Source organism: Pelodiscus sinensis, chromosome 2 (assembly GCF_049634645.1).
Source record: "Pelodiscus sinensis isolate JC-2024 chromosome 2, ASM4963464v1, whole genome shotgun sequence".
NCBI classification, from domain to species: Eukaryota; Metazoa; Chordata; order Testudines; family Trionychidae; genus Pelodiscus; species Pelodiscus sinensis.
This window is the reverse complement of record NC_134712.1, coordinates 63,071,857-63,128,407: the sequence shown is the minus strand read 5'-3', so window position 1 is coordinate 63,128,407 and position 56,551 is coordinate 63,071,857. Positions and strand designations below refer to the sequence as shown.

Below are 56,551 nucleotides of genomic sequence, written 5' to 3'. Positions count from 1 at the left end.
ACCCTGGCAGTTAGGAACTTTTTCCTAATGTCCAACCTAAATCTCCCTTGCTGCAGTTTAAGACCATTGCTTCTTGTTCTATCCTCAGAGGCCTAGATGAAGAAGTTTTCTCCCTCCTCCTCATGACACCCTTTTAGATACCTGAAAACAGCTATCATGTCTCCCCTTAGTCTTCCCTTTTCTAAACTAAACAAACCCAGTTCTTTCAGCCTTCCTTCATAGGTCATGTTCTCTAGACCTTTAATCATTCTTGTTGCTCTTCTCTGGACCCTCTCCAATTTCTCCACATCTTTTTTGAAATGCGGTGCCCAGAACTGGACACAATACTCCAACTGAGGCCTAACCGGTGCAGAGCAGAGCGGAAGAATGACTTCTCATGTCTTGCTCACAACACACCTGTTAATGCATCCCAGAATCATGTTTGCTTTTTTTGCAACAGCATCACACTGCTGATTCATATTCAACTTGTGGTCCACTATAACCCCTAGATCTCTTTCTGCTGTACTCCTTCCTAGACATTTGCTTCCCAGTCTGTATGTGTGAAACTGATTGTTCCTTCCTAAGTGGAGCACTTTGCATTTGTCCTTATTAAACTTCATCCTGTTTACCTCAGACCATTTCTCCAATTTGTCCAGATCATTTTGAATGATGACCCTATCCTCCAAAGCAGTTGCAACCCCTCCTAGCTTGGTATGATCTGCAAATTTAATAAGCATACTTTCTATGCCAATATCTAAATCGTTGATGAAGATATTGAACAGAACCGGTCCCAAAACAGACCTCTGCGGAATCCCACTTGTTATGCCTTTCCAGCAGGATTGTGAACCATTAATAACTACTCTCTGAGTATGGTTATCCAGCCAGTTATGCACCCACCTTATAGTAGCCCCATCTAAGTTGTATTTGCCTCATTTATTGATAAGAATATCATGCGAGATGTATCAAAGGCCTTACTAAAGTCTAGGTATACCACTTCCACCGCTTCTCCCTTATCTACAAGACTCGTTATCCTATCAAAGAAACTATCAGATTGGTTTGACATGATTTATTCTTTACAAATCCATGCTGGCTGTTCCCTATCACCTTGCCACCTTCCAAGTGTTTACAGATGATTTCCTTAATTACTTGCTTCATGGAAACTTTGATAGCCATGAGGAGTGTATGAAGCCACTCTTAGAGTAGTATCTTTCTCCATAGGTGAACCCTTCAATTCCCTACTGCTTTTGCATGCCTGGCCTAGGAAAAACAGTGCCTGAGCTTAGCAATGCAAAGTTAGCATCTCATAATGAAGGGACTCAGCAGAAAATAAAAAGCAATACTTAGTACTCTATGGCTACGTCTACACTGCAAGGTTTTTGCATAAAAACTCTTGCGCAAAAGGCTTCTTCCGCAAAAACCCTACAGTGTAGATGAAGCATATGAGTGGATGGAGAACAGATCCTATTATACAGAATTTTCATGTAGATTCAAAACAGTTCAGAGACAGTGAGAAGTAAGCAGCTGTAAAACTGCCAGAAGACACACACAGCAATCAGCACCTTTTTTTTCTGAAATCAGACTAAGCAAGGATGGCTATGTAAGTTATATGGGGCTACTTAGCCACACAAACATGAAACTGGGAGTGCACACACATCTTGACTCTTTCACTAATCCTAACTGATAGTCTACATTCTGTTAATACCATTTATCTGTACCGTAGCATCAGTAACTCTTCACTGGTGTAATGACGTATGACTGATCAAATGGATTTACAGACTAATTTAAGAGTGGGATGAACACATATCTCTGTCATAGTCCTTTCTTAGAAAGTGAATATTGAGTTCCCGCACTAGCTAGATTACAAGAGGTTAACCTTTGGCTTATCTGACAAGAATATTCATTTCATATCAGACAGTCTGAAATTCAGTTCCACGAAAATGAGAGGTGGACATACATAACTAGGAAGGTAGTTGAATTTGAAATATGTCAAAACCTTTCCTCAGAACAGCAGTAATTTACATGGATCTCAACTTCGTAGGTGTCAATGTGAAATCTTAAAGAAGTTATTAATAACACCATTTCAGTGCAATGAGAGAGAAATAAGGGTCACAGCTACACTGCATTTTTTGCTCTGCTAAGGCCCCGGTTTCTCTCTGTGCCAAACAATAGAGATTCGCCAAAAAAATTTGCTTGATGACCATTTCTTCATGGGTGTTTTTCTGTGGGTTTTTTTTTTCTTTTAAATTTCTGATATGCTGCACCATAACGGTTTGTGCCAATCACATTGCTGGTAACAGGTTGTAACAAGTTACACATGTTACTTGACCCCTCTGGGTATGTCTACACTGCATTCCTCCTTTGAGAGAGGAATGCAAATACAGCTGAGCGAAATTGCAAATGAAGCACGGATTTGAATTTCCCATGCTTCATTTACATAATCGCATCCGGGCGCTTTTTCAACATACCCTATTTTGAAAGAAAAAAGGCAGTCTAGACGGGGTTATTTTGAAAAAAAAACCCTTCTTTTGAAATAACCCTTACTTCTTGGTTTAAATATACTTAGGATTCCTTTTATTTGCCTTTTGGGTTGTTGGTTGTATTTGTATTATTTATTGATTGATTGGGGGCCCATGTTTTGAAACATTTCTCCACCACTATAAGTTCTAGAAACTTACTTTTCGAAAAACCTGAGATCAGAGATTTTCAGGTATTTGCATGACTCTAAAAACTGGAGGTTTAAGAAAACAGCCAACTATTGCTTGATAAAGTCATAAAACTTAACAACATTATGAAACTAAAGCATTCTGGGACATGCAATAATGGCTACCTAAAAACAACAGAAATTGATCTCAAAAGAGATGAACTGTTGAACTCAATATGATGACTACTAGCAAATCAAGGAAGAAATATGTTTTAGCTGCCCAGTGGTGTACTGTCAATATTTCAACAAAGAGTTGATCCCAAATTATTCTCTCTTTATCTGTGATAAACTCCTTGGTTTGATAGATATGGGAGCAAGATGGGAGAATGTGCTCACTTTTTTCCCAGTTAAATAAAAATGCTTTCCATAACCAGGGAAGGAGGTGAGATGCTTATGTTGAGAGCACTTTGCTGAAAATATACTTTTCCTTGAAAAAAAATGTAAGGGATTACATAAAAAACATAGCACACCATTCAGCTCTGAATTTGAAGTGTAGAGTGAGATTCCTTGAGGGGAAATATCTCCCCAGGAATTATTTTATAAAGTGTCTGCCAATTGATGCAACTGGCAGTCCTAGGGATGATGAGGTCTTTCTGCATGTGATATCACTATCCATACAGAGTCAGCTACATGAGAGGCAGACAAATCATCTCAACGTGTCCTTTAGTTTATTGGTGGAATTTTAACAAGACTCATGGGAATTCCCAAGAGTCCTGTGTAACATGTAACCTTGAACTGTCCTGTAACTTTGAACCAGTGAGGAACAACAAATCTCTCTTTTTGTTGTGTTTGTACAGCACCTAGTACAAAGGTGTCTGGGTTGCTGGCTGGAATTTCTAGGCGCTGACAGTATTGCAAACAAGAAATTATGATAATATTAAATAGTGGCATAGAACAGGTAACAGTTATTTGCTAATATATGAGCACCACCTAGTGGTACGTCACATCTCTTAATTTTTTTCTTAGGGACGTTTCCTTTGCAATTTATTTGCTTTATGAGAAACATTTAATGTGAGACAAAACAATGACTTTTGTTTCCTTAATTCTGAGCACATAAAACAAATAATGTTCGGCACAAATTACTGTGTGAAGTTTAGAAGAAATGACTAGGCCAAATCCAGAAGTACTCACTCAGGCAAGTCTCACATTGAACTATGGGAACAAAGCTTGACTTTTTTTTTCATAGGTAAAAAAATATATACTTATGAAAAAATGTAGGTAAAATTTGGTAAATAGGTTCCAAGGCAAGAAGGAACCACAACGAGTATTTAGTCTGACCTCCTGAATAACAGGCTATAGAAATTTATCAAAATAATTCTTAGAGAAGAGCTTTGAGAAAAATTACCAATCTTGATTTTAAAAAATTGTCAGTAATGGAGAATCCACTATGATCCTTGGTAAATTGTTCCAATAGATATTACTCTCATTGTTGAAATATATGTCTAAATTTGTCTATCTTCGACTTTCAGTCATTGGATCTTGGTATACTTTTCTCTCCTAGACTGAAGAGTAAATAATCAAATATTTGTTCCTCATGTTGATACAGATAGACTGTAACCAAGTATGGGGTGTAGGGTCTAGGAGGGAGTAGGGGTGCAGGAGTGAATTTTCACCAGGGGGAGGGGTGAAGCAGGGGGTGCTTCTTGCGGAAAATAGTATGCTGCTCCTGTTCGGGCAAAAGTCCTTTTGCGCAAAGCTTTTGCGCAAAAGGGCCAGTGTAGACAGCTCAGATTTGTTTTGCGCAAAAAAGCCCCAATCGCGAAAATGGCGATCGGGGCATTTTTGCAGAAAAGCGCGTCTAGATTGGCACGGACGCTTTTCCGTAAAAAGTGCTTTTGCGGAAAAGCATCCGTGCCAATCTAGACGCTCTGTTCCGCAAATGCTTTTAACAGAAAACTTTTCCGTTATAAGCATTTCCGGAAAATCATGCCAATCTAGACGCAGCCACTATGTTATTTCAGAATAATGTCAGTTATTTCAAAATAACTCTGCTGTGTAGATGTACCCCAACTGATTTTTCTCTGGGTCAGTAGCTTCAACCTTTAAAAGGTTCCCTACTCCTGTCATAAATAAAGAAAACATTGAAACCTTTTGTGTTGGACATAAATTAATATTTTAATTTATTTAAAATGAAGTTTGATAAACTAACATGAGAAAGTTAGAACGCTTAATGGCTGCGTCTAGATTGGCATGATTTTCCGGAAATGCTTTTAACGGAAAAGTTTTCCGTTAAAAGCATTTGCGGAACAGAGCGTCTAGATTGGCACGGACGCTTTTCCGCAAAAGCACTTTTTGCGGAAAAGCATCCGTGCCAATCTAGACGCGCTTTTCCGCAAAAAAGCCCCGATCGCCATTTTCGTGATCAGGGCTTTTTTGCGGAAAACAAATCTGAGCTGTCTCCACTGGCCCTTTTGCACAAAAGCTTTGCGCAAAAGGGACTTTTGCCCGAATGGGAGCAGAATAGTATTTCCGCAAGAAGCACTGATTTCTTACAGTAGGAAGTCAGTGCTTTTGCGGAAATTCAAGTGGCCAGTGTAGACAGCTGGCAAGTTTTTCTGGAAAAGCGGCTGATTTTCCGGGAAAAACTGGCCAGTCTAGACACAGCCGATCTGTTTAACAATTTAAATGAAACCATTCTCCCTAGCTGCAGCACTAGCAAAATGTCTCGGGCATAATTATGTAATTAACGGTGAGTTTCCATTAGCAACTGGTGGTCCATGGAAAGAGCTAGGAGTTGCATTGAGCCAGGTGGGCCATGGGCCAAAAAGTTTGAGAACCATTAGCATAGTCTAGTTAAGATTGTGGCTACACTAGCCTTTTGTCAAACGTTTCCAGCATTGCAGCTCCGTTGATATCAGGAGCAGGAGTGCTATTTTAAATAGACTACCAGCATATTAAATGTGCCCTTTTTGATCCTCTAAGAGCCTGCTGCTTCCTTCCAGCAGCTTACTCTTCAAACCTCTTCTGTAGCCTATGGAGTCTAGTTCCCCCTCCAACACTCATCCCACTTCTCTGGATCTTTCCTTAAATCCTTCTCCATGCCGAGCCAAGTTTCTCTCCACTGGTAGCTGTCCTGAGGAAGAGAGGAAGCTAATAGCAGAGCAGGGAAAAAAGGAATGGCTCAATGAAGATTGAATTTATGACCCATGTAAGAATGTAATTGTTAAAAATACCTTTACAATATTTATCAAAAGGAAACATTTTCATTGCTTCTTTTGCAATTGTCTATGGGATGATTCATCTGTTCTCTTTTGGGTATTCTTGAACTCTTGCAAAGCTTCTACTCAGTCCCATAGATGAGGGAGAGTGGAGATCAAATAGGCTATGCCTTCATTTCAAAAGTACTTAAATTTTCTTCTTGACCCCATCCATTGCTGCTACCACTAGTTCAGCTCTGTGAATGTTAGCAACATTGACAGCTCTAGAGTTTGTTTGTTTTCATTTTCTCTCTTTTCCTTCATTTTGTTCTGCTTTTTTTAAAATTTCATGTTAGAAAACTTTTCAGACTTGTCAAATAAAGGTCAACTATATTTCACTTATATATTCCACAGCTGAACTTATACTATTACATGTATTTTCAAATAACATGGTAAATATGACCAGCACAAAAACTGTTCAGTAATTGAACAATCACAGAAAACCAAAGAAGAATGAGAAAATAACAGCCATCAGGACATCATCATGGTGCAATTAGCTAAAAATAAAATCAGTAGCAAAATATTATGCAAACTGTAATGTGAATGCAGAGAAAGTCTAGACTAAAGTGACAATGAACAAGGATGGAAATCGATCTGTTTGGAAAACGTTTGTTTAATAGTTTAACTGGCTTTGTACCATGTGAAGCTTCAAACATTATTAGTATATGTTGAGCCTCTCTAGTTCGGCATTCTCTTGTCTGGCAACATCCATGGTCTGGCATGATTTTAGTTTGCCAGATGTCCACTTACAATGGGTGTGGCCAAGTTTCCCATGGTCTCATAAAGTTTGTTTACAGCCACCGGTCCTGGCTCTCAGTGTTCTGTGCTGTTATTTAGCTCTACTTTACCCCTAAATGTCTTCTAAGAGCCAGTAAGCAGTGGACATGTTGGTAATGCTGCTAGACAATATTGACCTTCCATGGTCCGGCAAATTCTCTGGTTTGGCACTAGTCAGATCCTGAGGGTGCCAGACCAGAGAGCTTCAACCTATATAAATAGTTTTTTCAAAAATTAACTGTTCACCCTTTTCTGTTTTCTTCTCGCTATCGTTGGAAATATATGTTTCTGGCAATAAAAAATATAAATCTCTCATGGATCAGCTTTTCCTTGTGCTTGGTCCTGCATCTAAGTCAATTGTTAGACAGTTCTGTGTGGTTATCACATAATTTTTCTAGAAGTAAGAAGTTAATTTATGTTTACCCTATGATAAATTAGCTTGTGTTTACCCCCATTTCTTTTTTCTATCCACCTGTTATTATTTAATGTGTGTGCTATTGTAGTGCTTGTGTCCCAGCCATGGACACAAAACAAAAAGACAGTCCCTGCCCCAAAGAGTTTCCAGTTCAAGTCTTGATATAAACAAAGCAGAACAAAGCTAGGGCCCCTAGGATCTACCACAGTATAAGTAATAATAATAAATCAAAGTTCTGTGTTTATGACATCAGTCTTTTTGTCATGGACAAAAGACAAGAATGTCAGTGCAAACTCTAATGAAAACACAAATGGCTTTGTGACTGACAAAAGACTATGTCCCTGATGCTGAATTTGTGCATGAAAGCAGAACCCTGCCCTGCTCCCACATGAAGTCCCTCTGAAGTCAATGATTATGTTTACAATGCAATGTAAATCCATGCTTGAATTTCGGGATCAAACTTAACCCACCTTGCATTAATATAACAACTATGCTAACACAAGGCTCAGATTTCAGGGCTGAAAAGTCTCAGCTTGAGTTAAGACAGCGTCAAAGGTCCAAGCCCTTATTACCTTGCATTGTACACCCAGCTTCGCTATCCCAGAATTGCATGGGACAACTTCTTTAGTCTTGTTACCCCAACCATCTGCAGTCCATTCTATTGAAAACAGAAGGCACCCTCCTTTACAAACAGCAACAGCACAGGTCAACATTAACCCATTCTCTTCTGATCACCAATCTACATTAACAGTCAAAGACTCTCAATGGAGAGCAAACAAAACAAGCTTCTTCCTAATAACATCCAGAGCAAGCAGTAAAGTTTTCCCACAGAGCACCATAGTTCTAGGGCTCTGCAGTTGCATTTCAGGTAGATTGAAGGGCTGATGCAGGAATTCTGGGATATGATACAGGTTGGACCTCCTTAGTCCGGCACCCTCAGGACCTGAATGGCCCCAAAGGAGGGAGTTTGCTGGACCAGGAGATCAGGCTTGGTGCTCTCCCAGGGCTCCCCTCCTGGCCACCACCTGACCAGAGTGCTACCCCTGGTTGCTGGTGGGACTCCACTCCTTCCTGCTGCCCCACGTTGGCCAGTGAGGCTCCCATCCCCCCACCATCAGTGGCTTTGCGCCTCCTGCCACAGGGGCTTCCCTGCCCACAGCCTGCAGAGGCTCCATGTCCCTAGCTGCAGGGGCTTCCTTGCCCACAGCTGGAAGAGGCACCACATCCCTGGCCACAGGGGCTTCCTTGCCCCTGACTGGCAGAGGCTCCATGTCCCCAGACACTGGTGGCTCTGTACTCTTAGCCATGGGGGCTCTCTGCCCCCAGCCGATGGTGGTCCCTTCCCCCAGCCAGCAGTGGCTCCATGTCCCCAGCCACCGGTGGCGCCGCATCCCCAGCTGGTGAAGCTCTGCTCTTAGTTGACAAAGCTCCCCACCGAGCCCTTCTCCAGCTCTAGGCCACTGGAAGGACTCCCTGCCCCTAAGCCACAGATCCTCCAGGCTGGCTGAGCTCCCAGCCACTGACAACCTATGTGGCGGGGGCTCTCTGGTCCGGCTATATCCGTGGTCCTGCTGGATCACAGAAGTTCCTGGACCAGAGAGTCTAGGACCAAAATAACTGATGTTATACAAATTCTATACAAAATATGTCATGTAAGGTGCAATGGAAAAGTTATGATTTATTAAATACGATTATTGTGCTTATATGTGTATCATCTTTCTGTTTAAATTTATGAATATTGGCCATGGACTCGTATCTTATAGATGTGTTGTGATCCTGGGACACAACCATAAAACAATATTTATGTCAATGCTAGACAGCTATGTACTGATAGCCCATTCAGGACATTTCACCCTAACAATGGGCCATAGACAGTCTCACTGATGGGGAAGTAGGGAGAAAGGGGGCAGTTGCCCCAGGACCCAGTGATTCAAAAGGGTCTGGGGTGCCCAACTGTTGCCACTGTTACCGCTGCAGCAGTGGTAGCTGGAGTGCTGGGCCCTTTAAATCACCACTGGAATGTTGTACAGTGCACTCTGGGGAGTGCTAGGAGCTGGGGGGAATGCACTACGCTCCAGGCAATGCTGAAAGCTGGCATGGTGCACACTGGGCTGGCATGGTGCACACTGGGCTGGCTGCCCCAGCCCTTCCATTCAAGGCCCCGCCCATTCTGGAAGTGGAAGCTGCCTCCCCACCCACAATCATGCCCAGGGGCCTGTGGAGGCTGTATTTTATTAATCTTTTAATGCCTTATGGCACAAATTTCAGTTGGGATTTTGAAAATAAAGAGTGATATTTTCCCTTACATGTATCATTCCCACATAAAAATCTAGAAATGGTATATATTTCCAATTGCCAAATTCCCACATCAGTTTTCCTCTGTGGGCTTGAGAGAATAGGTTTTTTTCCCTGCCCTCCTGTGTGCTTTTTTAATTCCCTCTGTCTTCCCTTCCGCCTGATGTTCATCCAACTATGCTGTGCTAATGAGTTTCACTAAGCAGGATGAAAAGCAATACAAGTTAATGCTGACCTAATCATTGTTCATTTGTGGCTGGATGTCCTAAGGGATTGGTGTGGGATGATGCCATAGAAAGCAGCCATCCTTTGCTTTTCCTAAATGTGTGTCTATGCTATAGAAATAAATTATAATATAATTAATTATAAAGTAATTATAATTACATTACAGGACAATCATTCCTAAACCAGATCTGCAGATGAGATTGTATGTTGTAGTATACACTTGTGTAGAAGTATCATGTGAAGTGGATTGATTTTAATTGTCTTTGAATGTATGTATTTTCCCTCCCTAATATATCTTATTTTACTTTTTTTGTAGGGAGTGGTGGACAAAGAGGGGAAATAGCTGGGATAATAGAAAAAAGCATGTTAGAAATCAAGAAAAACACAAGATTACTTTTAATTAAGGAAAGATAGTTGAAAGATAGTAATTATTTTAAATTTTTAACTATGCAGAAAAGCCTTGGGGGTACATCTACACTGCACAGCTATTTCGGGATACCAGAGGTATCCCGAAATAGCTACCCCACATTTACACAAGCCACCTCTTATTTTAAAATATTTTTCGAAATAACGGACATGCTATTTCGCCATCCCAGTAAACCTTGTTGCACGAGGGATAAGGAATGGCTTGAAATAGCGCGTTTTTTTCAAAATTTGGTGCTGTGTAGACATGCCAAATTTCAAAATAGCCTATTTTGAAATAGATTTGAAATACGAGTTTTGGGCACTGTGTAGATGCACCCTTGGTCTCAGGAATAATATTGTGGAAATTAAAATGCCATCTTAATCACATTTACATTGCAGATGTTTGTGTCTATATACATTCTCAATGAAAAAAATGTTTATCTGTATTAAGGTGATCTCTTTTCGGCAGTCTTTATCCTAGGGCAGACAACCAAGAGTGGCAAGTAGTAATAACACCTGCGTTTGGGGGAAGACAAGCCCTTCAAAATATGGGACAACTTACTGCAGTAAGATTTGGATTTTAGAACAATTACAATTTGATTGCCCTTTCCTAATTCAGACTACGTTATTCCAGGAAGATGGTATTTTCTTTTAGGCAACTACATTTCACTAATCAGCCCAATGAAGGGTAAACGAAGTAAGTGAATACATTTCACCGTTAGCAAACTCAAATAAGAGGCTTCAACTATGTGGCCAATTAGTGTTGATTTCTATTTCTTTCTAATTTATTTGAGAAGTTTTGCTACCAACGATGATATTTTACAGTGGATGTGCAGCCCATGAATGAACAGGAATGAATCCATGAATTCATGAACCCATGAATGAGTAGGAATGATAAAATTAGATTAATAAACTAATTGAATCATTGATGGGATTTCCATCGACTATTCAATTAGTTGATAAGGGTGCTTCCGCTTTGAAATGTAGCTCATTGCTGCTACATTTCAAAGGTGGAAGTGCTGGGCTGTGTTCCACCTTTGAAATGTATGAGAGCCCCAGCAGGAGTGCCTGTGCATTTCAAAGATTGAAACTCCAGTGGCTTCTTTGTGCCTGACTTTGTGTAACCACCTGCCACTGTCATAGCTGTGTCCATGTACATGCATGTGCCCACCTGCCCTGTGTGTTTGCTTGTCTGTCCCTGTGATTATCTGCTATTACCTGCCCTGCGTGAGTGTGAGCCTGCAGGTGTGCTCCTGCGTCATGGGGGAAAGACTGAGTGGGGTGGGGCCACAAGTCAGGGCAGGTGCACGCACAAAGGCAGACGCCCACACAGGCGATGGGGCAGGCAGGAGTGGGCAGATTCAGACATGGGACAGGTAAGCCTGTGCATGCGCATGACTCCAAAGGGCAAGAGGACGATCACAGGCAGGGCGTGCACACACATGGAGAAGGCAGCAGGCCAGGCGACCAAATGCGCAGGCGCACACGTAGTCCTTAGCGCCGGACGCTGGAGCACAGTTTGGAGTCGGCGCGCGCAGCGCGAGCACACAAGGTTCGGGAGCGCGCGCGCACACAGCGAGACAGAGACAGACAGTCACTGGGGCGTGGCGAGTGAAGGGGGCGCGGCTAAGGATCAGCGGCGCAGTGGTCCTCTCCCGCTGCTCCTCCCGTTGCCATGGTATCCCGGCGACGGAAGTGCTCCGCGGCGCTTCCCCCTAGCTGCAGGTCGGCCGCGCGCGGCTCACAGTGGGGTCGCGAGGAGCGGCTCCCGGCCTGCTGCTGAAGATGGCGGACGGCGGGGCGGCCGCAGGCCAGCGGGAAGAGGCAGAGGCGGCTGGCGGGCCGCGGCGGGACAAAGGGCCCCGGGCGAATGCCCGGCCACCCACGGCCCGCGACTTACAGGTGAGCCCAGGGCGGGGCGATGCTGGGGAATGGTGAACAGGAGCCCGCAGGCGCCTCCCCCGGCTGATGCCGGCTCGTCCTGCCCCGCCGGGCTGCGGGGCTCTGCGCTGCTGGACTAGGAGGCCGCCGGCGGGCGGAGCAGGGTCCGGGAAGCTGAACGCTGGCTGGATCAGGGTCGCTGCCTGCCCTTTCTGTGCATACACTTGGCCCCCTGCCCCGGGTATCCGCCGCCGGGCTCCTCCCTGAGCTCTGCACTGGGCCCTATCGTGCCACAGGGTGTGGAGCGGAGGCAGGTGACTAGCTTCGTGTCATAGGCTGCCCTTCTTTTACCGAGCCTGCATTTGCTCCGGACTTACTCGCCAGGCTTGAGGAGGCTGCCGCCTCTTGCAAGGCCCTGAATAAAGCTGCTTAATGCAAGAATCCCCTTGTACTGCTGAGCCAGGTTTTCAGATATTAGAGCAAGGGGGAGGTGACTGCACAGAGTTGGCTCTCACTGCTAGCTTCCTGCAAAGAAACAATATCAAATCTTCTCAGCTGTAACCATTTCTTTATCTGCACTCATTTCCCCCGCCAACTTTAAAACTGAAATAAGTCCAACTAAAATTCTTTAAACTATATTTGAACTTGCCCACGCTTGTGGTAGCACATAGGGTATGCGTAGCCATGGGTCTGGGAACTAAGGGTGCATCTACACAGCAGGACTTAACTCGAAATAAGCTATGCAAATTGAGCTACAACAATTGCATAGCATATTTTTAAATTGGAAGCATCTACACAGTACTTGTTTCGAAATAGAGCACCCTTCCTTTGACTTCCTTTACTCCTCCTATAATGAGGGTTACAGGAGTCAGAAGTCCTCCAGCTTGACAGTATTTTGACATTATTTAGAAATAATTGCCTGCTGTGCAGATGCAAACTAAGTTATTTTGAAGTAATGTAGTTATTTTGAAATAGGGTACATCTACACAGCAACATTAAGAGTCCAGAAGGTGCACGGCACCTCCTGGGCTTGAAGCAGTTTTTGTCATATACAGGGTTTGCAGGTTTGTTTGAAGGCTTTTTAGCACCCCCACTGTAAATAGTTTTCCAATTCCTGAATGCTTCAGTGAAAGATAGGTTGTGTCCCCACTCTGTCCTGTGTAGCTGTGTGTGGCAGTGAAAGTCTCCAGCAGCAGAGAGGCAGAGGGACACCACATTAAGAAAAGTAGCAATGTAGACATGAGTGTCATGGCTTGGACATGTAAATAGGTGCCTATGGTATATACTCTACGATTCAGGCATGTAGGGCCTTCAACTCTACTCAACCATGTCTCGTTGTCTACATTGCTGTTCATACCCATGCTAACTGGGCATGCTATATCGATCTGCTCTACACAAGACCATAAGTGTAGACCTACTCTTACCCTTAGCTATTAAGTAGAAGGAAGGAGAAATTGTAGGCAGTATTAATGTTCCTTTTTGTTTAAATTACACATAACAGTACACTACTGACCAGTCCTGGCTATTTTTTCCTTTCTATTTACTAATATTGGATGTGCACATTAATTATTGTTAATAAAGTCTATGAATCTGTTGAGACTAACATTTTAGTATACAGTAGTTACAATTACCGTGAGGTTCCCAAACTTTTGAAAATTTGACTTGTAGTTAAGCAGGTTTTTTGAGTAGATCATCTTTAATGGTGTTAAATTTATCTGAAGGTAGTCTGTAGCATGTCTATTAAGCTTGAGACTCTAGATGTCTTTAAAAACTTCTGTTGCAGTCTCACTAGTCTGTACAATTTTCTTAACAGCCAAGAATTCTTCAACTAGCTTACTTTCCTGGATTGAGAGTGTCTCACTGCAATACTTATTACAGTATTAATTACTGTGATTCTAAAGCAGTTTGTCTAACAAAGGACAGATGGTTATTTCTATTTGAATGTTTGTTTTGTAAGCCAAACCATAGTTGCATCACATCCTTGCAGCACCACATGGTAAAATCTTAATGCCACTCACGTATCCAGAGAAAAGCAGAATCAAATTTCAGAACTCTGGTTTTGAGACAAAAATCCTAATATTTACAAAAACTAAGTACAGCATCGTTAAAAATAACAGAAATAAGGCTACTAAAAATGTCATATTTAGTATTGCTCCACATGTTTTTTAAAGCTGAATCTTCCACAGAAATGGCAGAATATCTAGGGCCATCTTTAGGGGAAAACTTTTTTAATACAAGTAACTGTTCTTGGATGTAAGCATTTAAGCACTTTCTGAATTAAGTGTTAAATATATGCTAATGTGCTTTACTAAATTGGGATTTTAATAGTGATGTACAACCTGTTATGGGTATAAACATGTTACATAGGAACTTAAAAAAATAAATTACAAATAAGCCTGTAAATTGATCTGCATTAAAGCGTGCATTAAAAAAAATTAAAACATTAATCACAGGCATTAATGCTGTGCTGCCCCATTGAAACACCACTGTGGCGTTTCAAAGGGGAGCTGTATGCGATTAACTGCGATGAATCGCGATTACATTTTTTAATCGTGAATAAAATTTTTAATCGCTTGACAGCCCTAACTACAGGCTGATACTGTTGTGTCCTCTAACAGTCTTCTTGAAAGTAGTGTGGCATGTTGTTTCACATGAACACAGATTATCTTTATCTTAACCTTTTTTCAAATACCTGTGATGTGAGTGCTTTCTGTGTATTCTGGACATATGTTTTGTATAAAAAGTATTTCCATTCTGTGCTAATTGTAGCCTTTATATATAGTTAATGAGGTAATTCAGACTCCTGTTTATTTTAATTCTAGCAGATTTATGCAGAGTTGCCCAGGTCCTTCAGGCTAGTGGGTTGGCAGTGTGGAGGATACAGGAGTCAGGACAGGGCCTTGGGGATTGGGAGAGAGAGGGTCAGTACAGAAGGATGGAGAATGCAAGAGTGAGAGTTGGGGGGCTAAGGAGGCGCTTTGGGTGGGGGGCTCTCATCCAGTATGAACCTTTTCTTTCCTCTACCCTGCTGCCAGGGGCCTTTTCTTCTTCTCCCCTGCTCCAGCACTACAGCCAAGGGCCAGGAGGGGGGAAAGAGCGTGGGGCAGGAGGGCTACTTACCTAGTGTGCTGGCAGGCAAGGTGGCGGAGCCCCAGCTGTACTGGCCACTCCCTTGATGGTACAGCTGCCCCCAGTGACCACTCTCATATTGCATCCATCCAAACAGCAGGCTCTCTCCTTTGTATTATGGACAACAGTCCTTTCCTGGCACAACCACACCCTGACCTTGCTTTAAGGTAGGAGAAGAGGAAGCTGCATACCAAATTTGGTGGCCTTAGTTCTTTTAGGAGGAGTTGTTGAACAAATGGACTTGCATGCAGACTCACTAACATATATAGAGGGGGATGTAAATAAATACAAGCATGTTTATTACAGAGTAGAAGTATCCAAACAAATTTTATGAAAGTATCTAAATATTATCAGTCATATTCCTAAATCAATAAGGAACCCAAGCTTCTAAAACAATGTATACAAGATGTATTCTCTTGTTCTTTGAATAGTTTATATCTCTAATCTTATAAGCTTTCTAAAAAGTTTGGTGTTTAATGTAGTTGGCCTTGGCTGGGTTATACGAAGATGAAGTTAAAAGCAAGTTATCCCATTCAGACAGATCACCAGCTACACTGGTCAGTAACTCAAGAGTACCTGTTCAAAGGTAAGAAGTGTTTTGTACATTAGGATTATTAACTTATTTGACATCTGTAATATCTATTTCAGTTCACTAACTCTGCTTTTTTGTGTGTGCAACATTCAGAAGTCTGATTTCAAAGAGAGATTATATTTCAATGTGTGTTTAAAAAGCTATAGCAATACAGAAGAGTAAGGTGGGGGGTCCTCATAATACTAGGACCAGTCCGCTTCCTTCATAAGCATCTGTAGCATATAAATATTTATTGAGTAGTTTTCATTCTGCAAGTGCTTCCAACCACTTAATGATTCTGTTAGCTCCTGGGAAGGACTCAATATTAAATGCAGAAGTAGTTATGCCTTCACACAGATTTGGGCATATTACCTGCTTTTTGTTGGGGAAACAGCCATTAGGAGCAGGCACAAAAGTCACATGGAGGGCTATACATGGGTGCATCTTCTGGGTCAGGAAGCCACATTGCTCACATCAACATGAAACACTAAGCTCTATCCAAAAATATTTTTCCACAGCTGCTATCATAAGAGCCAGATAATCGCATTTTAACATCATTAGTGTGTGTACAGTATCAATTACAATGAGGTCCTGGTCCGTGACTGGGTTCCTAGCGCTCTGTTATTTATTTGTATTACCAACTCTGGTACATCCTGTTTCAGGTTCAAATACAACAAAACTAGTTTTGAAATATAGTTGAAGGTTAAAGGCTAGATTCTGCAGCACTTAGTCACACTGAATGTTACCTGTTGATGTCATTGGTGCCACTTCCTATTTTGCATGTATAATGATATTACTGTGTGTGCTTAATTGAGCTGCCATCCACTCTTCCCTTGCTAGAAGGTGACTATTTGGAACTATTTACTGTGTCCATGAGAACATATGCCATTACAGTTTTTCAACAATTTAGAATTAATTCATCAAATATTTATACAGTGAATCTGAATGGCTGTTATAGCCCATTATGTCAGAACTTTTGAAAGACCGTATTTTCATTTTTATTTTAAGTGTAGAAAAACCCTCTAATCACATTACATAGGGCAGTCATAAAGTCCAATGTACTTGTTACTATGGCTACATTATGCAGTATATGTATATGTATGCATAAAATCAGTAATATTTTAATCAAATTAATTTTTTAAAAATATTTGCAGTCTAAAAATTGACTCCTTCAGAAGCTTAAGAAAACCAGAAAGAAGCATGAGTGATGACAAAGAAAACCAAAGGTATTGTAAAACAAAAGCTTATTTATTTATAACAATTGTGAATAAGGTACTAATTTACATTTTTTTCCCATTCATATACTTTTTTCTGTCTTCTTTCTTTCTTAATGGCATCGATCTTAATCTTTCTTGTAAGTGGGAACATAAAGTTTGTTCTGTGACTCAGTAGAAGGAAATGACACTTGGTATGGAGAATAGCCTTTTTTACTTAGAATAAAATGCTTCATCCCCCTTTCATCAACCTATAATCTGAATCTTTGTGAACCATAGACTTTCATTCTTAAAGTCAGTTTTACATGTACTATTTATTTTAAAAAACCCTGTACAATATTGCACTTGATAATCCATCACGCACATGCCAACTTCAGGAAAATTTTATTTTAGAATTAAATCAAATGTATAGGTTACGTGTTTTGATAAATAATAACATGTCTCTTAGATTTTGTATCTGAAACTGAAATGAATATTATGTAGATGTATTAAAAAGTGCTAGTAGCTCTTCCAAATATGCTTATTTTCTACCTCGGCATTACTGTCCATTATGTTTAGTAAGCAACTCTTAATAGCTTTCTTTAACTAGCTTGGGGTTTGGTTCTTAGATTTAAACAGGTGTATAATGAGTAATTTTTCTATACAAGACTCTAACTCTCACCATTATTCCAAAATCGTCCCTAATGAATTGTTTCCTTCCAACTCTTCTCTGTTTGGGTATGTCTACACTAGCCCCCTAGTTTGAACTAGGGAGGCTAATGTAGGCATTCGAAGTTGCAAATCAAGCCCAGGATTTAAATATCCCGTGCTTGATTTGCATCTTCCCGGCCGGTCACCAGTTTTTAAAATTTACAAATCCGGACTAACTGCCCACGTCTACACGCGGCAGGGACCCAGTAGTTCGAAATAAAGCCCTAGTTCGCACTACCAGTTGTTCCTCCTGGAATGAGTTTTAACTGGTAGTTCGATTTAGGGCTTTTTTTCAAACTACCGGGTCCCTGCCATGTGTAGACACGGGCAGTTAATCCGGACTTGTAAATTTCAAAAACTGGCGACCGGCCGGGAAGATGCTAATCAAGTGCGGGATATTTAAATCCTGGGCTTGATTTGCAACTTCGAATGCCTACATTAGCCTCCCTAGTTCGAACTAGGGGGCTAGTGTAGACATACCCTTTGTGTTCTTGTTTCACTCTTTATCTTTGTGGTCCTTTTTTACCTTTTAATTATGTGAATCTTTTATTTAATATTAAAATAGAATACTTAAACTGATAGCAATAAATTATTAACTTGTTAGATCTATCTCCTCTGCTTTATTACATCACCCTTAGTTTACAGACATCATGGTGAGAGAGCAGAATCTCACAAAACTAAGTGATTGGGCAACAAAATGGCAAATGAATTTTATTGTTGATAAATGCAAAGTAATGCATATTGGAAAAAAATAATCTCAACTATACATTAAAAATGATGGGGACTAATTTAGCTATAACCACTCGAGAGAGATCTTGGAATCGTTGTGGATAGTTCTCTGAAAGCATCCACTCAATGTGCAGCAGCAGTCAAAAAAGCAAACCAGTGTTTGGAATCATTTAAATAAGGATAAAAAATAAGACAGAGAATATTTTATTGCCTCTATATAAATCCTTGGTATGCCCATATCTTGAATACTGCATACAGATATGGTTGCCTCATCTCCAAAAAAATGTAAAAGGTTCAGAAAAGGGCAACAGAAATTATTAAGGGTTTGAAACAGGTGCCATATGAAGAGAGATTTAAATCTGATACTTTTCAGCTTAGAAAAGTGGAGACTAAGGGGGGGATATGATAGAGGTCTATAAAATCATGACCGGTATGGAGAAAGGGAATAAGGAAAAGTTATTTACTTATTCCCATAACATAAGAACTAGGGGTCACCAAATTAAATTAATAGGTAGCAGGTTTAAAACAAACAAAAGGAAGTTGTTCTTCACACAGCGCACAGTCAACCTATGTAGTTCCGTGCCAGAAGATGTGGTGAAGACCAGGACTTTAACAGGGTTAAAAAAAGAACTAAATAAATTAATGGAGGTTAGGTCCATCAGTGGCTATTAGCCAGGATGGGTAGGGATTGGTGTCCCTAGCCCAGGGGTTGGCAAACAATGGCTCCTGAGCCAAATATGGCTCTCTTGCAGCTCAAGCTCAACCCTCCCTCTTGCTCCTCCTGCAGCAGGGAGCTTATGCTGGCGATCTCGCCTTGTGGCCCCCCGCAAGATTGGAATGCCAGTACCGGCTTCCTGCAGGGGAGTAGGAGGGGAGTGGAAGCCCCAAGCCTCCCCGACAGATTCGGCTTGCAGGAAAGAAGCAGAGCTAGAAGTGTCTCTGTGCTGCCACTTTCCTTTCCCCTCCCCGGGCTATGGGACAGCAGCGCATGGATGTGCTTCCAGGAGGCTTTTCCCACTATTCCTATTGGCTGGAATGTGCACAATGGGAGCAGCGGGAGGCAGTGCCTGCGACCCTGACTCCTGCACCTCCATGTCCACAAACTGCACCCCCAGCAGCAGCAGAAGTCCCATTAAAACAAGTCTATGAGTACAGTGTTTCATTTATGCTCTTATTAAATCATCATGTCATTTATCAATAATATTAATTTGTATATTTTCAGTCATGCAAATGGCCATTTTTATACTGGTTCTTTGTTGACCACTTGTTCTGAATGTTGATGTACTTTGGCTCATTAGTTCGAAAAGCTTGTCGGCATTATCCTCTATCAGAAGCTAGGAATGGGTGACAGGAGAGGGATCACTTGATGATTACCTGTTCTGTTCACTCTCTCTGGGGCATATGGCATTGGCCACTGTCAGAATACAGGATATTGGGCTAGATGAACCTTTGATCTGACCCAGTATGGCCATTCTTATGTTCTAGTTTTAATCTTGTAAATGGTATCCGACTGAATTGTTTTGTCCTGAATCAACTCACTTTGTCTGCTATACTTAAAGGCTACGTCTACACTGGCACCCTTTTCCGGAAATGCTTAAAACGGAACAGTTTTCCGTTATAAGTATTTCCGGAAAAAGCACGTCTATATTGGCAGGATGTTTTTCCGGAAAAGCACTTTTTCCGGAAAAGCATCCGTGGCCAATGTAGACGCGCTTTTCCGGAAAAAAGCCCTGATCATCATTTTCGCGTTCGGGGCTTTTTTGCGGAAAAGACTACTGTGCTGTCTACACTGGCCCTTTTCCGGAACAGTTTTTCCGGAAAAGGACTTTTGCCTGAACGGGAGCAGCATAGTTTTTCCGGAAAAACACTGACAATTTTACAGTAGATCATCATTGCTTTTCCGGAAAAGCAAGCGGCCAGTGTAGACAGCTCACAGCTTATTCTGGAAAAGCGGCTGCTTTTCCGGAATAAGTGGCCCAGTGTAGACACAGTCAAATAGTATACCCAAGGAGAATAGGAAGCATTCAGCATTTTATTAAATATTTCGAATCAGATGAGTTAGAACTGAAATCAAATATGCTACTGCTTGGCAGTATGTTGTATTTACCTAAAGATTTTGCATAGCTGTGTCTAAGCACAAATTAACCCATAGCACTTCTAGTCTCTTACTCTTACTATTGAACATGTACATAAATTCTGACCTTAGATAATCAAACTACTAAATAATGCACTCTATGAAATGGATCTCATTCAATGGCTAGAAATTAATCTATTTTGGAAAAAAACTTAGATGTTCACTATTGTTTGTTTTATCCAATGGCTTTCTTTGAAGTTACTGCAGACTCTAAAGAGCCTCAGAATATAAACTAATGCTGTTCATCCTGTATTTCGATCAGACCAGCCATATGTCATGCACAAAATCTCACAGTGGAGATTATTCTTTCGAGTAAATGGCAGAAATCCGCACAAGATAAAGCATGTAAAGCCACAGCTATAGCGGTACTGTGTTAGCTACAACTTACGATTATGGTTCCTATCTTTTAGGGAAATCCCAAAGTTTATCTTTGTAGAGCCACTAATGTAACGATACTTTGAGCCGTGCTTCTTTGTGTATTGGGAAAGCCAGAACTGAATGGAATGTTTCTGTGATCAGTTTGTTTACTGAGCTTTTTTAAATTGAAAAATGGGTGTCCATACAGTACGTTAATCATGAATAATGTTCATGATTGTCACTCATGAACATTATTGTTTAAAGATTTTACTCAGGTGACTCAGAATATAGTGGACTACAGATTGTTGGGCCTTCTAATAATAAAAATCCCAGTAAAATTGTTGATGAACTTTTCAAAGAGGCGAAAGAACATGGTGCAGTTCCATTGGATGAAGCCGCAAGAGCCTCAGGTGATTTTAGTAAAGCTAAAGTAAGTACAAAAAAGATAGTTTCTTAAAAACTAAATGAATTATAATTACTTTTGTCTGAATGACTTATTGCCTCATGAATTATATTACTAATGTTTGAAAACGTTCAATATTTCATAGTACATGAACTGCTTAGCATGATTATAATTTCTAACTACCTAATATCCTAATTAGAAGGCATATCAGTTAGAACATTTTGTGTTTGTGTTAACCAAAAAACAGGCTTGTTGACATTTTAATTTATATGCTTGCACCTCATTAAATATCCCTGTAAATTGTTTCACGTATCTATTCAGGCTGTTAATTTTTTTAATTAACTTTCTTTTTAAATATTTTATCAGTCATTTTCAGGTGGTGGGTACAGATTGGGTGATGCATCACTGAAGCGCTCCGAATATATATATGGAGAAAATCAGAATGGACAAGATGTAAGTAAAATGTTGAACAGCAGGAAATAGTGCTACACATCTTGAACCCTGGTTAGTAATGTTTTGAAGCCCAAATTCTTAAGATGTTTTTATATAACAATAGTTTTGTTCATAATGAATAGCTACAGAGCCATGTAAAGTACATTTTAAGAATAATTTCTTAAAGCTAAAGCGTCTACATGGACAAAACGCATAGATTATGAAGGTAGAAGAAAGAGATGTTTGTAAGAGAAGTTGACTGACTGGGTGCAATGTTGTGAAAAAGTGTTGTATTTATGTGGGTGCTCCAAAACTCTAATCTGAGTTGCAAAATGCTCCTTTGGAATTAAAAAGCTTAATTTTGTGAGGAGGTGCATGCCATATTTTAAGGTTCCATAGGCATTATTTGTGTTGATTTAGCCCTATTAAGCACTTCACAACAATTCATAACTTGTAATATTGTATGTTGTCTTTATTCCCTGTGAACTAGAAAATGATTGTCCTTAACAATAAGCTACTGGAGTACTCACTAGCTAGATAAGATCCTTCTAAAGTTGATATTGGGTAGAAAGAAAATAAATATTTTATTACTAATTTTAAATCCAATTTAGGATGAAGATCAAACAGCCAGAATGGCTTTACTTTATACAAATTATTTATAAAAGTGGCATAATAGTGTAGTTGTTATTTCTGTCAGCTTATCGTTAGAAAGATATGTCCTTTTCCTGTCAGACTTGCATATTATTTGCACAGTGAGAGTCAAACATCACCAATAAAAAAATATTCTGACATCCAAATTGGGCCCTAAGCTACACTCGTGAAAGTGCTGGATTCAGTATGACAAACTGAGTAGAACAGAAGAGCTGTTTCCTGATTTTTTTGCCATTATCTTCAGCAGACTTGGATATGTGTGACTTAATAAACAACTTTGCTGATGCACAAGATGGAAAAAAACAACAGTGACTGAATCTTAGTCAGCAGTGCTAACAGGGGTAAAGAATAGTAAAACATTTACTTTTGCCCTCAAAGAGAGCAGACATGACTCTGAATATACAGAGAATAGAGCTGTGAAGTAAAATGATGCCATTTTTAGATGATCACTTTTCAGAGTAAAACTACACTTTAAAAAACCTGTAAAACTAAATTAACATTAAAGCATCTTTCTCTGGTGCCCTTCAGGGTCATCTCCACTTTGTCCTCTGTGCTCACATGATTTCAGTTATCTGCCAATTATTTTACAAATCTAATTCTTTGCTGCTAATCTTCATCGCTCTACACCTCTTAAGACATTCACATAAGTATATAAAAACTGTTTTGCCATCTCAAACTCATTCCCTCTGACCCAGAACTTTTCTCCTAATCTTTCTTCATTTTCTTCTCTAACGCCATTGTTAACTCCTCTGCTTTCCCATATTTGCAACCTGGGTTTTATCTTTGGGTACGTCTATCTTTGGCTTTTCTGTGATACCGCCATTAAATAATTTTTTTCGAGTAAGAGTGCATGCTCTTTCACCATCCCTGTAAACCTCATTCTATGAGGCATAAGGGATGTGTTGAAAGAGCACTTTTTTCTGAAATTTGGTGCCGTGTAGACGCACCAGATTTTGGAAAAGCTTCTTTCGAAAGTAAATTAAAAAAATACGCAATTTGAAGTACACAAATTGCGTATCTTTTTCTGATTTAACACTGCAGTCTAGACATAGCCTTTGATATCTCATGTTCTTTCCCCACCTTAACTAGTGTTCTGTCACTTCTTCCTTTAAGGACTTCCTACATAGAAACTTGGGGTGTTTCTAGATTACATGCCTCCGTCGACGGAGGCATGTAGATTAGCCAGATCGGCAGAGGGAAATGAAGCCGCGATTAAAATAATCGCGGCTTCATTTAAATTTAAATGGCTGCCCCGCTCTGCCGATCAGCTGTTTGTCGGCAGATCGGGGCAGTCTGGACGCGACGCGCCGACAAAGAAGCCTTTCTTGATCGGCACAGGTATGCCTCGTGAAACCAGGTTTACCTGTGCCGATCAAGAAAGGCTTCTTTGTCGGCGCATCGCGTCCAGACTGCCCCGATCTGCCGACAAACAGCTGATCGGCAGAGCGGGGCAGCCATTTAAATTTAAATGAAGCCGCGATTATTTTAATCGCGGCTTCATTTCCCTCTGCCGATCTGGCTAATCTACATGCCTCCGTCGACGGAGGCATGTAGTCTAGACGTACCCTTAGTGTGCAACAAACCAGTATGTGAATTAACAGTGCATTACTTGCTGCACACGAAGTCCACATGTGGATCCTGCTATGACATACTAACAGTTCTGTAGTGTGCTTTGACATACTGTTGTTTGAAATTTGGTTGTATGAAACAGCAGTAAATCAAAGCACATTACAGAATTTTCGGTGTACCGTAGAAGGATCCTCATAACCTGCTACTGTGTGGAGGCTAATGCACTATTCACACCCTGGATTTCTTCACACCAAGGATGTATCTAGACTACATGGCTCCATTCTCTGGCCATTACAAATACAGTCTTTTCCTGCTTATTTCCATCAAAGCATTCTTCTGCAAAGAACATTTTCCTATCTTGTTCCTTTGACCATGTAACCTTTCTCTTGTATTCCTTCACTGGCTCCCTTCTTCGCTATTGTAACAAAAATAAGGTGCTTGTCTGCACTTTCAAGGCCTTCTATGACTGTCCACCATGCAACCTGTCATTTCTCATTTAGTATTGAAAGGTTCAATCCTACCTCTGTAAGCCTATGATGCTAGCCTCTATCACCCACTTGTTCAATATGCAGACAAGTATATCAGGGTATGTCTACACTACCCCCCGAGTTTGAACTAGGGGGGTAATGTAGTCATCCGGAGTAGCAAATGAAGCCCGGGATTTGAATTTCCTGGGCTTCATTTGCATGAAGCCGGCCGGCGCCATTTTTAAATGCCGGCTAGTACGAACCCCGTGCTAGCGGGCTAGCTAGTTCGGATTAGGTTCGAACTAGCCGGCATTTAAAAATGGTGCCGGCCGGCTTCATGCAAATGAAGCCCGGGAAATTCAAATCCCGGGCTTCATTTGCAACTCCGGATGACTACATTACCCCCCTAGTTCGAACTAGGGGGGTAATGTAGACATACCCTCAGTGCTTTCTTTCATGCTGTCCATTGTGCCTTGGATAATCTCCCTGTAAGCAGCCACAAAACAACCACATTAACTTGTTTCAAATCCCTGTTAAAAATTCTTCTTTGCCCTGAGGCCTAGTGAAAAATTAACAATGATTAGGCTGCTGGATGAGCTGAGATGACAGCCTATCATACTGACCAGTATGTCTCATTGTCTCATTATGCTCCCTAGTCAGCCTGTCTGTATCCATCTATTGTCTCTTATCTTATAGACTTTAAGGTCTAGAGGGCCAGCAGGGTCTGTATTTTTCTTCTGTGTTTGTACAGTGGCTATCACAGTCAGGTCAATGATTTGGAGCTCCTAGGTGTTATGATAAAAATAACAATGATAAAGCTAGTTATGGGAATTAGTAACTGTAACTTTTGCTTTATTCCACAAGCAGTTAGAATACTAGTAGTAATTTGCAAGTTTACAGGGGCAAGGTCATTTTTAAACAAAGAGTATTAACTCTTTTGAAAGCAGTTGCATCACCTGTTAAGCCTAATACATGATAGTTGGCATGTTCTTTCTGTGTACCTTGTATCTTATCTATTAGCTATGTCACTGATAAAAGTCAAGGCTTATTGTGAAGTTCAAGGGTGCCAATCTGTCTGAGGTCTCAGTACCACTGAGTTTGTAATTTCAACTGTAGCAATAGTGCCAATGTTAGTAAAAGTCAAAATCACTTTTCTAAGGAATCTAAAAATGGCAGTTCAAAGTCTATGTACAAAAATAAACACAATTTTTTCTTTTGCCTTCTGTTTTATGTTTCAGTGTTTTGCTACAAAATATGTTTGTTTTAAATTTGGTATTCTAATATATGACAATATGTGTACACAGAAAAATCAGATAATTACTTAGGAATTGTTTCATTTGTTTTTTTTATTATACTGTCTTTGCTCAATAGGTTCAAATTTTGCTTAAACTGTGGAGTAATGGTTTCAGTTTAGATGATGGAGAGTTGAGATCTTACACAGACCCAACAAATGCTCAGTTTCTTGAGTCTGTTAAAAGAGGGTAAGTTTTATAATGATGGTTATTTTGCTGACTTTCTCATAACAATCAGTTGGAAAGAAGGGAAATAGTAATAAAACTATGATGAATATTAAAAAGAATGCATCTCTTCCACAGTATTACACAGTTGAGTACTGAAACGTTACATAATCATTCTATCAGAAACAAGGTTAAGCTGTTTGTTACTTCAGAGATACAGGCCTCTTTGCAATAGAAGAAAAAGCACTTATGCCTCCTGAAATTTTGTAACGATTGATGTGCACTTTTTAAATTTCCTTCTATCCTAAAAACCCGTTTTTGTGATGCAGGGAAGAACCACAATATGGGACTATTCCATAGACTGTCTATTTAACCTCTGAGCCCTAGATGTTGGCAAGCAATATGTGTGTGTGTGTGTGTGTGTGTGTGTGTGTGTGTGTGTGTGTGTGTGCGCACACACACGCATGCACATGCCCTCTGCCACAAGAGGGGGCCTAAACACATTGCCACTCTGTGTGCAGGTCATTTCTGAGTGCTCAACCAGAAATAATCTACATAGAGAATGAGAAGTCCTGTGGCACCTTATAGACTAACAGATTTATTGGAGCATAAGCTTTTGTGGGCAAAGACCCACTTCATCAGATTCTACCCTTCTGCTACATAGAAAGTGTTCTTTTATTTCCTTCTTGGCAGAATACAGGTGAAAGGTTTGTTTTTTGGAGTCAAAAGAAAATATTTGAAGTTTAATTACTAAAAATTATGTTATGGTAGTTAAAACACTGCTTAAATCAAATTGTACATTAGTTCAGTCTCTTAGGGCTTGTGTATAGAGCACCAGCAAAGCATGCCAGAGGGTATGATATGTAAAGTGCTCTAAAGGTGCTTCATTCACATAGGGCTGTGTTATTGAGAACTAATTATCTTTTAGACTGCCCCAGCAGAATCTGCATGGGACAGTTAGACGGCAGCATGCTAGAGCACTTTACCCATCACCTAGACTGTGATTTGTAATCAAACACTAAAATTGGGGCTCCACCTTGCCTGTGTCACACATGACATCATACTTCAATATGATGGCCACCTCCAGCAGTAGGCTAAGAATTGCCAACTATGATTCAAAATATTTCACAGCTTATTCACTGCTACAACTGCTTTCTTCTTTTTGAATATTCATATTATCCTGGACTGAGTAAAAGCAGTATGATTATTCCTTAACATGAATAATGTTTTCATACCTGCGAAGTATCCACTGTGTATGTGAAGAACCATTTTTCTTCCCTCAGGGCAGTCTTAGCAGAAATATTTTGATAACACTTTACCTTCTATACTGTTAACATATGGTTTTAAAAGATGGATGCATTTTTTTGGTGTGTGTGTGGGGGGGGGGTCTATAAAATAAATACATTATGTTGAAGATTTGCAAAGGACTTTGGGTACATCTACACTGTAGAGCTATTTTGTGATACTGGAAGTATCCTGAAATAGCTGTTCCGCGTCTATTGAAGCAGCCCGTTATTTCTAAATAGATTTTGAAATAGAAGGCAGGTTATCCTGATGTCCACGAAGGTTAAGGGGTGTTTTGGAATAGCGAGTTATTTCAAAATTTGGCGCTATGTAGACAGTGCCAAATTACAAAATAAGTTATTTCAAGCTAAAGGTGCTGTATAAATGCACCCTTTGTGATCCTTTGAATTGAATGGTGCTATGCAAAAGTAAAGTACAATATTATTAAAAATTACTCAACACACTTTTTTGTTTATTTAGGGTTACAAGTTCTATTGTGATGAGTATTGAAACATGACAAAAGTTATAAAATTAAATAAATTTTGAACATTTGAAATTACTCCAGGGACTGCCAAGTCCAATTTCTGAAACCATATATAATGAGAGGTATAATGAATATATGCATATATGATAGAATCCCTCTTCTCTTCATCCCTCTACATATTGGCTGTTGTCTGAGATTGTAAGCTCTTCAGGGTAGAGGTTGTATCTTTGTGCCAAGTTCTGTACAAATACATACAATGGGATAGCATTAGTAATTGAAGGCCCTGGATACTACTGATATGTAATAATCAAATAATAATCAGTTGATTATTTCTCAAAGCCATTTGAGGCTCGGGGATGGGGCAGTCCTGGACAGAACAAGGTGCCCCCCTGCTAGCCCCATTCACCTGCCTGGTGAGTCTGTCTTTGCTTTTCATAAAACCATATAGAAAAAATCCATTCCAGCCACATCCCATTTTCCTGGAACAATGTCATTTACTTGGCTTTAAGTTATGATAACAAAAGCTGTATACAGGCAGTCCCCGGGTTATGTACAAGATAGGGACTGTAGGTTTGTTCTTAAGTTGAATTTGTACTTAAGTCGGAACTGGCATCCAGACTCAGCTGCTGCTGAAACTGACCAGCGGCTGACTACAGGAAGCCTGAGGCAGAGTTTCTCTGCCCCGGGCTTCCTGGAATCAGCCACTGATCAGTTTCAATAGCAGCTGAATCTGGACGCCTGGGACAGAACAGCTGGGGCGCTGCCGGGTAGGTCCGCGCAGCGCCGCACCTCGGCACTGCGGGGACCAACCCAGCAGCACCCCAGCTGCTCTACCCCAGGTGTCCCCAAGTCAGCTGCTGCTGAAACTGATCAGCGGCTGATTCCAGGAAGCCCGGGGCAGAGCAAACTGACCAGCAGCGGCTGAATCAGGACGCCTGGGGCAGAGCAGCTGGGGTGCTGCTGGGTTGGTCCAGTAGCGCCAAGGAGCGGCGCTGTGGGACCAACCGACAGTGCCCCAGCTGTTCTACCACAGGCATCCGCGAGAAAAGCCTGGTCTGGAGGGGGGGGGGGGGCGCGCAGCTAGTGCACCTCTTCCCCCCCCCCCCCCCCCCCCCAGCAGACCAGGGAGACACGGGTGGCGGGACCGAGATGCGCTGCGGTCCTGCCGCCCGGGTCCTCCGCGGGTTTGCTCGCGTCTCCCTGGTCCCTGCTCCGCGTCTCTCTGGTCCCGCCGCCCGCGTCCTCCGGGGCGAGAAAAGCCCCGTTCGTAAGTACGGATCCGACTTAAGTCGGATCTGCGTAACCCGGGGACTGCCTGTACTGAATTTGGTGGACCTAGATCTTAAAGTTTAGGCGGAGTTCTTGAACAGACACACAGACAGTCTTTCTCAAATATGCAGTAAATTGTTTAGATTTTTGTAGGGTCCATACTGCAATATTTTAGTGTATTGTAATTGAGAATTTCTACTGGGTACTTTAAGGAGACAGCTAAAATGGTTTGTTTTTTGTGTTTAAGAGAGATTCCTTTGGAACTTCAACGACTGGTGCATGGTGGCCAAGTTAACTTGGATATGGAAGACCACCAAGAACAGGAATATGTAAAGCCTAGATTGAAATTCAAAGCTTTCAGTGGAGAAGGGCAAAAACTTGGAAGGTAAAAATAAATTTAAATAAATTCATGTTCTCTTTTTTTAATTGTCAATGACGCACATGATAGAAGAGTAGTGTTCAGGATGGCTGTGAAAGGCACATTTTATTCTTGTAATGTTTTCTATGATGCTGTTCAAATAGTCCTTTTAGATGCTGATTTAGTTGAGTTACCGAGATTTCTGGAGATGTTTATCTAGTGCACTTTCCACTTACAGCATTTAATAGAAGAAGTGTTCACTGATCAGTCTTGGTCAGAGAATGTAGAGAATAAAAACAAGCACTTTGTTCATCCAAAATATCACAAGTCAAATATGTTAAGTTAGAAGATCCCAGAATTAAGGTTGCCTGTTCCATCTAATTCTATTCCAATGTATGCATCCCTTCTTTTACGTTATTCAAGGCTGCAGAGTAGACTTTTGTAGTCCAGTTCAAAATCTGAAGCTGACACATCCATCTGAATTTTTAAAAATTACCATGGAAATGAAAGAGTTTAAGGAGGGAGGAGGGCTGTCAGCAAGGCCATAGGACTGTGTGGTTTCTGCCTTCCTCACAAGGATGGGAGTGCTCTTTTCTGCATTGTTAGGTTTTGCCTCTTCCTTCTCTAGCTCTGTCACTAGTGTGAACACTATTTGTAATCTTATTATTTCCTTGGGGCTCTCAGCTTGGCAGCTCACCTCAGACTTGACATGATCGTGCCCAAAGTGGTAACACCTCTTCATTCAAATTTGGCTTGGCTGCCTTACTGTCATTTTGTGGGCCCTCTCAAACTTCCTATTTCCTCCCTCCCCAGGAAATTGCATAATTACATGATTGTATACTTTTTTTATATATATAAATTAGTCAAATTTAGGAGATTTTTCCGTGAGAACAGCAGAACCTGCACCCTTGAAACCAGGGTGATACGCTTGCCGAATTTCAAGTCCCTGCTCCAAAGCATGGAGTTGCCTGTTATAAGAATTTGTTTTAACATTGGCAAAGCCACATATTTTACCCTGGACTTTATTCTCATGGTTGTGACTCAACCACTTTTGCTAAAATTTTACAAAAGCTTCATCCTGAAGTGGACACCCAGCACGGAACATTGTAGCCTGAATGCTTACCATTTGGAAAAGTTATAAGCAACTAAAACCAGGATCTTAAAATGGATAGGGTGACTATATTTCCCAAAAAGAAAATATGGCACTGCATGGGATTCGCCTGAGCCCTGCTACCCGGGGCTGGGACTAAAGCCTGAGTCCCACTGACAACCCAGGGTTCACAGCCAAAGTGTCTCTTCCCCCTCTCCCCAGGGGACTTGCCTGAGTTTTTCTTCCCTGGTGTAGGTCTGACAGCCCTAGCCAGGGCTCAAGCCTGAGCCTGACAGCCCAGCATTGACATTGGGAGCCTTCCACTTCCTCTTTCCCCTCCTCATATGTGGGACTTGGCCAAGCTTCCTGTCAAGGCTGTTCCCCACTCTGGCACAATGAATGCAGAAGTTGGAGGCCCTACAGTATGCTAACATCTTTGTGGCTGATATAGAACACCGTTTCCTCACATCCTGCCCCCTTTTACTCCTCCTCTACTTATGCTACATCAATGACTTCTTTATGATCTGAACCCATGGCCAAGAAACACTGGATGAATTCCACAGAGACTTTAACAACCTACACCCCACCATCAGTCTCAGCCTGGACCATTCTACATGAGAGATCCATTTCCTGGATATCACAGTACAGATCACCAATAGTAAATTTGGATATCGCAGTACAGATCACCAATAATAAATTAGGGTATGTCTACACTACAGCACTAATTCGAACTAACTTATTTCGAATTAGTTAATTCGAACTAAGCTAATTCAAATTAGTGCATCTAGACCTAAAAACTAGTTGGAATTAGCATTTTGCTAATTCGAACTAGCATGTCTACATTGAGTGGACCCTGAACCGAGGTTAAGGATGGCCGGAAACAGTGCCGGCAGGGCATCAGATTAGGACTTAGAGCGTGGAGCTGCTATCTCAGGCTAGCCGAGAGGTGTGCTTAAAGGGACCAAACCCCCACCCTGGACAGACAGTTCTCAGGGGTTCCCTGTTCGCTTGTCTAACTCAATGAGGAACAGCAAAGCAGTCCTGGGTTGGAATGCCCTGAATGCCCACACTCAGCACATCATAGCACTTGGCCATCAGCCTGGCTGCACTTACCGCAGGCTGCCATCGGGGGGGCGGTCAATTGGGGGGCTGCAGGAGAGCTTCCACCCTGAGGAGCCCGCAGAGCCACCCCAGTCCTCCCCATTGGGGGCTCGTACCCCATTCCTCCCTCACCTCCTTCCACTTACCCCTTCCTAGCCCCCCTTCCTGATGTACAAAATAAAGGACACGTGTATGTTCAAAAATAGAAACGCTCTTTATTGAACAAAACTCAGGGAGTCTGGGAAAAGGAGGTGGGAGAGGGTGAGAGTGGGGAGGAGGAAACCTGGGAGGAGGGAGTTGGAAGGGGGAAGCCAGGGGAAGGAAGAGGAGGGGAAGTATCAAACTATGGTACGCCATGTCTTCAGTACTGTGTACAGATGTGATCTCCTCACCCCAGAAAAGATATTTTGGCCTTGGAAAAGGTTCAGAAAAGGGCAACTAAAATGATCAGGGGTTTGGAACAGGGGTTTAGAAAAGAGGAGACTGAGGGGGGATATGATAGAGGTCTATAAAAGCGTGAGTGGTGTGGAGAGGGTGCATAAAGAAAAGTTCTTCATTAGTTCCCATAATAGAAGGACTAGAGGACACCAAATGAAATTAATGGGTAGCAGGCTTCAAACTAATAACAGAAAGTTCTTCTTCACAAAGCAAATAGTCAACCTGTGGAACTCCTTGACGCAGGAGGCTGTGAAGGCTAGAACTAGAACAGAGTTCAAAAAGAAGTTAGATAAAGTCATGGAGGTTGGGTCCATGGAGTGCTATTAGCCAGGGGGTAGGAATGGTGTCCCTGGCCTCTGTTTGTGGAAGGATGGAGATGGATGGCATGAGACAAATGGCTTGGTCATTGTCTTTGGTCCATCCCCTCCAGGATACCTAGTATTGGCCGCTGTCGGCAGACAGGCTACTGGGCTAGATGGACCTTTTGTCTGACCCAGTATGGCCATTCTTATGTTTTTATGTTCTAAGCTCCAGGCTCAGGGTCTCACTGGACCACCTTGATTTTCATGCAAATCTGCTCCTGCGTGGCCTGGCTGTCAGCTATCCTGCCCTAGACGGCCGCATTCCTGTGCCTAGTGCGGAGGTCGTGGATGTTGGAGGCTTCCCCCCAAACCTCGATGAGGTCCACAATGTCTGCACTAGACCAGGCGGGCGCCCGCCTCTTGCGGCCCCAGGCAGGCTCCTGGGAGCCGCCAGCCTGATCCCGGGAAGAGGCAGAGGGCTGGGTGGCAGTGGGTGGCTGGCTCGTGTCGTGCCAGTTGCAGGGTCTGCTGGCTGGGTGCTGGCAGGCTTGCACCTGGCACGGGCACCGTAGCCAGACTGTGCCCCTTTAAGGGCTCCGGGGCCGGGAGGGGGGCAGACAAGTTGCCCTGGTGGTGCCCAGAGTGGCCACCAGGGCAAGCTGGGGAGGGCTAGCCTCCCACTAGTTTGAATTAAATGGCTACACAGCCCTTAATTTGAACTACTTAATTCGAACTAGGCGTTAGTCCTCGTAGAATGAGGTTTACCTAGTTCGAATTAAGCGCTCCGCTAGTTGGAATTAAGTTCGAACTAGCGGTTTGCCTGTGTAGTATTACCAAAAATGTTCATCTGTATGACTGTATTAACCTTCCCTTTTATAGTGGTGATATGCATGAAATAAGTCCTGTATATAAAAAATAACATACAAGAAAGCTTGTGTATGGATAAAATGCTCTTGTGTAACTAAAGTACATGTATATAAAATCTTATCCATATATTAATGCAGACAATTTTGATATTTTTCAGTATTCCTGCCAGTTAGTATACAGTGCATGATGCTGGTTTCAAATAGAAAAGAAAGATTTAATACCTGCATTTCAATCCTTTTAGCCTTACACCTGAAATTGTCAGTACGCCTTCTTCCCCAGAAGAAGAGGAGAAATCCATTCTTAATGCCACTATTCTGATTGATGACTCCATTGCAACAACTAAAATTCAGATTAGATTAGCAGATGGAAGCCGTTTGATACAAAGATTCAATCAAACACACAGGTAAACTAATGTCATAGAGGTACAACAACTAACCGTGTTTCTTTCAGTAACATTTTATATCTAGTAGATAGAAAAGGAACTAAAGTAGCAGCTGGCATATAAAAAGGACAGAATGACTTTACTAATTATGAATGTTTGCAATAGAGCAATACTAGAGGTAGAATAACACTTCTGGGGGTAATCCAATTCACTCATTAGGAACTGCTAAATTCATATAACTTTCATCATCCAAGATCATGCTGGCTTTGTTTGGCTGGCTGATGTGTGCTATTCTGCACTTACTTACCCATTCTAAGGGCGTATTTGTGCAGAGTTTGGCAGAGTTATACTGTTGTCACACTTTCTGCTCATGTGCGTAAGAGCTGTGATGGCAGAGGGTAGACAGTTCAGGCTGGGATACAGTCAGCAGAAGGATTTTTTTTAAAACGTGAATAGTACAACCTCTCTTTTTTTCCCCCCTAATTGGTTAAGAGCAAGGCAGCTGAGGCTCAGTCCAGTTAAAATAATGGTGTTGCTGCTAGGCTGGAAGTAAAGCTTTCTTGGAAATAGATTTCCTGTCCCATTACAATTTTTGTAATGTCAAAAATACTCACATTCTGTATAGGCACAAAAACAATCTTTTGAGGTAGTTGCAAAGAGCCAAAGAAAAATAAATCCCATAATAGTCAATGTAGGGTGCAAAGGACACTCACCTGGGATGTGGAAGACCATGTTCAGTTCCCTGATCTGAATCGAGGAGAACCAGACTCGTAGTTGGATCTCCCGCATGCAGCTGAGTGCTCTAACAACTGAGTGTCCTGCTTGTCTAGAAACTGTCAGCAAAAGTACTTTGGATGACACCATAACTTCGGATGACACCGAGTCTACTCAACACGCGGTCCATGGGCTGCATGCAGCCTGTGGTGCCTTGAGCTGCTTCCTGGGCTCATTGCTGGGGCTCCAGCAGCAGAGCCAAGCACTGAGCCGTGCAGCTTTGAACCAGGCTGTGCGCGCAGGAGCTGCCAGCCAGCTGGGTGGGGAGGGAAGGTGGAGACAGCAAGAGGCGGCGGCAGAGCACGCCTGCCGCATCTGCCACAGCAGCAGCACCTCCCCACAAGCAGAGCCATGTCTGCGCGTGTGTGGGAACTGCCAGCCAACAAGGAGGTGGGGAGTGGCAAAAGGTGGCGGCAAAGCACATCTGCTGCATCTGCCACAGTGGCAGCGCCTCCCCGAGCCAGGTCACATCGGCATGTGCAGGAGCTGCTGGGGGCAGCAAGAGGCGCGTGGCAAGGCAGTGGCAGAGCTGGGCAGCAAGACAGCGATGCAGTGGCGGAGCCAGGCAGTGAGACTAGAGTGAGAGAGGTCTGGGTGGGGGCTTGGGTAGTAATCAATATACAGGCAGTCCCCGGGTTATGTACAAGATAGGGACTGTAGGTTTGTTCTTAAGTTGAATCTGTATGTAAGTCGGAACTGGCGTCCAGATTCAGCCGCTGCTGAAACTGATCAGTTTCAACAGCGGCTGAATCTGGATGCCAGTTCTGACTTACATACACATTCAACTTAAGAACCCCAGGCATCCCCAAGTCAGCTGCTGCTGAAACTGATCAGCGGCTGATTCCAGGAAGCCCGGGGCAGGGGCTTCCTGTAGTCAGCCACTGGTCAGTTTCAGCAGCGGCTGACTTGGGGACGCCTGGGGCAGAGCAGCTGGGGTGCTGCTGGGTTGGTCCAGTAGTGCCGCCGCTCCTCGGCGCTACTGGACCAACCCAGCAGCACCCAAGCTGCTCTGTCCCAGGCATCCTGATTTAGCCGCTGCTGAAACTGACGAGCAGTGGCTGAATCAGGACGCCTTGGGCAGAGCAGCCGGGGTTCTGCCGGGTTGGTCCAGTAGCAGCCAGAGCGGCGCTACGGGACCAACCAGCAGCACCCCAGCTGCTGTACCACAGGCGTCCGGAGCAAAGCCACAGAGCACGGGGGCAGCGGGACAGCCCAGACGCGCCGTGGCTGTCCTGCTGCCCTCGGGCTCCTTGGCTTTGCTCTGCTTTGCTCCCCGTCTCCCTGGTCTGCAGACCAGGAGGACGGGGAGCAAAGCCGCGGAACATGCAGGCAGCGGACAGCCCAGATGCATCTGGGCTGTCCGCTGCCAGCGTGTTCCACCGCTTTGCTCCCCGTCCCCCTGGTCTGCAGACCAGGGAGACGGGGAGCAAAGCAGAGCAAAGCCAAGGAGCACACGGGCAGCGGACAGCCCAGACGTGTCTGGGCTGTCCACTGCCCGCGTGCTCCGCCGCTTTGCTTCCTCTCCCTGGTCTGCTGGAGACCAGGGAGACAGGTCCCGTTCGTAACTGCGGATCCGACGTAAGTTGGATCCGCGTAACTTGGGGACTGCCTGTACAGCCTGTCCCTGAGTTACAAATGGTCGAGTTACGACTGTTCGCATTTATGACCAAAGCTCCCATGGAGCAGTCTTAAAGGCCGTCCCCGAGTTACGAACATGACCCACGCTTACGAACAGCGCAGTCGCTATGTAACTCAGTGAGGCCCGAGTTACGAACAAATTGAGTTATGGCCAAGTATTTGGTCCATAACTCATTCGTAACTCAGGGAGAGGCTGTAATGGTCTTCCGTTGATATGTGTTTTAGTAGTTAAATTGCTGAATTGTCATTGCTCATTAAAAGTGCTGTCATATGGGTGAAAATCAGGTAAATATTGCATTTTAGTAATATCAGCAGAACTGACTTAAATGGGGCCTGCGTGTTGTGTATCTTGCATCAATCTTTGTATTCATGCCTGTCAGTATCAAAGAAGCTATTTGCATATATTTGCAACCGCGCTTAAGTTGCGGCCCTTGGCCTGTTCTGTGGGTATGATTGTGGCCCCCAGGGCTTCCAAAGTTGAGTAGCCCTGTCCTAAGCAGTGTCAACATAAAAAATGAGTAATCATCTTTAAACCAGCCAAAATGCAAAGTATATAGGACTGGAGAACAAAATTAATGTTGCAAAATTCTCCCAGAAGAAAAATAACATACTTGTGCAGCCTTTGGAGATTTAGTGTAATAAGTCCTCTTCAACCAACAATTAAGAAAGCACACTGCAGTATTCAGGGCTTAGTTACACCACAGGACTTTTGGGGCGGCGAGGGATATGTCTGTTTCTCTCAGAAATTCCATCCTAAGCCCAGAAAACCTTTCCTGACAAGAGTTTTGTTGAAACTAGTGTGTTCTCACAAAAAGTTTTAGTAAGTCAGCATTTTGTGACAAACCACTGCATTGAATGTTCCTGACCAAAATTTAAAATGTGTGATCATCATGCCATTTTTCCCCATTATTGAGGGAGTTTCCCCACTTTCAAAGGAGTTTTGCCTTCCAGAAGTAGAAGGAGGATTCTGGACCCCAACCTGCCCCTGGAATCTCATGTATTAATAGCCATGAGCACTTGTTTCCATATATTTTGTTAGGCAAAAATGTCCCTTTCTCTTATAGCTGTCATAATTATCCAAGCACTAATGATGTCAATATAGAGCACCCTTCACTGGCCAATGTGTGGCAGATGATCTGTGAGAAATTACAACTACTGCAAAATGTTGCTGTGTGCTGCTTAGTTGTTGGTTGAAGAGGACTTATTACACTAACTCTCCAAAGATTGCACAAGATAATTATTTTTTGCAACAGTAATTTTGTTCTCCAGCCCCACTTGCATTGTGGCTGGCGGACAAATGACTACTATTCTATGTGCTGACACTGCTTATGATGTCATCGGAAGTACTTTTGCTGACAGTTCTTAGACTGTGGATGGTAGGTAAGGTATTCAATGGAAGACTTTTTGGATTTGGAACATATTCCTGCCCTCGATAAGCATTTTTCTGTCAGAACCAGAATCTGCTGACTTTTCAGGGTGCAGAAAGGCTGTGGACCTGAGTGGGGTCATGGCTCACTCAGGCCTACCATAATCAGAGACTGTGTGAATGTCAAGTTTACATGAATTTATTAAAGGTGTTTATTTTGGAACTATGCACCAGGGCAGTGGGAGTTCTGGTCCTGGACATTGTGATTTAGGGACCATCATAATTTCAGTGCCTAGCTACACAACAGAGGTGCTATTGTATTGGTTTTCTTTTCTTTTGGACTTGTGGAGTTGGGACAGTATTGATCACTGGGAATTGAAGCTGATTAAGGAACTGGCAATAATTTGGTTTGGCTTTGTCGTGTTGTGTATTTGATTTTATGCATGTACTCAAACTGCTGAATGAGTAAATTACATTGAAAAATAAAAGGTGTTTATCCAGTGAACTTCTGTGCCACAGCCTCGATCCTCCATGATGTGCCCCTGTGGGTGCTCTGCATCAAGTTCTCATGTGCCTTTGGAGCCCTTTATTGCAGTTTTTCAGCTAGCAGTGACTTTGTCTCTCACATACACCCTATGCCGCCTCATGCCAAACACCGTGGTTATACAGGGGTATGCAGGCAAACTGCCCTTTGCTTCTTAATCACTTTGGCCTGAGATGGTGCCTTAGTTTATCTGCCTTTGCCTCAGCCATTCTGTTTTTCCTTAGTGTACAGGTGCTTAGTCTAGTAGTTGATAATATAATTAGGATAATATAATTAGAGAAAAAATAACTAGCACTGAGGAAATTATATTGAGAGCACTACGTAGGTGGACTGTGGACATGTCATCAGACTGGAAGACCACTGCCTCCCAAACAGACCTTGTATGGGGAGTAGAGGTAGGGCAAAAGAAAGAAGGTTCATCGGTATGAGCATTTCAAATCTAATTTAAAATACAGTCTGTGTGAGCTGGGATTAATCTCAAAGAACTCAAACAGTTCAGAACTGGACTCACAGGAGGTGTCCGACAAGATTAGCATGCCATGATTTCAGTGAGATTGACAGAATTGTTTCCAGGCTACATGTGAAATGCATCATAGAGCTGCATCGTTAAACATCTTCGATGGACTTTCTGTGCCGTCTGTTCGACCAGCTTTGTGCATCAGGGTTTGGACTTCAGAGTCATAAGCATAGCCATAGATGAGAATTGTAATAATATGGTTGTGGTTGTCAGTGATGGATGACTACTGCTAGTAGCAGCTATGGTTTGTAGATCAGTGTTTCTTAAACTTTTTAAGACCGAGAAACATCAAACAATTTTTTTTTATGGGGAACACCAAGGATTTTTTTGTTGAGGAAAAAACAAAGTCCCCAGGGAAAAGTTGAGGGGTGGGGGGAAAAAAAGGAGGCTTGTCCTTTTAAAGGCGGCCATTTTGAATTCTGTTCTCTCCACGGCACACCTCTGACTGCCTTGCGGCACACTGGGTGTGCCGCGGAACACACTTTAAGAAACGCTGATATAGATTGTGAGGGAATAGTTTTGTTCTCTTCCCCCTTTTCTTCCTCCGAGAGACTCATTTTTCTGGTAAGGCATGCCTATCTCACCAGACTTCTAATGCTTTCTTTCTTGCTGAGAGGTTTTCTTGTAAACTTGGTCCACTCTAAGTGGTCCACTCTAACCTCCTGAATGCCTGGCACACCCAGAGCATGCCTTTTACCTTGAGGCAAGTTTTCCCTAGGAAGGGGAAGACTTTGGAGGTTTCTGGGAATACTCCCATAAAGAGAAATGCAGACTCTCGTTCCAAGGAGCCAGCTCTAGAAAGATCATGTCCCCTGCCAAATCTCTGGCCTCCGAGGCCAAAGCCTTCTTTACAGTGAACTGGTGGGGCGTGAACTACTGAAGCACCCAGGAAAGGAGATATGGCTCTGACTGGGTGTCAGGATCCTTTACCCTCAAGGAGAACAGGTGTGGGGTGCTGTCAAGTTAAGCCCAGCAGTCAATACTAATAGATCTGACTCAGCCAGCAGTGCCATTATTCCCCTTAACTCTGTCATTGATGCCAGTGCAATTTATTCAGCTATCACTATGCACCTGGAGTGCAATTCATCAGTGCCACTGGCTTTGGAGACCATGACCTCGGCTACTACTTCAGTACCGGATACCTTCTCAATATCACAAGAATTCCAGTATTATAAAAACTTTGTGGTATCTGATGGACCAGAATCCATGCTTCTTATGGGTTCTACATGCCTTTTGGTAGCAAGATTCCAGTCTCTTGGACTACAGTCCTCTGACACTGTAGGAATCTGCACCATTTTCAGTGGGTGTCTTGCTCCCCCGGCCCCATCTTGTCATCCTCCCCCATGGGATGCAATAGAAGAGTAAGAGGGAGACTTCCAGTCAGTCTCCTGTCTCGGTCATGAGTCAACAACATGACCCTTCAGGAATCTCTTTTTGGCTAGCCATAGAGAGGGTTGCATTGGCCACCAAGAGTGGTATAACCAACCTTCTATTCTGCTTTCACTTCCATATGGATTACATTTGCCGTAGTGGGACATTTTGAGTGGCCTATCAGCAACAGCTTGGTACTGTTCCTAGGAAGAGTAGGGTGGTGCAACCTTCTCCTCCCCAATCAGTACCACCACCAGAGAGATTTGAAAATCAGGAGGTTAGGGTAGATGAAGCCTGAAAATCCCATCTCATCTTTCTCTCCAGATGAGATTGTTGTGCTTCCACCACCTTTCATAGTGACAATTTCAGACAGTTTCTAGACCTCATTAGGATAGCTGATACACTTCAGATTCTTCTCAAAGAGGTCAAAGTTTTGCAACATAGACTGCTAGATATCATGCAATCAGCAACACACTCCAACTGGCATTACCCATCAAGGAAGCACGCCTGATGGAAACCAATCCTGGGTTGGGAATCCCAGACTGTGGATTCAAGGAGCTCTGGCCGTGATTTGGGTGAACCAGGATGCAAAGTAGGTAGTCCACAGCCCACTTAGGCGCACCCATAGGTGTGCCTCTACTTTGGCCTATCACTGTCATGAGGTTCTTCTCAAAATTATTTGCCGTAGCGGTATCTTACCTTCAGTGGGAAATTACTCTAGTCGTTCTATATGTCAACAACTGATTGCTGAAGAGATGCTCCTAGGAAGCAGTGCATGTGCATGGCCCTTGCTCTGTTCCAGGAGTTGGGCTTGCAGTGAATCGAAAGAAATCTACATTGACACCCATACAAGGATACTGTTTACAGATGTGTATTTGGATTCATTGACAGCCAGAGCCTATCCTCCTTTGGACTGAACTATTCAAAGAAGTCCTAGAACCACAATAAATAACTGTCTTCAATTCTTGGAATACATGGGAGCTTGCACCTTTGTGATCAATCATGTAAATCTGCTTCCAAGTTTAGCTCAGATCAACCTACTTCCCGTCAGGGATACTCTGGACAGGTATCTTAAAACTCTTCTAAGCTGGTGGAAAGAACAGATCAATGTCCGTTTGAACATCCCTTTCAGTTGCCCGACCCTTTCAGTAATTTTAAAAAATGATTCACCCATGTTAGAATAGGAGCCCATCTAGATTCCTTCACAATTAAGGGCAGATGGACAGCCCAGGAAATCAGTCTACACGTCAATCTGAGCTCAGACTGCCAGGAATGGTTGCAGTCATTTTCTAGCCCTCATCAAGGGCAAAACAATCAGGATGATAACAGGCAACATGCCCTACATATTCTACATCAGCAAGTGGACAGGTACCATGAAGCAATAGCACAGATCCATATTTCAGTGGTCTGTCTCCTAAGCCTTCAAAACACCACCTCCCAATACCCTCAGAAGACGCTTCTCATGGGATCGTGAATGGGAGTTGGACACTCCAGTTCTCCACAGCATATTTCAGAGATGGGATCTGCCACAAGTCAACCTTTTTGCCAACATAGCCTTAGTAAACTTAGTAAACTATTCCTCATTCACATATCAGTCAGACTGCCATTCAAGTTTCCAACCATTCCTCACTTTCTATCTCAGAATTCAGGTTGCATGAATTATCCCATCCTAATGGTTCTACATCTCAGAGCATGGTTCCTTAAAGGTTCTTGGGGTTAGAGGGTTTCTGCTCTGTGGGAGTATAACAAGTGGTACTAAACAACAGAAAGACATAGCTTACTTACAGAAATAGTAAAAATATTCTCTTTGTTGTGGTGGTTGCTCCCTCTGGCCTGATTGAGTTCCACTGCCATCCATCTTGGATTACTTGCTGGATCTGAAGAAACTGGAATTTTCCATCAACATGACTAAGGGACATTTCATCCCCCTCTGGAATTCTTTGTATTTTCTCACCTGGCATCAAGATTCATTACAACATTTGGCAAGCTCTACCTGCTCGTGAGTCAGCCTACTCCCATCTGGGACCTCAACTTGGTTCTCAATCACCTTAATAAGACCTCATTCAAACAATGATACTTTGCACTGATTTATTTGTGGAGACAGTCATCTTAGTTGTTGTCATATCAGCCCATAGGTTTGCGAAAATTGGGGCCTTAATGGCAGATCCCTCCCCTTATGTGTTCTTCAACTATAAGGTATTTCCATACCCTGGATGTCAGAAGAGCTTTGGCAATTTCAAAGGTCACCTTGGCTCTTCATCTCCATCATGGATAGATCCAGGGAGCCTCTAATTCTATTCAGAGACTATTGAAATTAATACCTCATTTTTACTTGAGATTCCACAAGTATGCAGTCCCTTCTCTCTTCCCCTCCTCCCCTTCCCAGTGAATAGAACATTCATCCAGCTCTCAGACAACATCTACGGCAATACTGAAGCACGTTCCATTTTCTGAGATATGTAGGATCACTGCATGGGTTTTAGTACACACATTTATGAATCTTCGTGGCCTCCATATCATTGGATCTGATGCATCAGTAGGTTCTGCAGTATTATCTTCAATTCTGGACTCTAGCTAGGTTTGTATTAGGGGATAAGTTTGAATGAAGATGTGCAACTCCAGCTATGTTACTTCAACTCCAGCTACGTAATTATCTTAAATTGAATTTTGGTGCCGTCCACACAGTGAGAGGTCAACAGGAGCACACTCTCCCATCAACTTCCCCTACTCCTTGTAGAAGCAGGACTAACGGTGCAAAAAGGAGCACCCTCTCAGTTCGAATTAGCATGTCTTCATTAGACTCACTAATTTGAACCCCAGAAGAGATTGACTGCAGCAGCTTCAATCTTCTCTGTAGACATAGCCTGTATGAAGCTTACTCCTTGATGTGGGGATAGTGCCCAGAAGTCTTCTGAAGTGGAGCACTGATAGATTCCCTATTCAAAGAAGATGAGTAACCACTTCTTGTGCAATAACTACAGTAGTCTTCAAGACGTGTTACTCTGAGTGCTCTATTACCTTCCCTTCTTCCCCTCTGCTTCAGGTTGTTCCTTAAGGGACATTTGGGTAGAGAAGTAACTGAGGCCTGTTTGCCTGCACATACCTATATAGGATAAACTTAAAAAACAACAAAAGGTCTGGGAGCACTTTATAGACTAACAAAACATGTAGATGGTATCATGAGCTTTCGTGGGCACAGCCCACTTCTTCAGGCATAGTGTTCAAGCGCACAGGCCAAACAGACACCAGTAGCTGAAAATCTCCAATCAAGGACTCATAGAGCACTCAGAGAGAAACGCAGCTCAAGGTTATTTTACAAGGTGAATAACTTTATATGGTAAGACAAGCCATATGTTCACCCTTATTTTTCAGTCCTCCTATTCAAAAAGCAAAGAGCTCTAGATTGTAATCCTCATCATTTGAAGAATATTATCAAATATAGCTGTACTATATTATCAAAGAATATTATCAAATATAGCTGCAAACTGTGTTTGCAGTATTCAAATTTTTGCCTTTATTGGTGTCGGCAGCTGATTCTTGTTGAAATTAATTCGTTACTAATTTTCAGTGTTTATATCATATCATATTCTATTATTTCAACAGGATTATGGATGTTCGAGACTTTATTATTCAGTCCCGTCCTGCATTTGCAGCTGCTGACTTTGTTCTTGTGACTACATTTCCAAATAAAGAGCTAACCGATGAAAATCTGACACTACAAGAAGCAGATATCCTTAACACTGTGATTCTTCAACAACTAAAATAATTTTGCACCTGTCAGTGTAATATAGCTTTTGGGGATACATAATGTGCCAAACTGTCGTTAAAGAATGCTTCCAATGGTGCAGAGAAAAGGAATCAAATCCAAATCTTTTTTCCATTTGTACAGCTCAGTTTTGTTTTTATTTCTGTTCTGTCTTCCAACTATTGCATCTTTGAATCATATTTTAAAGTTATTTCTCACAAAATGTTTTTACAGTTTTGACACTAAGCTTGTATAAATTGATATGTTCCAAACTTAGCAAGAACTAATAAGCTACTTGAGTAACACAGATATTGCTTATATTTTTAGGGGGGGGCAGTTTTTTTCAGGGAGTCAGAATCTTTTTACACACTTGGTAAGTCTTGCACTAAGGAAATGTTTTTATACTGATTTGGTAAACAGTGATTTGAAAATTTAACTCAGTAGGTTGAGATATGTTTACCTCCCTTAGCAAATGGATTTTCAAGTATTCTCTTTGTAAGTTGACCTGTTTACATGCTGTAACATAATTTTAAAATATTCTACTTGTTCTGTTTTGTTGGTGCAGTACAATTACATAAAATAACTTATAAATATTTTCCTGTACATTATTCCATAACATTCACTATGAGTGGATCAGTAACAAAAGAAAAACCAATCTCAACCTTTTCTGAATATATTTAATAATCTAACTGATATTTAATAATTTTCTCACTCATACTTTAGTTGTAATTCTTATCTTGATAAGAATTTAGTTTAATAGAAATGGTAGCGAGTAATAGCTAATGGACAAACATCAAGGTTCACAATTTCAAAATAATTGGACTGACAATCACATTCAAACACCCACAGCAATTGAGATCTATGCCGATACTCAATGCCATACACAAGCAATTGTTTAGATGCCCAAACGACATTTGTGTGCACACATACAAGACTTGTTCATGCAATCACTTCAATGCACAAAAAATGTCATTTTACATGCATTTTTTGCACGTGGACTTTAGGTCTTCCTATTTGGTATTTTGGCCAAAAGTATTAAATTTTCATAATGGTGCCATGGACATATTGTTATGCAATTTTATTTATTCTCATTGGCACCTACAAGATTAAACAATCACAATTCTTTGAAAATACATCCTTTTTAAAGTGTTTAATCTTGCACTCTGCTACGCAGATAGAAATACCGTGAAGTGGAAAATGGGCTTTTTATTTTAAAAACGAATATTATTTCCCAACATCTTGAAAACTTATTTCACTACACTTAGTTCACCCTTGCTCAGAAGACTTTATTTTAAATTCTTACTTCAAAGCAGGCATTTCCACCTATAAGTTATTTTTAGCCATTTGAAACCATATATGAGGTCAGATTTTTGTAAGACAAATGTCTGCATGATTTAAACTATCACAAATACATTGTTTATGCTAATCAATAAAGAAAACATTTTAAGCTAAAAATGTCCGATAGCTTTTTCATATTCTGTAATTCTCAATTATGTTGTGACAAAGTAGTTGTTTGTGTGTTTTGCATGATGCACGTTGTGTGTTTGAGGTGAGGTGGGAAGGAAATATAAGTTAAAAACAATTTTTAAATACTAGACCTAAATTATAGAGCTCCACATAAGAGTTCTCATATGGATCTGAACCATTCCAAAGTTTGGCCATATTTGGATTCAAGGATTAGCTTCATGTTGATCCCTAATAAAATGTAAGCTCCACACAGGTAAAAACAAATTAAGTAGTTTATTTTGCATAAGGAACTGTGGTTACATAAAATAAATGGATACTAATTTTTCAGGATTTCTGAAGACATATAACTTCTTCACATTATCATCCTTTCTTTATTCCAAGTAGCCAATGAACTTGTAATGTAAAAGCTTTGGAACATCTGGGTAAAAATCTTTATTTCAAGATCAGAAAAAATACAACATGCATTTGTATTTATTAATGATATATTTGGAGTTATTTGGACAGTTGTTTTTAAGCTTTTTTTGCTGAGCTCCCCTCCTTTTGAGTTGCATTTTTTGAGTGTCCAACCCAACTCTGACAAAAACAGATACAATATTTGCCCCCTCTCCTCAGGTTTTCAAAGTGGGTTAAGGTGCACACAATGGTCTTGGGGAGCAGAGCCAGCACTGGGTGTGACTGCAGTGGATGTTGGCATTTACGCACAGGCTCCATGGCCAGCTGAGATGAATGAAGGAATGGAAGTGGTATTCTTCCTGTGATCTGCTGCACAGGTCTGGCATCACCCCCTTAGGCCCCCCCAAATGTTCCTCCATACCTCCTTGTGATGATGTATACCAGATTTTCTGAGACCCTCTGCTGGAGGACTTGTGGTCCTGCCACAACCCATAATAGGGCAACTGAGGGGGTAGTTGTGTGGCACACAGTCCACATGGCCCAGCAAGTCAGTGTAAGAAGAGCTGCAGGAGTAAGTCCAGTTGATTGCGGGAGCTGGAGGACCATAGATGATGTGTAGCTGGCTGAGGGAGTTTCAGGACAGATGAAGTAATGCTACCAGAAGCTGGGAAGAGTGAGAAGGAGTGGGTCAGGACTCTGGGATTCCATCAGGACAAGGCCCTTAGGTAAAGGTAAAGACACTCTGGAAAAGTGACCCCAGAATTAGAGCAATGGTGTGACTTAGACAATGAGACACAGCAGATGGCTGCTCTCTCGAGCTGGGGTCTCAAACTCCCAGCCTGCAGGCTATCCCCAGCTAGAGCAATTGCGCAATGCAGCCCAAGACTCCCAGCGGGCTGGACGGGGTGCTGTCTGTTACCATTCCCAAAGGTCTGCCTCTTTCCACCACCCCCCTACCCCATCCCTCCAGGACGCAGCTTTGGGAATTACTAGGGGGTGGAAACTGGCATGGCGCAGAGGCAGCAGTCTGGGTCCCCACACACTCCCCATGTAAGAAGAGCCATTTGGAGATCTGACTTTCTCTACCTGGTTTATTATAGCAACCAGACCCACCACGTACACAAGGGAGAAAACATCATAGAATGTTAGAACTGGAATGAACCTTGAGAGGTCATCAAGTCCAGATCCCTGCTGAGCTCCTATTGATATCTTTGAGGACCTGGACCTTTCTGCATGTTTGGACGGTACCTAGCACAGTGGCTTTGCTGTTCTGATTGGGCCCTCTAGATGCTGGTAAAATATAATTATCAAAAATACCATTGGGTAAATTTTTTTTAGTTTCTCCACCTGTAGCTGCCAAAGGGCATGAAAAATAGCCAACAATAGTGCTTTATTATCCAAGAATGTTCTCTGCACAGCTCTCCAATAAACCTGGCTGTTCATTTGTTTTATTTATGTATTTTTATCCTTTTGAAGTGATTATTTAGCTCAGCCCATAAAAATTCAGAAAATGCCAACCTGGCAAGGTCTGTTTGCCTTAAAGCCTATATAGTCAGCTATTACCCAATCTACTGCGCAAGCAGAGCAGGTAGAGATGACCTGGAGCTAGTGATTTCCAAATGACCTTCAGTAGTGGCCAAGGCCAATTACAAACAAGTTTCATTTTATGACTTTTCCTAGAACTGGCAAGTAGCATAAAGTTGTTAAAGCCCCATTTGCCACAAACTCAGATACTCTTAACTGAAGAGTCTCTGAAAAGTACAGGAATTAAATGTAGCTGGGATATAGGACTATTTTTATCATAGAGAAGTTGACTGTATTTTACTAATACTAAAATCTATACGCAGAGAATAGTAAGAACCCTGACAGTCAATAATCTTGAGCTTGGAGTCCTATTTTATGGACTACATATTCTTTGTGATGAGGGACATAGATCTGGGGGGAGGGGAGCATTATCCCACCCACCCTCAATAGAGCTGAGGCATGGGGGGATTCTCTCTCTCTCTCTCTCTCATGGGGAGTGGAGGAGGCAGCAGGACGGGATAGCAACCTGTGCTCTGGGTTGCTGTCTAAGTAGCTGGATGCTGCCCCCTGGTTCCTAGTGCCTTCCTATTTCCTATACAATAGTACATGCTGGGGGCTCTCCATGCTGTGCTACCACTTTGAAATGCATAAGAGCTCCCACTGGGCCCGGGCTGCATGCGGAGTTCTGCATTCCTCCTTTGAAACGTACAAGATCCGCAGCAGAGGCTCTTGTACATTTCAAAGGAGGAATGCAGAAGTGCCTATCGAGTAGTTGATGGAAATTCCATCAACTGCTCGACTAGTAAATTAACCGTTACTTAACCTCCTTAGATTGCATCTCACTAAACATTCCGGCTACGTCTACACTGGCCCTTTCCGAAAGGGGCATGCTAATTTTCCAGGTCATAATAGGGAAATCTGCGGGGGATTTAAATATCCCCCGCAGCATTTAAATAAACATGTCCGCCGCTTTTTTCCGGCTTGTAGAAAAGCCGGAAAAGAGCGTCTACACTGGCCCCGATCCTCCGGAAAAAAGCCCTTTTCCGGAGGATCTCTTATTCCTACTTCAAAGTAAGGGCTTTTTTCCGGAGGATCGGGGCCAGTGTAGATGCTCTTTTCCGGCTTTTCTACAAGCCGGAAAAAAGCGGCGGACATTTTTATTTAAATGCCGCGGGGGATATTTAAATCTCCCGCAGATTTCCCTATTACGACCTGTGAAATTAGCATGCCCCTTTCGGAAAAGGGGCCAGTGTAGACGAGCCCTCCCTGTTCTACTCTCATATCTGCTGTTCCAAGGTTTAGTCCTCCCTTAGGTATGGATATCACTGGAAATTCCATGCCCTGCTCCTGACTTAACTCATATCTTTCAGCTTGGCTCTGATCACACAAAGACTGCAGGAAAGTCTTGCTTTTCAATTCAAACCCCGCCTCCCACTCTCTTTTCATTGGCTCTTCTGGCTTCCTACCAACACTTTCTAGAGATTCTCTAGGACCTTTACAGGTAATTTAGTTAACTGAAAGGCTGGGATGTCCCATCCATCACAAGATGGAGTCACTACCCTTGCTTGGAGTGAAGTTTTTTCTTCATGTGAGCAGGCCACTTGTTTCTGAAGGTCCTGACTCATGGCTGGGAGTTCACCACCTGAGCCTGCAGTGCATGGTTTTCAGACTAGAGTTAGCCAACCTCATGCAGTTCTGTTGCCCTTTGGGTACCCTGGATAGTAGTAAGCCTGCTGTTTCATTCCCTCCACTGGGGCTAGTTCTGTGGAGGAGGTTAGGTGTAGATCTATGCAAACTGTCATTACTGGAGCTTGGGATGTCAGACATGGTGATAAGGATGGTGGCAGTCCAAAGTCAGAAACCAAACCAAAATCCAGAACCAGGAGTTAGAATCAAGAGTCATACCTGGAGTCAGGTTTCAGAGCCGGAGTCAGAACATGGGGTCAGGAATTCAAGAGCAATCCAAGAGGCAGGATTACGTCTGACAGGAGAGTTTGGCTGGTGAAGGCAGCCAGTCAGGGCTGCTACAGGAATCAAGCAGAGCTGTCATCCCACCTCAGGAGGTGTCAGATTGGGGAAAGGTGAGAGAGCAGCAGCACTATTTTCACTGAGCAGAAAGAGCCCAGCACTTCACGAACCACTTTCCCTCCTTTCCTGCAAACAATGGGTCAGGCTGTTCTCTTCTCACTGCCTCCATGACTGGGGAAGTGATGGTGGGGATGTAGGCCTCCCAGTTCTGCCAGAGAAGCAGAGATGTACTATCAAGTGCAGGAATGGAATTAACCTCTGACTTAGGGACTGGCCAATGAGAGGTGGGGAACATTAATTCATTAGAATTTTGGGGCTTGGGTAGAAAACCTCCTTCACCATCAGGCATCCAGCAAGGGTCCCTGCAGCAGAAGCTGGAATCATGGTAGCTTCTGAATCTGGGAGTGCTGGCTCTACTGTCACAGGCACAGTAGAGCCAGCACAGAGGAGCTGGGCAGGGAGAGTTCAGAGAGGAAAACAACATAATCTTTGCATCTAAAATGATAAGATTATTTTGTAGTCTCATGATTCATGCTTGTTATAGCCTGGGGGAGGGGAGGTGGCAGTGGTGCTCCTCTTCTCCTTCACTTGTGGCAGAGAGAAGGTGTTGGCCAAGGACTTCCTAGGTGTTTTCAGATTCTTTTACAATTCTTCCCTGCAATGACTGATATAATTCCTATGGGAAGAGAGAGGATGGGTGTGGGGGAGGAGGGTGGAGGAGGGGTTAGCCATCTCTGACACACGGGCTTTCGATGGGGCTTCCAAGTAGGGAGAAATCTCTCCTCCAATATAACCACAGAAAGCTTTTGTGGGTCAGAAGCAACAGAGGCAATTTTTCTAGATAGGATCATATCTTTATAACCAGCAGATGCCTAATGAAATAATCATTGGGCCTACTTTTTTATTAGGCCTTGATTTAACTTCTATAAGGTAAATTTCAAAGTTAACAAGAAAGATACAGCCCTACCTTGGAACTGTTCAAACCGTTTGCATAAAAGGGTTATCCAAGGTGCATCTCACTGCTCTTCAACATTTGTTATTCTTGGACAGAGGTTACTGACCTGTGCACCAAAGTGTAATGTCAACTGAGTAGCTTTTCTTTGTGTGTTTTGATGAATCTGTGTGTTTACAGGGACAGACGCACAAATATTAAATGAATAACATTCAAAAACTCCAACATGGAGCTGAGTTAAGCCAACACTGAGCAGCTATGGAAAATCCTACCATAATGTAGATCCAAAGCAATTTTCTGTTGTGTTCACAAAACAAAAAAAGTGATGCAAGATATACATGTAATGTCTGTATATATTTTAGAGATGTGTGCACGTGTCTGTCTGTAAGTCCATCTGGCTGTGAGTCCATTTGCTCAAGAACTCCTCCCAAATGGTAAGAACTAGGACAACCAAATTTGGTATGCAGCTCCTCTTATCCTAACTTAAAGGGTTTAGATGTGCCTGGAGTTCGATTGTTTTTCATAAAATGTAAATGGGGGGGGGGGACAGTCACAATAGAGGGCAACAAGCGCAGGAAACAGTTATACTGCAGTGAGCACTGCGGGCAGCTGCACTACCAAGGGAGTGGCCACATGGGGATAGGGTTCATCATGTTGTCTATGGAGGCTGGGCAGCACAGCCCTGCCCTCCCCACCGCACCCCAAGACCTACCAATGGCACCCCTGCCAGCACTGCCGGACTGCCCAGTATGGCCAGCATGGCCATGGCCAGTTGGCCATTGCAGCCCCACCTTTCCCCTCCTGCAGGCCAGGCCCGGAGAATGCCATAGGGAGGCCTCCGAGCTAGGCTCAGAGAGCGCTGGCGGGAGACCGGTGCACCCTCCCTTCTCCCCCTCCCCCCTGCTCCCGGCCCAGCCAGAAGTACTGGCGGGAGGCCTGCACAGCCCTACCACCATCCCCAGGCCAGATCCGGGCATTTAATTCCATATAAAGAAAGGTGTTAAGAGAACATTAAGGCCACATGGTTAAATCCTCAGATCAGGATATGCCATGGATAGGATTACAAGTGCAATCTTAACTCTCCCTTTGTGTGCACATATTATAATATATAGTACCATTTTTTTGAAAGCATCTAAGGGTATGTCTACACTACCCTCCTATTTCGAAATAGGAAGGAGGGTAATGTAGGCATACCGCACTTGCAAATGAAGCCCGGGATTTGAATTTCCCGGGCTTCATTTGCATAAGCCGGGCGCCACCATTTTTAAATCCCGGCTGGTTCGAACCCCGTGCCGCGCGACTACCACGAGGAGTAATGGTAGTTCGAACTAGGAAGCCTAGTTTGAACTACCTAGTTCGTGCCGCGTGTAGCCGTGCGGCACAGGGTTCGAACCAGCCGGGATTTAAAAATGGCGGCGCCTGGTTTATGCAAATGAAGCCCGGGAAATTCAAATCCCGGGCTTCATTTACAAGTGCGGTATGCCTACATTACCGCGCTAGTTCGAACTAGCGGGGTAGTGTAGACATACCCTTATAGATTTAGGAACCAAAGTCTGTGAGACTTAATCTCCTAAGTACTTGCCACTTTTGAAAACAGTACTATGGAAATCCATAGTCCTTCATTTCAACATCACATATTGTTTCTGAAATAATATCCTGCAATATTTCAATTAAAGTACATCATCCATGTAACATCTTAAAATACTTGTTTTTGTTTATGTATGCTTATCCTATTTTCATTGCTATCTTTGTACTGTCTATCTTTATTTGCTTACTCTGTGATAAGTTTATTACAATTCTACATAATATATACAATTCACATGTAAAATTGAAGTTAAAGCTGGAAGTACATATCAGTAATTTAAGAGGAGAAAAAAAATCAGGATAATGTTGTAATTCTTCCCCAAAACAATTATTACAAAGGAGTTCAGAATTAGGGGGAAATGTAAAAGAAATCCAAGCATGCCCATTTCTGGAAATGTGCAGTTAATGTGCTCAGACAATTTTAACTCTGTTCGGTAATGATGCCATCGGGGTAAAAAAAAGATCATGGGAAACCACCTTAAATTGTTTTTAAAATATCAAATTAATCTATTTTGGGACTTAAACATCCCTTTATCATGATCAGATGGTTATTGCATAACAATCTTATATATGGAAGAACTTAAAAAACAATGAATAGTTTAGCAGTACCTTAGAGACTAACAAAACATGTAGATAGTATCATGAGCTTTCATGGGCACAACCCACTTCTTCAGATGAATGTTGTACCCACAAAAGCTCATGATACCATCTACATGTTTTGTTAGTCTTTAAGGTGCTGCTAGACTAGTCATTGCTTTTTTAAGTTTTTCCAGTTACAGACTAACTCAGCAACCCCTCTAAAGCATCTTACATATGTTATAGATGTCAGTTATATTATTTTTAACACTGAATAAATATTAAGAATAACACTATCCTAAGCTGCTGCTCTTAGCTGTTATTTGACAAGCTTGAAATATAATATTTTCTGACTGTTATTTTTTAGAAAACACCTGAACCAAAGGTTCAAGGCTAACTGAAAGTACAGTTTGTTGTATTGATGTTTAGAGATAGCATAGTAGTAGAAGTCCTTAACAAAGGCTGGTCAAGGCTAAATGCTCAAGGCTGAATGCTATCACCAAATAACTTTGATCCAGAGTACTATCATGTGTGTGTGTGTATGCACATTCAGTCTGCTATATTTTATTTAGCTCATGTAACTGTTTTGTTTTGTGGACCTAAAAGATAAAAAGATCAGTTCTAAAAATTCTGCATCACAATTACTAGCCACCCTTATTAGTGCTCTTGGCATACTCGCCAAGACTCTGAGAAATGAATGTGTGTGGAGACTGAGTTAAGTATAGAAAGGGACTCAGGTGTTGCAACCACCAGCTTTTTGGGGCTGCTTGCTACCTTGTGAAATCTACAGCTGGAGTCATTCCTGTCGGTGCTAGGCCCCCAGGTAATCCCTCAGGCCACCCTGGACCATGTACTTTGGGCAGTCGTGGTGGTCTGGAGGGTTACTTTGGGGCCTGACATTGGCAGCAGAAGTCAGGCTGCCCCTGCATTCGGCAATGGCAGTGGGAGCCATGGGAAGCAGAGTGACCCAGCCCCAGCCTGCACTGCTCCACTTCACTACTGCTGTGGTGAATCGAAGCAACCTGGCCCCAGCCCGCTCCCCTGAGCACTTTCCTTCCCACCACCACAGTGAGTGCAGGGGGGCCTGACCCCTGCTACTGGTGCCAGGCCCCCCAGTAATCCCCCGAGTCACATTAATTGGAGAAGAGGCCTTGTAGGAAGTGGCACAATGGGGACAGGACATGGTGGAGCAGGGGCAGAAAGAGGCAGGGTGGGGCAGAGCAGGAGTGGAGTGGAGGCAGGGCAGGGAAGGGAAGGGGTGGGGGTGAGGCCTGGAGCAAAGGGGGAGGTGTGGTGGGACCTACACCCCCCAAGGTGCGGCCGTATCCACAGCTCGGAGGTAGGCACCTAGGCTTCCTATATCAATGCATGGGGAAAGTTGGGCACCTGCAAAGGGGCTCCGCAAAAGCCTACCTGCTAAATAGAGAGCTAGCGCAAAACAGGTTCTGAGGGGAAAGTCCCACTCCTCTCAAAACTGGGTATCCAAATCTGGACTCGGAGCAAGGTATCTATCGCCATTCACGATTCACAGCTGTGAACCCTCTCCTGGAATTTGGTGCTTATGATACTTCTTACAAGAAAGGCATCGGCATGTGCTTAAACCCTCAGGAAACAGCCAGAGAGGGGGAGCGACATCTCTTTAGTCACCCAGGATGCAGAAACCTGAAGTTCAATACTTACCTCTACGTCATGTGACTAAGGGATTTGAAGCTCCGTTTCCCCACCCAAACCCACTGATGGGGAAGGTGGGTAAAGGAGACAGTTGTCCCAGGGCCCAATGATTCAAAGGGGCTTGGGGCTCCTGAATGCCACTGCTGCTACCGTGGTATCAGTGGTGGTGGTGCCCCACGCCCTTTAAATTGCTGCTGCAACGTGTGGTCCATGCAGCTGTGAGGGTTGTGAGGTTCCTCCCCCTTCCAGGACCACCAAGCTGCCCCCTACCTTGCCCAGGGACCCACAGAGGTTGTTGGCTCCCCTTTGCCCACCTCTGAGATGAGTGTTCTAATCACTAGAGTCATTCTTACTCTGTTCCAACACGTGCTTATTTATACACAATGGCTACGTCTACACTGGCCCCTTTTCCGAAAGGGGCATGCTAATTTTAAACTTCGTAATAGGGAAATCCGCGGGGGATTTAAATATCCCCCGCGGGATTTAAATAAAGATGTCCGCCGCTTTTTTCCGGCTTGTAGAAAAGCCGGAAAAGAGCGTCTAGACTGGCCCGATCCTCCGGAATAAAGCCCTATTCCGGAGGATCTCTTATTCCTACTTCAAAGGATTTCCCTATTACGAAGTTTAAAATTAGCATGCCCCTTTTGGAAAAGGGGCCAGTGTAGACGTAGCCAATGGGAAAACTTCTATCAGAAAGACTGAGAGAAACCTATACCAAAATATCCTGTAGTTCAATGTCAAGACACTCACCTGAGAGGGGGGGAAACCCAAATTCAAATTCCTTCTTCATTTCTGGCAGAGGGAGGATCCTGACTACGTGCCCTAACCACTAGGTCAAAGGGACGGAAACTGAGGATGCACCCTAAATGGTGTCTAGGGAACCGGTTAAGCAGTTTGTCACCGTGTAATCCCATGAGAGGCCAGGGACTTATTCCAGGCCACCAGGACGATCAGTCATTTACTGCAGGAGGACCAGCAAATGGTATGCTCAGCATTAGAATGAGATTTGGTTACCCAACTGTTGGCACTCAAGTTTGAGATTATCCTCAGTTACTACTGAATTGTTCTGATGTTGCAGCAGTGACCAAGCACTGCAAGCCTCCTTATCTCACTGTCAAGCCTCTGACACATGTAGGGTACATGCATAGCTGACACAGGCTTGGACTATGGAGCTCTAAAATTGCACTGTAGATGTTTTGGCCCTGGCTGGAGCCCAGACTCCTGTGAGGTGGGAAGGTCCCTGAGCCCAAGACGAAATGTCTACACTACTCTTTTAGGGTATGTCTACACTAGCCTCCTAGTTCAAACTAGGGAGGCTAATGTAGGCATTCGAAGTTGCAAATGAAGCCCAGGATTTAAATATCCCGGGCTTTATGTGCATGTTCTTGTCCGGTCGCCATTTTGAAATTCCACTAACCTGAGGTAACTGCCCGCGTGAACTAAGTCCTTAGTTGGAATTAACTGTTACTCCTCCTGGAATGAGGTGTAACAGTTAATTCGAACTAAGGACTTCGTTCGAATTGCTGTTTCACTGCTGCGTGTAGCAGCAGGCAGTTACTTCGGGCTAGTGGAATTTCAAAATGGCGACCGGACGGGAACATGCAAATAAAGCCCGGGATATTTAAATCCTGGGCTTCATTTGCAAGTTCAAATGCCTACATTAGCCTCCTTAGTTCAAATGAGGGGGCTAGTGAAGACATACCCTTATAACCCCTGAGCCCAAGCCCCATGAAGAGAAGTCAGCTGACTTGGGGCAGCTACAGTGGCAGTCTAGACAGAGCTTTAGTCTCCTTCCAATCTGCTCTGACTATGGAATTCTAATCACACCTCTCCCCCCCGCACCTGTGCTTGCAAAACGTGACTTAATCAGCTGATTCGCTAGCTTTTTAAATCTCCACAGGATTTTACTATCTGCTGTGGCTAAGTTCAGAAATGAGATTTACCTTTGAAAAGAACACAAGTAGTGCGGGGGGAGGGAGGGCTATTTAACTGTGAACTACATCATGCTAATTTTCATTTTAAAATAATATAAAATGTGTAACCTCAGTAGTAAATCACACAAAGGGGGTGCAATCAGACTTATGACTGCAGCCAGTGCAGACATACTTGAGCTAGCTTTGATTGAGATAGATTAAAGCTAGCAGGAGTAATAGTAGCAGGGTGAGGCTGCAGCAGCACCAGTGATTGGATGGTCTAACCCTGCCCCTCCCAGGACCTTAGGTCAATACTCAAGTGTCTTTTTGACCTAATGCAATCAAAGCTTTCTTGGGAATGTCTATATACTATAGCACACCTACCAGTTTCAGTGCCGAGATACATGCACATGTCAGGCATGTGAACCATGAAAGATCTTGTTTGAGTATATTTTGTTCCCTAGTGTTGTCAGTCCTGGCAGAAAACAACCTTGAGTCAACAATAGCCAGTGAAGTGTATGTTTACACTGAGACTGGTCCATGTAACAATATGTAACCTTTTCTACATCTTGCACCAAATGCAATAGTATTTAAATCTAAAGTTACTTAAGGGCAAATCCTTGTTATTTTTGCAGTTGGAGGCATTAGCTATTTTTGCCAGCGTTCTTCCTCTCCTAAGGCAGCTGAACAAGGGTAATGAAGACTGTGGCAAATTATTCTGCTCAGCCCAGTGTATATCCAGACAGAGTCAGTGCTAGGCCATTGGGCTCTAAGCAGGAATATTTTGTCCCTCCACGCACAACATGTACTAAAAAGCGAACATGGGCTCCCTTTGAGCTTTTTAGTCAACTTGTGCTTCATGCCGGCTCTGCAAACTCCAATTGCAGTTGCTGTAATGTAAATGAGAACAGAGTTTGGCCCTATATCTAGCCTGTTGGGTGTGTATATAATCAGTTGGATTGTTCACCTGGTTCAGGGGTGGGGAACCTTTTTTGGTTCAGGGGCTGCTGACCCACAGAAAAATCAGTCAGGGGCCACACACAAGTGAAAAGCAAAGTGAGAAGCCCCTAACTGAGAAGGAAAAAGACACTCCCCTCATTCTCCTTGCACACCGGAGCCTAGGTCAGTTGATTTTGCGTGCTGCAGCCCGATGGGTGGGTGGCAAGGGAGCTGGAGTGCCAGCGCAGGCTCCCCAATGCAGTGGGATCTCTCAGTCTTGGAGGCTGGGTCCAGGC

The 56,551-nt window shown here is 42.9% G+C and overlaps 1 protein-coding gene across 1 annotated transcript; it reads left to right on the top strand.

Annotated features, from left to right (window-relative positions):
* Positions 1–11,382: 11,382 nt before the first annotated feature.
* On the top strand, positions 11,383–44,663 carry UBXN2B (UBX domain protein 2B). Its single transcript, XM_075920660.1, has 9 exons — positions 11,383–11,896; positions 15,487–15,590; positions 16,730–16,801; positions 20,964–21,129; positions 21,469–21,555; positions 25,593–25,702; positions 28,963–29,100; positions 33,113–33,274; positions 43,067–44,663. Exons 1-9 carry the CDS (start codon positions 11,780–11,782, stop codon positions 43,227–43,229), a joined length of 1,119 nt encoding a protein of 372 aa, XP_075776775.1. The 5' UTR covers positions 11,383–11,779; the 3' UTR covers positions 43,230–44,663.
* Positions 44,664–56,551: the final 11,888 nt, after the last annotated feature.

What these genes read in the sequence shown, in the direction of transcription:
- UBXN2B (XM_075920660.1), top strand. Translation starts at nt 11,780, where the DNA reads ATGGCGGACGGCGGGGCGGCCGCAGGCCAGCGGGAAGAGGCAGAGGCG. An exon ending in CCACGGCCCGCGACTTACAG is followed by an intron (nt 11,897 to 15,486) that starts GTGAGCCCAGGG and finishes TGTTTAATGTAG; the next exon opens with TTGGCCTTGGCTGGGTTATA. An exon ending in GAAGGGCAAAAACTTGGAAG is followed by an intron (nt 29,101 to 33,112) that starts GTAAAAATAAAT and finishes CAATCCTTTTAG; the next exon opens with CCTTACACCTGAAATTGTCA.